The following is a 71,831-nucleotide window of genomic DNA, read 5'->3' as shown; positions in this document are numbered from 1 at the left end:
TTGACCAGTCTCTGGCCACTTGGAGTGCTTCTGGTGTTGCTGCAAGAAGGTCCTCCATGGTGCATGTGGCAGTGCTCAGGGTGCATTGCAGCAGGTTGTCAGTGGTTTGCTCTTATCCACACTCGCATGCCGTGGATTCCACTTTGTGGCCCCATTTCTTGAGGTTGGCTCTGCATCTCGTGGTGCCAGAGCGCAGTCTGTTCGGCGCCTTCCAAGTCGCCCCATCTTCTGTGTGCCCAGGGGGGAGTCTCTCATCTGGTATCAGCCATTGATTGAGGCTCTGGGTTTGAGCCTGCCACTTTTGGACTCTCGCTTGCTGAGGGGTTCCAGCGAGTGTCTCTGTAGATCTTAGAAAAATATTTCTTGATTTAAGGCCAACGCGTGCTGGCTGATATCCGAACAGGGGATGGGCCGGAGATGTCCCTGCCTTGGCTTTCAGGGCCAAGCCTTAGCACAGCAGATTAATCACCAAGCTGCAATAAATCATGCCAACTGGAAGATTGATAGTTCAAAACCTGGGCCAGGGTGAGCGCCTGACCTTTCAGCCCAGCTTCTGCCAACCTAGTAGTTTGGGAAAAAAAAGATAAATAGATAAATAGGAACCACATTAAAGCGGGGAGGTATTTTAGGTGGTGTATCAATCAGAAAAAGGAGGAAGTTTATGAACAAAGGAAAAGCTCTTTGGCAAGGAGATGGAGCAACAGCACCCCCCTGTGGCTGCAACCAAGCACAACCTCCAAAGATGCCAAAAGATGGGAAAGCCTATATATTAGGCCTGGGTAACAACGGAAAAATTTGTTTCTAAAATCGTTTTGTTTTTTGGGGTTTTTTGCGTTTCGATATTTAAAAGAATTCCGAAATTTTCCTTTAAAAAAGTTCGATATTTACGAAATTTCGTAAATGGTAAAAAATTACAAAACAATAACAAAACAATAACTAATCGATTCGTTAATGGCGGCCGCGATCGCGCAATACGCTGAAAAAACTTCTGAAGCTTTCCTCTCCCTCTGTTGTTGACTGTTGGTGTGATATTATAATTTTTTTTCACTAATTAAACAAAAAACAACTATAAAACTTGCCCCAGACATGCGGAAATAATAACGAAACGACCTCAAACCAATAACGAAACGAATACATAACGAAATACGAAGCATTTACGAAACGAATTGAAAAATTCGTTTCGTTTTTAAGTTGCTCCAGAATGGTTCGTTATCGCTTCGTTAACAAAAAAAATTACGAATTTTTAACGAATTACAAATTAACGAAACAAAACCGCCCAGCCCTACTATATATATACCCAGGGGGGAGTCTCTCATTTGGTATCAGCCATTGGTTGAGGTTCTGGGTTTGAGCCTGCCACTTTTGGACTCTCACTTGCTAAGGTATTCAAGTGATTGTCTGTGTAGATCTTAGAAAACTATGTCTTGATTTAAGTCGTTGACGTGCTGGCTGATACCCAAACAAGGGATGAGCTGGAGATGTTTCTGCCTTGGTCCTTTCACTATTGGCTGCTACTTCCCGGCGGATGTCAGGTGGTGCAATACCGGCTAAGCAGTGTAATTTCTCCAGTGGTGTGGGGTGCAGACACCCTGTGATCATGCGGCATGTCTCATTAAGAGCCACATCCACTGTTTTAGCATGGTGAGATGTTTTAGCGTGGCGATGGTGATTGCAGACATGCCTTTAAAATCAGTGACTGCTTACTCTGTGACATGATACACTTCATGTACATATTTGTACACACCAATCTGTTTTGAAGGTACAAAGCAGCTGACATCTGGCACGCACAGATACATCCAGACCTTTTAGTCTCCACCTAAGTGGATTTGCCTACAAAAAAGCAAAATGGTCTGCTAACAATGTCTTGTTCTGAACAATCCCTTTTGCAATGCAAACACATTGAGGGAGGCTTCATCTGGAAGGGGCAAGCAAGACACATTAGCGTTAGGAAGTCAGACCATGTATTTTGGGTGTACCTACAAGTATGTGCATTGCCACATGTGTATATAACACATACAGAGAGAGAGAGAGAGCTGCCTGCATTTTTCCGCTCTCCTTGGCAGCACAGCTATGGAGAAGATCAGCTGGAATGCAGTATGGATTGGTAACCTAGAGTTACAGATTTTAACTGCTCTGTATTCAGTAAACCATGTAGTCATGCTGTAAGATATTGTATGTGCCACTCCAGCCCACCTTCATAGCCCACCAGTGGATCGGATGAAGGAGGTTCCATTCTGGCACATGGAGGATGCCCTTTCCAACCCACACTCAGAAGGGAGCATGGCTAAGACAACTTATATCACAAGTTCTTGCCATAGCTTTCCTTGCTGGTGGGAAGGGACTGGAAATCTCATCCACTTGAACCCCTGTCAAAAGCTGAATGCGCCTTCTTCATCCAATCCTGCTCCTGGCTATTAAAGTGAGCCATGGGACAAGGAATGACAAGCTGAGATGTTACTTAGCAACTAAGCATCCATAGAATCATAGAATCGGAAGAGATCATAAGGGGCATCCAGTCCAACCCCTGGCACAATTGAAAACACTCCCGACAGATGGCCATCAAGCCCCTGCTTAAAAACCTCCAGAGAAGGAGACTCCATCAAGGCAGCATATTATGCCTCTGAATAGCTTTTACTATCAGTGGAATGTACTTACTTACTTAGTCAATCCCTCATTGTCTGAGTATGATGGTCTTCAAAGTGTAGGGTCTTGGTGGAACGGGAAAACGGAATGTTGGAGGACAGGAAAAGAGATTTAAAGATGGGCTTAAAGCCAACCTTAAAAACTCTGGCATAGACACTGAGAACTGGGAAGCCCTGGCCCTTGACCGCTCCAGCTGGAGGTCAGCTGTGTCCAGCAGTGCTGCAGAATTTGAGGAGGCACGAGTGGAGGGTGAAAAAGAGAAACGTGCCAAGAGGAAGGTGCGTCAAGCCAACCCCGGCAGAGACCGCCTTCCACCTGGAAACCAGTGCCCTCACTGTGGAAGAAGATGCAGAGCAAGAATAGGGCTCCACAGCCACCTACGGATCCACAATAATATTGGAAGACAATCATCCTCGGAAAGCGAGGGATCGCCTAAGTAAGTAACTTGGTGGTGGATACTTAGGTGACTGTGGAGCTCTATTCTTGATCCACATGTTTTTCCACAATGAGGACATTGATTTCCCGGTGAAAGGTCCTAACAAGGGTTGACTTGATGCACCTTCCTCTTGGCACATTTCTCTCTTTCGCCCTCCATTCGTGCCTCTTCAAATTCCACAGCACTGTTGGTCACAACTGACCTCAAGTTAGAGTGCTCAAGGGCCAGAGCTTCCCAGTTCTCGGTATCTATGCCATAATTTTTTAAGATTAGTTTTGAGCTCATCTTCAAATCTCTTTTCCTGTCCATCAACATTCTGTTTTCCATTCTTGAATTAGGAGTATAGAAACTGCTTTGGGAGGTGGTGATCAGGCATTCGGACAACATGGCCAGTCCAGAGGAGTTGATGGTGTAGGATCATCACTTCCATGTTGGTGGCTTTGCTTCCTCCAGCATATTAACATTCGTCTGTCTGTCTTCCCAAGAGATTTGCAGGATTTTTCAGAGGCAACGCTGATGGAATTGTTCCAGGAGTTGAGTGTGACATCTGTAGACAGTCCACGTTTCACAGGCATATAACAGGGTTGGGAGGACAATAGCTTTATAAACAAGCACCTTGGTATCCTTATGGTTGTCCTGATGGTATCCCTACGGATTTCCTGATTCTCAAACACTTTCAGCTTCATATGGAAAAATGCTGCACTTGCAGAGCTCAGGCGGTGTTGTATTTCAGTGTCAATGTTGACTTTTGTGGAGAGGTAGCTACCAAGGTAGCGGAAATGGTCAGCCTTTTCAAATGTATAATATTATACATTGCAGGCATATAACAGGGTTGGGAGGACAATAGCTTTATAAACACGCACTTTGGTATCCCTAGAGATGTCCTGATTCTCTAACACTCTCTGCTTCATTCGAGAAAATGCTGCACTTGCAGAGCTCGGGTGGTGTTGTATTTCAGTGTCGATGTTGTCTTTTGTGGAGAGGGGGCTGCCAAGGGAGCGGGAATGGTCCACATTTTCTAATGTATAATATTATATATACATTGTTGTTCATTCATTCAGTCGTCTCCGACTCTTCGTGACCTCATGGACCAGCCCACGCCAAAGCTCCCTGTCAGCCGTCACCACCCCCAGCTCCTTCAAGGTCAGTCCAGTCCCTTCAAGGATGCCATCCATCCATCTTGCCCTTGGTTGGCCCCTCTTCCTTTTGCCTTCCACTTTCCCCAGCATCATTCCCTTCTCTAGGCTTTGCTGTCTCCTCATGATGTGGCCAAAGGACTTCCACTTTCCCTCTAGTCTTCTTCCCTCCAGTGAGCTTTAGTCGGGCTTTATTTCCTGGAGGATGGACTGGTTGGATCTTCTCGCAGTCCAAGGCACTCTCAGACCTTTCCTCCAACACCACAGCTCAAAAGCATCTCTCTTCCTTCGCTCAGCCTTCCCGAAGGTCCAGCTCTCACATCCGTAGGTGACTACAGGGAAGACCATGGCTTGGACTAGGCAATGGATCTTCGTTGCCAGTCTGATGTCTCTACTCTTTACTGAGACTGGACCTTGCTCTCCTCCCAAGAAGGAAGTGTCTTCTGATTTCCTGGCCACAGTCTGCATCTGCAGTCATTTTTGCACCTAGAAATACAAAGTCTGTCACGGCCTCCACGTTTTCTCCCTCTATTTCCTGGTTGTCAATCATTCTTGTTGCCATAATCTTGGTTTTTTTGATGTTTAGCTGCAACCCAGCTTTTGCGCTTTCTTCTTTCACCTTGATTAGAAGGCTCCTCAGCTCCTCCTCGCTTTCGGCCATCAGAGTGGTGTCATCTGCATATCTGAGGTTGTTAACGTTTCTTCCAGCCATTTTCACCCCAGCTTTGCATTCCTCAAGCCCCGCACATCCTCGCATGATGTGTTCTGCATACACGTTAAAAAGGTTGGGTGAGAGGATGCAGCCTTGCCGGACGCCTTTCCCAATCTTGAACCAGTCTATATACATTATACATTATATACATTATATACATTATATACATTATATACATTATATACATTATATATACTTATTATACACACACATATATATACTTACAGTGGAATGTATAATATCACCAGCCATAAAAACATGCATTTAAAAAAATTTCCACTACATTTCTGTCTTTGAAATGTTTCCATCTGAATTTTCCATTGGATGTTGGAATACCAAATGACCCAAGCTTTCTAAAAAGTTGCCGTGATGAGTGAGTGATGTGTTATTTTTCCACTGTTTATTTGTGACCTGTCTTAAGGCTGCTGGAGGTTTCTGTTTGTGCCCTTTTCCCCTCACAAGTAACTGGTGTAGAGGAGTACTTACGCGCATTGATGAGAACACGACACACAAAAAATAAAAACAGCCTGATTGGTTTGACCATGAATAATGATCCAAACATTTCTGTGCGCAGTGGTTTGAGTAATGCACATATGCCCTCCTACATATCAGCGACTTGTAACTGGAGATGCGCGCTAAGGAAATACTGTGGCAAACTGTGCATGTGCCAATTCTGACATTAACGGGAGACATTTTTCAAATTAAACCAGAAGGTAAGTAGAGCAGAACGTGGGGAAGAATCAATCCTTGGAAGAGTAACAAAATGGAATGTGAGACTGTCTCATTCCTAAGTGAAATACCACCCTCCGTTCAAACTACAGTCATGTTAGATGTGGCTCATGACAAGCACTTGAGATGACAGGGTTGTTGTTTTCATGTTCCAGAAGCATTCTCTCCTGACGTTTTGCCCACATCTATGGCAGGCATCCTCTGAGGTTTGAGGTCTGTTGGAAACTAGGAAAATGGGGTTTATATATCTGTGGAATAGAGGAGCCTCCGGTAGCGCAGTGGGTTAAAGCGCTGAGCTGTTGAGCTTGTTGACCAAAAGGTCACAGGTTCAATTCCGGAGAGCGGTGTGAGCTTCCGCTGTCAGCCCCAGCTTCTGCCAACCTAGCAGTTCAAAAACATGCAAATGTGAGTAGATCAATAGGTACCGCTCCGGCGGGAAGGTAAGGGCACTCCATGAAGTCATGCCAGCCACGTGACCTTGGAGGTGTCTATGGACAAAGCCAGCTCTTCGGCTTAGAAATGGAGATGAACATCACACCCCAGAGTCAGACATGACTGGACTTAATGTCAGGGGACAACCTTTACTTACCTATCTGTGGAATGTCCAGGGTGGGAGAAAGAACTCTTGTCTGTTGGAGGTAGGTGTGAATGTTTCAATTGGCCAGCTTGATTAGGGTTTAATGACCTGGCAGTTTCAAGGTGTTGCTTCTTACTGCCTGGAGGAATCCTTTGTTGAGAGGTGATTAGCTGTCCCTGATTGTTTCTTGTCTGGAGTTCCCCTGTTTTTGAGTGTTGTCCTTTATTTACTGTCCTGATTTTAGAATTTTTTTAATAATAGTAGCCAGATTTTGTTCATTGTCATGGGTTTTTTTCCCTTTCTGTGAATGTTGCAATTGGCTAGTTTGATTAGTATTTAATGGCCTTGCAGCTTCAAAGCTTGGCTGCTTCCTTCCTGGGGGAATCCATTGTTGGGAGATATTAGCTGGCCCAGATTGATTCTTGTCTGGAATTCCCCTGTTTTTGAGTGTTGTCCTTTATTTACTGTCCTGATTTTAGAATTTTTTTAATATTAGTAGCCAGATTTTGTTCATTGTCATGGTTTTTTTTCCTTTCTGTGAATGTTGCAATTGGCTGGTTTGATTAGTATTTAATGGCCTTGCAGCTTCAAAGCTTGGCTGCTTCCTTCCTGGTGGAATCCATTGTTGGGAGGTATTAGCTGGCCCGTTCTGGAATTCCCCTGGTTTTTTTTGTTTGTTTTTTTTTTTAGTGTTGCTCTTTATTTACTCTCCTAAGTTTTTTTTTTAAATACTGGTAGCCAGATTTTGTTCATTTTCATGAGTTTTTTCCCCTTTCTATTGAAATTGTCCACATGCTTCTTGTGGATTTCAATGGCTTCTCTGTGTAGTCTGACATGGTGGTTGTTGGAGTGGTTCAGCATTTCTGTGTCCTCAAATAGTATTCTGTGTCCAGGTTGAGATGACAGCTTCGCCACGCACACGCCACAGCCCATACTGGGAAACAAAGCATGAAGGTGCCATACTAGCGCATGCATGTACGCCTAATTCTGCTCTAATTGGGAACTGTTACCAGAGCTTGGCAGGGAAGGGCTCTTTTGAACAGTGCCAGAGGTCTGTGGAGCTTTGCCAGTCGTCTCTTGCCATCTAGTGGCGCACAGAGATTTGGGCATCCACATTCGCACAGTCACCTTCAGCAGAACATTAGGTCAAACTCAAAAGCACTTCTCAAATCAAGCCAAAAAATATTCTGGAACCAGACGTATAATTCCACAAATGTAATGGTGTAAAAATAGGTCTTTAAGCTTCGAGCTGAAGGCTTTCAATTTCCTCCCATCTCAGGGAACATGAGAACTCAGGGTTACCCAAAGAAATTGACTGGTAATGAACGTGGGATTGGACGGGGTGAGAGGGGGAAATATTTCTTCACACAACTCCTAATTAACTCAAGGACTACGGTGCCAGAGGCTGTGACGGTGGCGACTGGCCTCTTAAAAGATTTAGCTACATTCATGCAGGATACGACTCTTAAGGGCTATTATTAACCTCGTTGGCTAAATAGCAGCCTTGAATTCAGTGACTTCATGCTCGAAAACACAGTACCAACCCTATGAAACGTGCACTATCTACAGACATCATATGCAACTCCTGGAACGATTCCATCATCGTTGCCTCCGAAAAATCCTGCAAATCTCCCGGGAAGACAGGCGGACAAATGTCAGGGTGCTAGAAGAAGCAAAGACCACCATCACTGAAGTGATGGTCCTCCGCCATGAACTCCGCTGGACCGGCCACATTGTCCGAATGCCTGACCACAGTTTCCCAAAGCAATTGCTCTACTCTGGCCACGTTGCATGGAAGAGGTTGGCTTCCCAGTAGAGTCATGCTTTGATGCCATGGCCCAAGGCTAGGCTAATCTGACTCATTCATGACTGGGCAACAGAGCCAAGCCATGCATTTAGTGCCTCTCTCCCTTGAATTAGGTGAATTATTCCCCACACCCAGAGTGGTGCCAGGAACACATAAACATTGAATCCTCATGTGGGAAAAGACCACAAAGGGCCATCCAGCCCAACCCTTGCCAAGCAGGAGAGGAGCACACCATCAAAGTTGCATAATGCTGACCATTTCGGCTACCTTGGCAGCCACCTCTCCACAAAAGTCAACATTGACACTGAAATACAACACTGCCCGAGCTCTGCGAGTGCAGCATTTTTCCCAATGAAGCAGAGAGTTTTTGAGGACCAGGACATTCATAGCGATACCAAGGGGCTTGTTTATAAAGCTATTGTTCTCCCAACCCTGCTATACACCTGCGAGACGTGGACTATCTACAGACGTCACATGCAACTCCTAGGATGATTCCATCAGTGTTGCCTCTGAAAAATCTTGCAAATCTCTTCGGAAAACAAGCGGGCAAATGTCAGTGTGCTGGAAGAAGGAAAGACCACTAGCATTGAAGTGATGGTCCCCCACCACCAACTCTGCTGAACCGGCCACATAGTTTGAATGCCCAACTACTGTCTCCCAAAGCAGTTGCTCTACTCTGGCCATGTTGCATGGAAGAGGTTGGCTTCCAAGTAGAGTCATGCTTTGATGCCATAGCCCAAGGCTAGGCTAATCCGACTCATTCATGACTGGACAACAGAGCCAAGCCATGCATTTAGTGCCTCTCTCCCTTGAATTAGGGGATTTATTCCCCACACCCAGAGTGGTGCCAGGAACACATAAACATTGAATCCTCATGTGGGAAAAGACCACAAAGGGCCATCCAGCCCAACCCTTGCCAAGCAGGAGAGGAGCACACCATCAAAGTTGCATAATGTTGACCATTTCAGCTCCCTTGGCAGCCACCTCTCCACAAAAGTCAACATTGACACTGAAATACAACACTGCCTGAGCTCTGCGATGAATGAAGCAGAGAGTTTTTGAGGACCGGGACATTTGTAGCAATACCAAGGTGCTTGTTTATAAAGCTACTGTCCTACCAACCCCGCTATATGCCTGCAAGACGTGGACTATCTACAGACGTCACATGCAACTCCTAGGATGATTCCATCAGTGTTGCCTCTGAAAAATCTTGCAAATCTCTTCGGAAAACAAGCGGGCAAATGTCAGTGTGCTGGAAGAAGGAAAGACCACTAGCATTGAAGTGATGGTCCCCCACCACCAACTCTGCTGAACCGGCCACGTTGTTCAAGTGCCCAACCACTGTCTCCCAAAGCAGTTGCTCTACTCTGGCCACGTTGCATGGAAGAGGTTGGCTTCCCAGTAGAGTCATGCTTTGATGCCATGGCCCAAGGCTAGGCTTATTTGCCATAGCCCAAGGCTACAGATCTTCTGGGAAGACAGACGGGGCATGTCAGCATGTTAGAAGAAGCAAAGCCCACCAGCATTAAAGTGATGGTCCTCCACCATCAACTCCGCTGAACCGGCCACGTTGTCTGAATGTCCAGTCACTGTCTCCCAAAGCAGTTGCTCTACTCCAAACTCAGGAACAGAAAATGGAAAGTTGGTGGGCAGGAAAAGAGATTGAAAGATGGGCTCAAAGCCAACCTTAAAAACTCTGGCATAGACACTGAGAACTGGGAAGCCCTGGCCCTTGAGCGCTCCACTTGGAGGTCAGCTGTGACCAGCAGTGGTGCAGAATTTGAAGAGGCACGAATGGAGGGCGAAAGAGAAATATGCCAAGAGGAAGGTGTCAGTGTAAGATGAATGTATAATGTGTGTGTAAATGTAATTTTATGTACAATGGCTGTGATTGTAACAGGATTGTATTGCCAGAGAGTATTCTGCAACAGAAATGGTTAAACAGTAGTCAATAAGCTGTGAAGATGTGACCCTGAGCATTGCCTTGAGCAAGTAGGGAGGGTACAGAGATAAGTCCTTATAGCTTCAGTGATTGTGTTCATTGTCCCTTCTTGTTCCTGTCTGTCTCCTGATGGTGTATGCTGTATATGTGAGCTGCTTAGTAAAGCTAAATATCTGTTTTATAGTGAAGTCTCAAGCGCCCATTCCTTCAGAGCTTCAAAAGCTTCCACAGCACTCTGACAGAAGGCACATCAAGCCAACCCTGACCGGGACCGCCTTCCACCTGGAAACGATGCCCTCACTGCGGGAGAACATGTAGGTCAAGGATAGGGATCCACACTCACCTACGGACCCATCGCCAGTACATCAAATTTGGAAGACAATCTTACTCGGTCAACGAGGGATTGCCTAAGTAAGTAAATAAGTAACCAGCACTACGATGGAGCAGAGACCAAGACTCACCTTAGCTACCTGACAGGGAACAATAATGACCTCTTGAAGGATAGGGTAGCGAATAACCTTCTCTGAATTTCCTCTACTTTCTGCAGCAAAGGACGTTGTTTCATTTTCTAGTGATGAATTATTTCTCAGGAGAAGGAAGATTCAATCACCCTTGGACATTCCACAGATATATAAATCCCATTTTCCTAGTTTCCAACAGACCTCACAACCTCTGAGGATGCCTGCCATAGATTTGGGTGAAATGTCAGAAGAGAATGCTTCTGGAACCTGGTCATACAGCCCAAAATAACTTTCAACCACTGTTTTGGCATTTTTGATTGATAATGTTCTGGTACGGCTGTACCAGGAGCTCCAACTTTATTTGCTTTGTATTAAATGTTTGCTTACAGTCCTAGGTTTCAGGGACTCTGCAGATAGGTGGCTTCCTTTGGTTGCAGTCATAGGGCAAGTCACCTGTCCATCATTGTTAAGTTTTGGTTCCGCCCCTTGCTCAGGGCAATTGGGAAGGGAAGGGAGCCATTTTTAGTTAGTCTCAGCAAGGAAAGCTAATGTACAGGACGTGTGCAAGCTTCCCCTGTACAAAAGCTTCAACCCTTAAGACTTTCCGAGGAAAACAGTCTTAAGAGCATCTAAGACCTTCCGGGGGAGAACAGTCTTAAGAGTCTCCAAAGAGTTCCAGGAAAACAGCCCTAAAGACCAAAGAACTCCAGCTGGAGAACATCTAAGCCTTTACTGGTAGGTCCACTCGGTGTTCGAGAAGCAGTTCAACCCGGTAGCGGAGCCCACATCAGTAAGGGTTAGATGACAGTCAGCCTGGGAGAAGTTAAAAGGGGGATTTTCCTTTAAAGTAAAGAAGAAGTTATTGAAGACAGTTGCCTGTCCTTCGTGGGCAAGTTTAGGAAGCTACCAGTTGCATAAAAGCCTGGAATCATTTGTTTAACTTTCTGAAGACAAGAGAAGTTTCTGTTTGATTGTTCATTAATAAAAGACTGTTGTACTTCACAAGCCATCTAAAGACTATTTGTGGTGGAAAACCTCTTAGAACTTCTCCTTGGGCCCCCTGGCTTCCCGCTGGGCAAAAGTTGCACGTCCTGTTCTAAAGGAAATTCTTTACAGGCCCAGCACGCGACAGAACAGATAACATAGGTATTTCTCCACCCAAATCCCCAGAAACTCAGTCCTTCTAGTTAGCAAATAACAATGGTACCATTATTCCAAATTCAAACACAGATGGGATCTGTGGTTTGTTATTTCACTAGAAAATGGGGCCGTGAATAGGAAGATTGCCCCATTCTGTTGGAAATGAGCAGCACGGACAGGTCACCAAACCAATCATTTGGAGCTTAGAGATCACTAAACTGGATAGAGAAGGACATCGCCATAAATTCCTATTTGCCTGGGAACGAAGGACACTGGCGGTCTGCCCTGCCTTGCTTAAGCTTCCCTGTTTTTACATGCCTATTAAAATTAGATTACATCTAGTTACTTTCCCAGGTATTTCACTCCCACATCCGCTGCAGTTTTAGTGTGGAGGGAAAGAATAGTTGGGAGGGTAAAGCCCAGTCAGATAAATGTAATGTCCGCTATTACTTTGATAGATGAAAGCGAGGAAGCTCACAGCAAGCTGGGAACATGTCGAGAGCTGGAAGTTTGCAAAAACATACAGTCAGTCTTGGCCGCAAAGACTCTGGCAGGACCCACAGCGTTGGGAGATGTTCAGAAGATTCCAAAAATGAGAGGAGGAGACACACAGTCGGGAAATAGACTTCACGTGTGGGAATACACTTCTGGAGAGACTCCTGGACCCAAATAGACTGAAACAAGAGGACCTCTCACATTACAGAATTATAACACTACTCGCTGTCCCCGTCACGCGTTGCTGTGGCCCAGTCTGTGTATATGCATTGTGTGTGTATATATATTTGTGAATATGTTCTACATTCCGCCTCGTAGTCTAAGATCCACCGGGGAGACCTACTCTCGGTCCCACCAGCTTCGCAAACGCGTCTGGCGTAGGCCTGGGTAACAACGGAAAAATTTGTTTCTAAAATCGATTCGTTTTTTGGGGGTTTTTGCGTTTCGATATTTAAAAGAATTCCGAAATTTTTCTTTTAAAAAGTTCGATATTTATGAAATTTCGTAAATGTTAAAAAAATTACGAAACATTAACGAAACAAATACGAAACAATAACGAATCGATTCGTTAATGGCGGATGAGACTGCGCAATACGCTAAAAAACCTCCAAATGGGACAGGGGGAACTTCTGAAGCTTCCCTCTCCCTCTGTTGTTGACTGTTGGTGTGATAATTATATATTTTTTTCACTAATTAAACAAAAAACAACTATAAAACTTGCCCCAGACATGCGGAAATAATAACGAAACGACCTCAAACCGATAACAAAACGAACACATAACGAATCCGAAGCATTTACGAAACGAATTTTAAAATTCGTTTCGTTTTTAAATTGCTCCAGAATGGTTCGTTATCGCTTCGTTATAAAAAAATAACGAATTTTTAACGAATTACGAATTAACGAAACGAAACCGCCCAGTCCTAGACTCTGGCGGGGATGAGGGACAGGGCCTTCTCGGTGGTGACCCCCCTATTGTGGAATTCACTCCCCAGCGGAATTAGATTGGCATCCTCCCTCCTTTCTTTCAGAAAAAAAATTGAAAACGTGGTTTTGGAACCAAGCTTTTGGCTAGAAGACACAACAGCACTTTGAACATTTAATTGTTATAATGGAAATGGCTTTACGATTGTATAATTGGTGTGTGTTTTCAATCTATTGCATTGTATGATTTTATCTTGCTGTTATAATGTATTATTTGCGGCATCAAATTGTTGCCATCGTTAGAGTCCCCCTGTGGAGGTTGAGAAGAGCGGGATAGAAATGTTGTAAATACATAAATAAATATGTGTATATATGTGTGTGTGTATATGGTTTTGTGTATGCATTGAAATTTGGGGGGGGGGGGTTGCTTTTGAAGTCTCTTTTGTTGTGTTTTCAGTGTTTTTATGTGTGTTAGTCACTTGTTGGCCTAATAGATGTATTGTGTCCAAATTTGGTGTCAATTCATCCAGTGGTTTTTGAGTTATGTTAATCCCACAAACAAACATTACATTTTTATTTATATAGATTATGTATGGTCCCCGTGACGCAATGGGTTAAAGCATTGAATTGCTGGACTTGCTGACAGAAAGGTCGCAGGTTCGAATTTGGGGAATGGGGTGAGCTTCCACTGTTAGCCCCAGCTTCTGCCAACCTAGCAGTTCAAAAACATGTAAATGTGAGTAGATCAATAGGAACCGCTCCGCCGAGAAGGTAACAGTGCTCCATGCAGTCATGCTGGCCACATAACCTTGGAGGTGTCTACAGACAATTTCACAACTTCTGAGGATGCTTGCCATAGATGGAGGTAAAACATCAGGAGAGAATGCTTCTAGAACATGGTCATATAGCTCGAAAAACCTACAACAACCCAAAACTCCTTGACTTCATAGAGCACTGCTTCTTAAATTGTGAGTCCCCAAATGGGGTCTCCTTAGTTTAGTGTTGTGATCCCCCAAAATTTGGCAGCAGTAAAAGGTTTCTGGGAGCCCCCGTGGCGCAGTGGGTTAAACTGCTGAGCTGTTAAACTTGTTGACCGAAAGGTTGCAGGTTCGAATACAGGGAGCGACTTAAGCTTCCACTGTCAGCCCTAGCTTCTGCCAACCTAGCAGCTTGAAAACATGCAAACATGAGTAGATCAATAGCTACTGCTCCGCTGGGAAAGTAACGGCGCTCCATGCAGTCATGCCAGCCACATGACCTTGGAGGTGTCTACGGACAACGCTGGCTCTTCAGCTTAGAAATGGAGATGAGTACCAACCCCCAGAGTCGGACACGACTGGACTTAATGTCAGGAGAAAACCTTTACCTTTACCTTACTAATACTATTATCCCACTTTAACAGCTGTGGTTCTGTCCAATGGAAGCTTGGAATCGGCAATTTAGGGAGCCAAGGTGCACCGGGATGCAGTCCTTGTAACATCGCCCGTGTATCATCCCAGACTTTCTAAGGAGGCAGGCTAATCTGGAAAGGCATTCCCTGATGCTTGGAGGTTTGAAGATCACTGCTTTAGTCAGTTGTGCCACCTGCCTGTAGCGAGTGGCGTTTCCTCTCTTTTTTGGACAGCATTCATAGAATCATAGAATCAAAGAGTTGGAAGAGACCTCCTGGGCCATCCAGTCCAACCCCATTCTGCCAAGAAGCAGGAATATTGCATTCAAATCACCCCTGACAGATGGCCATCCAGCCTCTGCTTAAAAGCTTCCAAAGAAGGAGCCTCCACCACACTCCCTCCGGGGCAGAGAGTTCCACTGCTGAACGGCTCTCACAGTCAGGAAGTTCTTCCACATGTTCAGATGGAATCTCCTCTCTTGTAGTTTGAAGGCATTGTTCCGCGTCCTAGTCTGCAAGGAAGCAGAAAACAAGCTTGCTCCCTCCTCCTCCCTCTGGCTTCCTCTCACATATTTATACATAGCTATCATATCCCCTCTAAGCCTTCTCTTCTTCAGGCTAAACATGCCCAGTTCTCTAAGCCGCTCCTCATAGGGCTTGTTCTCCAGACCCTTGATCATTTTAGTCGCTCTCCTCTGGACACATTCCAGCTTGTCAATATCTCTCTTGAATTGTGGTGCCCGGAATTGGACACAATATTCCAGGTGTGGTCTAAGCAAAGCAGAATAGAGCATGGGGAGCATCACTTCCTTAGATCTAGACACTAGGCTCCTATTGATGCAGGCCAAAATCCCATTGGCTTTTTTTGCCGCCACATTGTTGCATTTCGTCTTTTCCAGATCATGGATGCCAATTCACAGGAGAGAGAAGGCAGGCTTATGAGAGGAGGAAGCTGGCCTGAACTCTACGAAACAAACAGCAACGTTATCTCCATCCAGAATTCCTCAAAGTTCCAATAGTGAAGATTTTCCAGTATAAATCTCAATCTCACGGTATGTATGTAGTGCCTGCTTTAGCACAGCAGGTTAAACACCAGTTGTAGTCAATCTTGTCAGTCAAAAGGCTGCCAGTTTCGAAGCTGGATCAGCGTTGTGGCATAATGAAAAATCATGCATAGTTTGCATTTTATCAGTCCACACTCTGTCTTGCCAGAGAAAGAAAATATGCCACGCAGATGATCAGTAAAGAACAAGTAGTTTACTCTTTGTAATGCAGAGAAACATACATGTGTACAGTTGCATTGACTCACACAATGTCTTTTGAGAGAGATTAAAATGGTCTTTCGGTGTCCATGTGGAAGATCTCCTTCCAGCAGCTCATGAAGCAAGAACTGTCTCTCTCTGCAAGCTCCTGCATAACAGCCTAAATATGTAACTGTTGCCAAAACTCCCAGGCTCAGCTAGCTCCCTGAGTGTGGCCCAACCAATCTTGATGCTTTGCATTTTCAGTTAACACACTCACCAAATGATTTTTTTACATGCTCTAACAAGGGTGAGCTCCTGGCCTTTAGCCCAGCTTCTGCCTACCTAGCGGTTTGAAAGCAAAAAAAATGAAGTTAGACAAATAGGTACCGCTCATTAAAAAGCCGGGGAGGTATTCTGAGACACCCAGAAGGAATGCTGGCAATTCAATCCAAAGGAGGAAGAAAGCTATGAATTAGCTCTTTGGCAGGGAGATGGAGTGACAGCAACCCCCTGTGGCCAGAACCAAGCACAACACCTTCCAAGATACCAAAAGATGGGGAAAGCCCACACACACACACACACACACACACACACACACACACACCTCTTGCAGGGGAGGGGGGAGATTCCACATAAACCAGCGGTTACCAACCTGTGGTCCGTGGACCACCAGTGGTCTGCAAGAACTAAAATATGGTCCACAGCCTCACCTAGAATCATAGAATCATAGAATCAAAGAGTTGGAAGAGACCTCCTGGGCCATCCAGTCCAACCCCATTCTGCCAAGAAGCAGGAATATTGCATTCAAATCACCCCTGACAAATGGCCATCCAGCCTCTGTTTCAAAGCTTCCAAAGAAGGAGCCTCCACCACACTCCGAGGCAGAGAGTTCCACTGCTGAACGTTTCTCACAGTCAGGAAGTTCTTCCTTATGTTCAGATGGAATCTCCTCTCTTGTAGTTTGAAGCCATTGCTCCATTGCGTCCTAGTCTCCAGAGAAGCAGAAAGGAAGCTTGCTCCCTCCTCCTCCCTGTGGCTTCCTCTCACGTATTTATTTATACATGACTATCATATCTCCTCTCAGCCTTCTCTTCTTCAGGCTAAACATGCCCAGCTCCTTAAGCCGCTCCTCATAGGGCTTGTTCTCCAGACCCTTGATCATTTTAGTCGCCCTCCTCTGGACACATTCCAGCTTGTCAATATCTCTCTTGAATTGTGGTGCCCAGAATTGGACACAATATTCCAGGTGTGGTCTAACCAAAGCGGAATAGAGGGGTAGCATTACTTCCTTAGATCTAGACACTAGGCTCCTATTGATGCAGGCCAACATCCCATTGGCTTTTTTTACCTTTACTACACCGTTGCAACAAGAGTGATTGATCTCGTGAAATCCTCTAATAGTGATAAGACTTACTAAGCATGGTTTTCTTTGGACGAGCAGATGACGACTACTGGATGGCATTTGTTCTGCATCATAAGCTGAGCTGATGTGGTCTATCCAATACAATTTTCTGAATCTGCATCCAAATAACCAAATCTAAAGTTAACCAAAAACTGATTCGTAACCTTTTCGGTATTAATGTTGGAGAGGGGGTCCCTGGTCAAAGTGGTCCCTGGTCAAGTGGTCCCTAGTAAAAAAAAAAAGTTGGGAAACACCGACCTAAACATTGGGAAGAACTTCCTGAAGTTAAGAGCTGTCCAGCAGTGGAATATGCTGCCTTAGGGCCCTTCCACACTGTCCCTATATCCCAGGATCAGATCCCAGATTATCTGTTTATCCCAGGTTCTCTGGCAGTGGGGACCATATATCCCAGTTTAAGCGGATAATCCTGGGATCAGATCCTGGGCAAAAGGGCGTTGTGGAAAAGCCCTTAAGAGTATGGTGGAATCTCCATCTCTGGAAGTTTTGAGCACATCTGTCAGGGGTGCTTTGATTGTGTCTTCCCGTATGGCAGGGTATGGGACCAGATGGCCCTAGTTGTTTCTTCCAGTTCTGCAATTCTATGAGAGTTTAATGGAAAGTAATGCCCCAGCCTTCGTATCTCCTCAACAGATGGCAGTACTGGTATGTGGCAGGTACTGGCTTGTTCAGTAGACTCTCCTCTACAGTTCCATTTTGGTGGGAATCCTTAGAATTGAATGGTTGTGTTGTTAGAGTGTGAAGTATGGAACCCTGCACAGAAGATCGGTCAATGAGACTTAAGCAATGTGCAGTCATTAAATTGTTGACAGCAGAAGGTGTCACCCCAAAGGAGATTCATCAGAGAATGCAAGCTGTTTATGGTGATTGTGTTGATGTGAGTACTGTTTGTTGTTGGGCGAGTAAGTTTAAAGATGTTGAGGTGGGAACATCTGACTTGCGTAACAAACAAAGCGTTGGATGTCCTGTGACAGCAACCACCGAGTTTCACAAGCAAAAGCTTGACAGACTGATTCAGGACGATCGTCGTATCACTCAGAGAGAAATTTCAAGCATAATCGGCATTTCACAAGAACGTGTGGGTCACATTATTGCTTTGCCTGGTTATCGGAAGATCTGTGCATGATGGGTACCCAGGATGCTGACGCCTGAAATGAAAGCGCACAGACTTGAAACTTCAGAGACTGGATCTCACCACCGTACGGCATCCTCCATACAGTCCAGATTTAGCACTATCTGACTTCCATCTGTTCCCAATAATGAAAGAAGATCTGCGGGGACATGATTATGATTCTGATGAAGACATTGAGAGAACTGGGAGACACTGGTTGCGGAAACAGAGTGTTGACTTCTTCCATGGCGGCTTCAGAAAGCTTGTTCACTGTTGGCTGAAATGTCTCCAATTGTCTGGGGATTATATGGAAAAGTGAATAGTGGTAGTTAAAGAGCACGTTGTAAGGATTATTTCTGTGTTTGGTTTATTAAAACATTCCCATCCAAAACCAAGTAACGAAGGTGGAGGCATTACTTTTCATTCAACCCTAGTATGATTCTAACTTACTTAGGCAATCCCTCATTTTCCGAGGAGGATTGTCTTCCAATATTCTTGTGGGTCCGTATGTGGCTGTGGAGCCCTATTCTTGCTCTGCATCTTCTTCCGCAGTGAGGGCATTGGTTTCCAGGTGGAAGGCGGTCCCGGTCGTGGTTGGCTTGACACGCCTTTCTCTTGGCACGCTTCTCCCTTTCGCCCTCCATTCGTGCCTCTTCAAATTCTGCAGTACTGCTGGTCACAGCTGACCTCCAGCTGGAGCGGTCAACAGCCAGGGCGTCCCAGTTCTCAGTGTCTATGCCAGAGTTTTTAAGGTTGGCTTTGAGCCCATCATTCAATCTCTTTTCCTGCCCACCAACATTCCGTTTTCCGTTCTTAAGTTCAGAGCAGAGCAACTGTTTTGGGAGACGGTGGTCGGGCATCTGGACTACGTGGCCGGTCCAGCGGAGTTGATGTTGGAGGACCATCGCTTCAATGCTGGTGGTCTTTGCTTCTTCCAGCACGCTGACGTTTGTCCGCTTGTCTTCCCAAGAGATTTGCAGGATTTTCCGGAGGCAGCACTGATGGAATCGTTCCAGGAGTTGCATGTGACGTCTGTAGACAGTCCACGTCTCACAGACATATAGCAGGGTTGGGAGGACAATAGCTTTATAGACAAGCACCTTGGTATCCCTACGGATTCTAATCAGCTCAACATTCACATTAGGACCCAACTAAAACCACTGAGGAAGGAAGAGGAATAAACTTTGCAGTTTCCCATTCACTCACTGACTCTTGCAGTTCCTTCCTTCTGCGGTCACCCCAACCTGCCTGCCACCGGAGCTTTAGTAATATCAGACCTTGAAAAACTAATTTGCAGCTCTTTGGCTTGAGCACCATTCCTACCTCTTATTTATTTTTTCCTTCACAGCCTGCAATCGCTTTCTCCTGCCCAGGTCTCGGCAATGAGCCAACTCCCTGCTGAGCCTCCCGGGTTTTTCCAGACCAGAGGACGGTGAGAGAGCCTGTGCTTGTGTGTTGTTGAAATCTATTCTATTTATTGCAAGCCTGCAGCTTCTGAACAGCAACCCTTGCCGCAGCAGCCTGACTTTTCATTTTGCTAGAAGGATGAGGGGATGCTCTTTAGGCAGCTCACGGGCTGATTAAGAAAAATATTATGTCTTCTTTCTCGTCTTCAATCGTCTGAGGCCTCTAGCATGGCCAGCTCTTAAGGTGGTTGGCATCGTGTCTCCAACCAAGCTTCCCTTCGTTCTTGTGGGTTTTTTCGGGCTATATTTATTTATTTATTTATTTATTTGGGGTTCTTGTACCCCGCCCTTCTCACCCCGAAGGGGACCCAGGGCGGCTTACAGCTGCAAGGCGCACTTAGACGCCTGCTACACAAACAATCATCACAAAAAATATAACAGTACAAATTCCCACAATTCAACATTATCCAATAAAATCAGTAAAATGATAAAATCAGTAAAAACAATACAAACCTGGATCTTCCTCCTACCCATCAGTGTACAATTAACTCAAAGATCTGTTTTGGTTCCATTTCGACAATCCTGCCGATCTTACACATCTGGTTGTCTTATTTGGTTGTCATTGTCTAATTGCCTGGTTGCCCAAAGGCCTGGTTCCACAGCCATGTCTTCACCCTCCTCCTGAAGGAGAGGAGGGTTGGTGCTGTTCTGATTTCCCCTGGGAGTGAATTCCACAGGTGGGGGGCCACCACTGAGAAGGCTCTGCTTCTCGTCCCCACCAGCCTCACTTGTGAGAGTGGTGGGGTCGAGAGCAGGGCCTCCCCAGATGATCTCAAACTCCGAGGTGGGACGTAGAGGGAGATACGTTCGGACAGATACACTGGACCAGAACCGTATAGGGTTTTGTAGGTTAAGACCAGCACTTTGAATTGTGCTCGGAATTGGACCGGCAGCCAGTGGAGCTGGCACAACAGGGGGGTGGTATGCTCCCTGTATGTCGCTCCGGTGAGCAATCTGGCTGCCGCACGCTGGACTAGTTGGAGTTTCCGAACAGTCTTCAAGGGCAACCCCACGTAGAGCGCGTTGCAGTAGTCTATCCGGGATGTAACAAGAGCGTGGACCACCGTGGCCAGATCAGACTTCCCAAGGCCATGTTCTAGAGGCATTTTTCCTGACGTTTCGCCTGCATCTATGGCAAGCATCCTCAGAGGGTGCTTGCCATAGATGCAGGCGAAACGTCAGGAGAAATGCCTCTAGAACATGGCCATATAGCCCGAAAAAACCCACAAGAACTGAGTGATTCCAGCCATGAAAGCCTTCGACAATACATCAAGCTTCCCTTGTTTGAATCCATACTTGAAAGTCAGGAAAGTCCCAAATTACCACCAAGAAAGCAAGTAGGTATTCCAGACTGGTGAAAAGCAAGTCACAGAGAGTCAGCAGCAGAACATGGCATTTATGATCTGGCTACTGAAGAAACCCCGAGACCAGGATTTCGGAAAGCTACCTTTTGTTTACAACACTGATAATCCCTCCCTTGGCTTTCTTGGCCAAGGCATCCTAGGAACTGCACTCCAAACGCAGGACTTTTCCATGCTGTATCCAATATTTTTGATGAAAAGCCTAATGATGAGAAGATCAAGAGATGATGTGGTAGCCACCTTTAAAAATCTGATGTCCTTTTTTTGGGTGTGTCAGGACCGATTGAGAAACTGCAAGTCGCTTCTGGTGTGAGAGAATCAGCCATCTGCAAGGACGTTGCTCAGGAATACCCAGAAGTTTTACCATCCTCTGGGAGGGTTCTCTCAAATCAAATCAAATCATTTATTTCGGTCATAGACCAGCACAGGAAATAAAAGTCACAATTTCATAGAAACTTGGTACGTTCTCTCATGTCGCCGCATGAGAAGCTAAAGCTGACAGACGGGAGCTCACCCCACTCCCTGGATTCAGACACAACTATATTTAATGTCAAGGGGAAAACTTTACCTTTACTACTACTACTGCTACTGCTACTGCTACTACTACTACTACTACTAATAATAATAATCCACCCTCTGAGGATGCTTGCCATAGATGCAGGCGAAACGTCAGGAGAAATGCCTCTAGAACATGGCCATATAGCCCGAAAAAAACCCACAAGAACTGAGTGATTCCGGCCATGAAAGCCTTCGACAATACAATAATAATAATCTTTTATTTGTATTCCGCCCTATCTTCCCGAGGGGACTCAGGACAGACACAAAGACAAACATTCAATGCCTATAAACATTGAAACACAGATAAAAGTAAATTTTATTTATTTACTAGCGGTCCCCTGCCACGCGTTGCTGAGGCCCAGTCTGGTGATCTGGAAAATAAAGTAATGAGTAAGTGTTGGTTTCTAATATACGTCATGTCTTGATGCTTGTGGGTAAACAGTATTTCTTGCTGTTTCTTTGTCAGTGTTGACAAGTGGAGTGCCGCAGGGTTCCGTCCTGGGCCCGGTCCTGTTCAACATCTTTATTAATGACTTAGATGAAGGGCTAGAAGGCATGATCATCAAGTTTGCAGACAACACCAAATTGGGAGGGATAGCCAAGACTCCAGAGGACAGGAGCAGGATTCAAAACGATCTTGACAGATTAGAGAGATGAAGGGCCAAAACTAACAAAATGAAGTTCAACAGTGACAAATGCAAGATACTCCACTTTGGCAGAAAAAATGAAATGCAAAGATACAGAATGGGGGACAATGCCTGGCTCGAGAGCAGTACGTGTGAAAAAGATCTTGGAGTCCTCCTGGACAACAAGTTAAACATGAGCCAGGAATGTGATGTGGCGGCAAAAAAAGCCAATGGGATTTTGGCCTGCATCAAGAGGAGCATAGTGTCTAGATCTAAGGAAGTCATGCTCCCCATGCTCTATTCTGCTTTGGTTAGACCACATCTGGAATATTGTGTCCAATTCTGGGCACCACAATTGAAGAGAGATATTGACAAGCTGGGATGTGTCCAGAGGAGGGCGACTAAAATGATCAAGGGTCTGGAGAACAAGCCCTATGAGGAGCGGCTTGGGGAGCTGGGCATGTTTAGCCTGAAGAAGAGAAGGCTGAGAGGAGATAGGATAGCCATGTATAAATATGTGAGAGGAAGCCACAGGGAGGAGGAGGGAGCAAGCTTGTTTTCTGCTTCCTTGGAGACTAGGACGCAGAACAATGGCTTCAAACTACAAGAGAGGAGATTCCATCTGAACATTAGGAAGAACTTCCTGACTGTGAGAGCCGTTCAGCAGTGGAACTCTCTGCCCTGGAGTGTGGTGGAGGCTCCTTCTTTGGAGGCTTTTAAGCAGAGGCTGGATGGCCATCTGTCAGGGGTGCTTTGAATGCAATATTCCTGCTTCTTGGCAGAATGGGGTTGGACTGGATAGCCCATGAGGTCTCTTCCAACTCTTTGATTCTATGATTCTATGATGTGGAAATTGTCTGATTTTCCTACTTTGGAACATGCAAAACATAATTGCCCTTCTTTAGGGGTCCCTTTAAAATCTATGATACTATATCTGTGTGTGTGTGGATCATATATCTATATCTATAGCTGGATGGCTCTTTGTCAGGAGGGCTTTGATTACGTTTTCTTGCCCTGGTGAAAGAAGTAGGACTGGATAGCCTTAAGTATTTTCTGTTGGTCATTAAGGTTCTGTGTGGGAAGTTTGCCCCAATTGTGTCGTTCATGGGGTTCATAGTGCTTTTTCATTATAGGTTGAACTATAAATCCTGGTAACTCCCAAATGTCAAGGTCTATTTCCCCCAAACTCCATCTGTGTTCCTAGTTCGGCGTATGGAATATTTGCCAAGTTTGGTCCAAATCCATCATTGTTTGAGTCCAAAGTGCTCTTTGGATGTAGGTGGACTACCACTCCCAAACTCAAGGTCAATGCCAACCAAACCCTTCTGGTGTTTTCTGTTGGTCGTGGGAGTCCTTTGTGCTAAGTTTGGCCCAATTTCATCATTGGTGGAGTTCAGAATGCTCTTTGATTGTAGGTGAACTATAAATCCCAGCAACTACAACTCACAAATGACAAAATCAATTTTTGGAGTGATGGTCACTCCTTGGGTTAGTAGGTGTCTTGTGTCCAAATTTCATGTCAATTCGTCCAGTAGTTTTTGAGTTATGTTAATCCCACAAACGAACATTACATTTTTATTTATATAGACTAGCTATACCCGTCACGCTTTGCTGTAGCCAACCTTCTCTCTTTCTCTTCTTTCCCTCCTTCCTTCACTCCCTCTTTCCTTCCTTCCCATCTTTCCTTCTCTTCTTCCTTCCTTCTCTATCTCTTCCTTCCTTCCCCTTTTCTCTTCTGCTGTCTCTTTTCTTCCTTCTCTTTCCTTCTCTTTCTCTACATCTTCCCCCCTTCCTTCGCTCCCTTTCCTTCCTTCTCTCCTTTCTTCTTTCTCTAACTTTCCTTCCTTCACTTTTTCTTTCCCTCCCTCTTTCTCTCCTTTCTTCCTTTTCTATTTCTTTCCTTCTTTCCTTCCCCTCCTTCTTTCCTTCCTTCTCTTTGCTTCCATGCTTCCTTCTCCCTCTTTCTTTCTTTCTTTCTTTCTTTCTTTCTTTCTCTTTCTTTCTTTCTTTCTTTCTTTCTCTTTCTTTCTTTCCCTCCCTCTTCCTTTCTTCCTTCCTTCCTTTTTTTCTCCCCTTCCCTCCCTCTTTCTTCCCTTTTTCTGTATTGCCATGTAGCTTTTCGTCATTTAGCTTTTTGAGGCTTTTTAAGTCCCTTTTGCTGTGTTTTTCAGTGTTTTTATGAGTGAAGGACATGCATTGGGTTGTTAGGTGTCTTGTGTCCAAATTTGGTGTCAATTCCCCCCGTGGTTTTTGAGTTCTGTTAATCCCACAAACAAACATTATATTTTTATTTATATAGATGATGATGATGATGATTATTATTATTATTATTATTATTAGTGCTGAATTTGGTCCAGTGAATGAAAATCCATCCTGCATATCAGATATTTACATTACGCTTCATAACAGTTGTCAGATAACGTTATCTCACTACTGTCAAGGTTACATTTCTCTCTGCTTCTCACAGTATTTCTAATACACATCTTGTCTTTACTAATAATATAATATAGTATATTGTATATACATATAATATTTATAATATTATCATAGAATCATAGAATCGAAGAGTTGGAAGAGACCTCATGGGCCATCATCCAGTCCAACCCCATTCTGCCAAGATACAGGAATATTGCATTCAAATCACCTCTGACAGATGGCCATCCAGCCTCTGCTTAAAAGCTTCCAAAGGAGGAGCCTCCACCACACTCCGGGGCAGAGAATTCCACTGCTGAACGGCTCTCACAGTCAGGAAGTTCTTCCTCATGTTCAGATGGAATCTCCTCTCTTGTAGTTTGAAGCCATTGTTCCATTACGTCCTAGTCTCCATGGAAGCAGAAAGGAATCTTGCTCCCTCCTCCCTGTGGCTTCCTCTCACATATTTATACATGGCCCTCATCATGTCTCCTCTCAGCCTTCTCTTCTTCAGGCTAAACATGCCCAGCTCCCCAAGCCGCTCCTCATAGGGCTTGTTCTCCAGACCCTTGATCCTTTGAGTCGCCCTCCTCTGGACACATTCCAGCTTGTCAATATCTCTCTTGAATTGTGGTGCCCAGAATTGGACACAATATTCCAGATGTGGTCTAACCAAAGCAGAACAGAGCATGGGGAGCATGACTTCCTTAGATCTAGACACTAGGCTAATGTAATACAATATAATACTAGTAATAATAATTCAATATTATAATTACAATTATATATTTACATTACATATAATATTACTAATAATATTACAATATAACAGTATAGTGCAATATAGTAATATATACTGATATTGTACTATGCTAATAATATAATATATTGTATGAAAATATATATTGTAAGCCGCTCTGAGTCCCCTTCGGGGTGAGAAGGGCGGCATATAAACGCCGCAAATAAATAAATAAATAAATAGAATCCATCTTGAAACACATCTTAATCCATCTTGAATTACAAAGAAACACATTGAAAAACACACATGCATACCACAATAATCCTGACAACAGAAGCAACAAAAATAATTTTATGTTTGGGGGGTCACCACAACATGAGGAACTCTCTTAAGGGGTCGTGGCATTAGGAACATTGAGAACCACTGATATAAAGACCACCCTTCGATGAAGTCGAGACTCAGGTGGCTGAGGAGGTAGGATTGCAAAGTTTCCCGCATTACACCAAACCCTTTCTTCTCTACTGTTGTGTGTGTGTTGAGATGATCCTGGCAGAAGACAAGATCATTAGGCCTGGGTAACAACGCAAAAATTTGTTTCTAAAATCGATTTGTATTTGGGGGGTTTTTTTGTTTCGATATTTAAAATAATTACAAAATTTTCCCTTAAAAAAGTTCGATATTTACGAAATTTCGTAAATGGTAAAAAAATTAACGAATCGATTTCCGAAACAATAACGAATCGATTCGTTAATGGCGGACACGACCGCGAAATACGCTAAAAAACCTCCAAAACCTTCTGAAGCTTCCCTCTCCCTCTGTTGTTGACTGTTGGTGTGATATTATAATTTTTTTTCACTAATTAAACCATAAAACTGGCCCAGACATGCGGAAATAATAACGAAACGACCTCAGAACAATAACGAAACGAATACAATAACAAAATACGAAGCATTTACAAAACGTGTTTAAAAATTCGTTTTTTTTAATGATTGCTCCAGAATGGTTCGTTATCGTTTTGTAATTGGAAAAATTAACGAATTATTAACGAATTACGAATTAACGAAACGAAACCGCCCAGGCCTAAAGATCATGTGTGCAGCTTAAGCAAAAGACAAATTTGTCATTTTTTAGACTCTTTTATTTAGCAGATATGCTTCCAGTCATGGTTTTGCCACAAATGCATAAAAATGCCACACTCGGCAATCTCTTTTGCGATACAAAACTGTGTCCTGTGTTCTTCTCACTGGGGCACAGCCCACATAATCATAGGTCCACTAAGAAGCGAGTAACCTGGGAGTGGTATTCAGGCTTCAAGTAATCTGCCAGCTCCCCTTTGCTGACCCAAACATAGTCCGTTTTCTCCTTCTCCAAGGGCAGGTGGCCGTCCTGCAGGAAGGCTTTGAAGAAGAACACCTTGGCTCCGACGTTGCCCTCTATCCGCATCGCCTTGGGAAACTTGTATTTGTAAACGCCGCACGGGGCATTCCCGAGAAACTTGGCTCCGGTGGGGATTCCTTGGAAGTTTGAAATCAAAGAGAAGGAGAGGGGAAAGGAAACATCCAGATCAGAGCAGGCAATACAGTGATTGTGTTTAAGTGCAGGCCAAGGTCTTGAGGCACTGCACCCAGTGTGCCGATCACCACTGGGACCACCTTTACTGGTTTGTGCCAGAGTCTTAGCAATTCGATCTTTAAATCCTCATATCGTGTCAGCTTTTCCAGTTGTTTCTCTTCAATTATTATTATTATTATTATTATTATTATTGTTTTAACATTTTAAATATTTTAATGTATTGTTTTATTATGACACCGTATGGTGTTTGTGAGGCCGCCCCGAGTCTCCCCTCGGGGGTGAGAAGGGCAGAGTATAGATATAGGAAATAATAGTAATAATAATAATAATAATAATAATGATTAAAAAAGTCTGGATTATTATTTTTTAAAATTTTATTAAATTTTATAGAATAACAGCGAAAGTGGGGGAATAATATGAGGAGATAGAAAAGTAGGAAAATTGCGAAGATCATACACCCATAAAAAAAAATAACATGTTGAGACCCAAAAAAAAAGACAAGCAACAAAGGAAACAAAAAACACACCAAGTGTCCAAAAAAAAAGGTAAAAAAAAAAAGGTGAGGACTTCCTTCTGAATCCGGTTGCGTCAAAAACTTTCATTTTATCTGTTATATAAAAGAAAAAAAAATCTATTTCGTATCCTCCTGATAACCTCGGACCCCGTTATAGTTCTTTGTATCTTGTGTCTATATAATCATCAATTATTGACCAATTTGTCTCTTTAATCATGTTACCTGTATTCTTTTTTAATAAAAACGTTAATTTGTCCATGTCCAAAAAGTCTGGATTATTGATGTCCCCATTCCAGGTGACAGCCACATTGAGGAAAAACAACAGGAAAAACTCAGCCGCTATCAAGACCTCAAAATCGAACTGCAAGGCTCTGGCATCAACCAGTACAGGTGGTCCCTGTGGTCATGGGCGTACTGGGCGCCGTGCCACAAGATCTCAGCCAACATTTGGAAACAATAAACATCAACAAAATCACAATCTGTCAACTGCAAAAGGCCACCTGACTTGGATCCGGCCCTGTTTACTCCGGCCCTCTCCGAACGTATTCTCCCCTATGAAGCATCAAGATTATTAAGATCGTCTGGAGAGGCCCTGCTCTCGGTCCCACCAGCCTCGCAAGCGCGTCTGGTGGGGACGAGGGACAGGGCCTTCTCGGTGGTGGCCCCTCGACTCTGGAACTCTCTCCCACTGGAGATCAGAACCGCCCCTTCTATCCTGACATTTAGGAAACAGGTGAAGACGTGGTTATGGAGACAGGCATCCGACGAGTGAGCCAACACCCTGAGATATGGATGGAGGATGATGAGTAATGATTTTAGTGTGACGACTGACCGTTGTAGTTATTGATTGTAATTGCTGTTTTAATGTTTTACTGTAATATGTATTATGATGTTTTATTGATTGTATGTGATATTATGGTTGGAAACCGGTCTGAGTCCCTCAAGAGAGGTGAGAAGGTCGGCATACAAAACTTTTAAATAAATAAATAAATCTGTGCGCATCATTTGAAAATACATCACACAGTCCTAGATGCTTGGGAAGTGTTCGACTTGTGATTTTGTTATATGAAATCCAACATGTAGATCTCATTTGCTGTGACATACTGTGTTTTTGTGTCAATAATAATGATGATAAAGTGGACACACGTTTTGCTTGACTTACTATTACATAAAAATGCGGACATTATTTGTGATCATCGTAGATCCTCCCCCACCTCTGTTCATTGAAGCCTGTGCTGGACGGGGTTCCACTCCCCCTGAAGACACAGGTTCGCAGCCTGGGAGTGATCCTGGAGTCATCGCTGAGCCTGGAACTACAGGTTTCAGCGGTGGCCGGGAGAGCTTTTGCACAATTAAAACTTGTGCACCAGCTGCGCCCGTACCTTGGGAAGTCTGATCTGGCCACATTGGTCCACACTCTTGTCACATCCCGGATAGATTACTGCAACGCACTCTACGTGGGGTTGTCCTTGAAGACGGTTCGGAAACTTCAACTGGTCCAGTGAGCGGCAGCCAGGCTGCTCACTGGAGCGACATACAGAGAGCATACCACCCCCCTGCTGTGTCAGCTCCACTGGCTGCCGGTTCAGTTCCGAGCCCAATTCAAGGTAAAACCCTGTACGGTTCTGGTCCAGCATACCTGTCCAAACGTATCTCCCTCTACGTCCCACCACGGAATTTAAGATCATCTGAGGGGGCCTTGCTCTCGACCCCACCGCTATCACAAGTGAGGCTGGTGGGGACGAGGAGCAGGGCCTTCTCAGTGGTGGCCCCTCACCTGTGGAACTCACTCCCGGCGGATATCAGGACATCGACATCACTCCTGTCCTTCAGGAGGAAGATAAAGACGTGGTTGTGGGACCAGGCCTTCGGGCAATCTGCCAACTAAGTAAGGACAACCAGACAAATAGGACCGGCAGGACTGATAACTGTGGAATGAACTCTGAACTTTGAGATAGCGAATATTGACCGGCAATAAGGAGTAATTGGTTTGCATCGGTTTGTATGAAATATTTTATGGGTTTCATTGGTTTTATCGGGTATGGATATGATGTACTGTTGTTGTTTGCTATTTCGCGCTATTGTGTTTTTATCATTGTTGTATGTTACGGGCATCGAATTGTGCCTTGGATATGTAAGCCGCCCTGAGTTCCCTTCGGGGTGAGAAGGGCTGGGTAAAAGTAAACCAAATAAATAAATAAATAAAGTTCTGAAGATTACAATGTACATTTAGAACTTCCCTTGAATTGAAACCAGACTGCCTTAAAGCCAGGAGAAACCCAAAGGAAGAGTATTTCGTACCCACCAAACAAACCCCAGATGTGTATGTAACTGACCTGAGAGGGCAAGCAAGGCCCGTTCTGCTGTGGCTCGCAGTGTCTCCCCATCTTTCCACCCTGTTTGGGGCAAGAGCCAGATCTCCTGGTCTCCAAGCTTTTGCTTGACCAGCAGGAGCAGACTCTGGTCCAGCTTCCTGCTCAACGACGTCCGATCATTGTTTTTGTCAGCATCTGACCAAGACAGAATGCCAGAGTCACAGATGTCAAGCCAGTCAGGGAAGAGCAAATCCAGATGTGGTTCCACAACATCCTTACTGAAGAGCCAGATGGAGCCATCTCAAGAAGCAAACCCGGGCATGTGTTGCCTAGACAACAACTTAGCGAGGTGTCGCTTTACTGCCTGAACGAATACATCATCCTTTGCACCTTTCGGAGATTGGCAAAATGATGTATTCTCTCTTCTAAAAGGTCATTTGAATTGTTCAGTGTCTAATTTCAACATCACTACTTATTAAAATTGCCTTTCAGATTGCAGGCTTCTGACAGGGAGGGGGAAAAAACTCCCAGGCGCTGCGAAATTCTAAATTGCATGACCTTTTGGCAACATATGCCTCTAAAAATAAACTTTTTCTCTTTGAGAAGTCTCCAGGTCGATTTATGAATCATTCAGGCAAAATACCTGGATTTAGTCTGATGTAGGACTAGTTACGGCAACCCGAGAATTGAAATTAAGTTTTGAGATGCTCTGGGAAACGGCAGTCAGGCATTCAATTAGGAACCTAAGTGGCTATCCATCTGGTCTCCTCTAGTGAACTGAAAATACGTCCAGGGAAACAAGTGGTGAAATTATAACATAGTTGATTCTTTCTGCCCAGAAAAGGCTGTCCTGTTTGCATGGACAGATGGGATGTTAATATCAGTATTATCATAGTTATCAATATGTGACTTATTTGTAATAGTGAGCCAGATAAAAGGGAGACAATTGTTGTTCTGGGACCTGAAACAATTCAGCACCATTTGCAGTGTCTGGCTTGCATCCAATTGCTAGTTCTAACTGCAGTAGATCTATTAGATCTATTGCATCAGTAAGATTGACTCATCAGTATGTGTTGACTTGACATTCATTTTATATTACATGCAATATTACTAATAATATCACAGTATAGTGGTCTAGTACAATATAGTAAGAAATAATACTAATAGTGTGCTGTGCTAAAAATATATTGTATACACATATAATATTGATTATAATATTATAATGTAATACAATTTAATAGTAATAACGATACAATATAATTATATATTGCATATTACATGTGATATTACTAATAATATTACAGTATGGTGGTGTAGTACAATATGGGAATGTATGGTACTAATATTGTGCAATGATATTATTATTAACCTTTATTTATACCCCGCTAACATCTCCCGAAGGACTCGGTGCGGCTTACAGAGGCCGAGGCCAAATACAACAGCTCAACAACAGCATAACAAATACAACAATAAATAAACTCATAAAACAAAGCAATAAACATTAACTGATAACAATAGACATTAAACAATAACACCAATATAATATATTGTATGTATGTATGTGTATGTGTTCTGAGTCCCCTTCGGGGTGAGAAGGGCGGCATATAAATGTTATAAATAAATAAATTCATGAACTGATTAAATAGGACTATTATAGTGTGATTAGCCAATAGGAGTCACAGAAGCATAGAACTGGAAGGCACTGCAAAAGGCTTTCTATCCAATTCCCTGCTAAGTAGAAAAATATAAATACAGTATGCATTCAAGTATATTATTTGTTTATTTATTTATTTACGACATGTATATACTGCCCTTCTCACCCCAAAGGAGACTCAGAGTGGCTTACAAGCTATACATAAATACAATGTATTATATTGTAAACATAGCACAATATTAGTAACATACATTCCCATATTGTAGTACACCACTATACTGTACTATTATTAGTAATATCACATACAATATGCAATATATAATTATTATTTTGTTGTTCAGTCGTCTCAGACTCTTTGTGACCTCATGGACCAGCCCAGGCCAGAGCTCCCTGTCGGCCGTCACCACCCCCAGCTCCTTCAAGGTCAGTCCAGTCACTTCAAGGATGCCATCCATCCATCTTGCCCTTGGTCGGCCCCTCTTCCTTTTCCCTTCCTCTTTCCCCAGCATCATTCCCTTCTCTAGGCTTTCCTGTCTCCTCATGATGTGGCCAAAGGACTTCCTCTTGGCCTCAACTATCCTTCCCTCCAGTGAGCAGCTGGGCTTTCTTTCCTGGAGGATGGACTGGTTGGATCTTCTCGCAGCATATTGGATTATTATTAGTATTAAATTGTATTACATTATAATATTATAATCAATATTATATGTGTATACAATATATTACATTATTAGCACAGCACAATATTAGTATTATATATTGCTGTATTGTACTAGACAACTATACTGTAATATTATTAGTAATATTACATGTAATATAAAATATATTATTCTTATATTGTATTATTGTATTACTATTAGTATTACATTGTATTACATAATATTATTATCAATATTATATGTATATACAATATATTATATTTTAGCACAGCACAACATCAGTAATATATCAATATTATAATATATTATATTAATATATAAGCCTTAAAGTGCCAGTTTGAATTATGTGCATGCACACATGCTCAACAGCACTTTTTTTGTGAACGGATGTTGCTTTCTCCAATTCTCACATGCAAAACTCAGCTTCTGACTCAATAAAAGTAGCTTTCTTCCTAGTGTCTTATTCTACTTCCACCAAATCAGAAAATAATAATAATAATAATAATAATAATAATAATCATCATCATCATCATCACCCGCCTCTCTTTTTGACCTGAGATGCAACACAACACAGTTAAATATACATCTATGAAATGACATATTTTTTTAAATGTTAAAACACAATACAAGCAGTTCCGAGTTACAAACAGCCAACTTACATATGATTCCTAGTTTAGAAAGGGGGTGAGACAACAGGAAGTGAGAGAAATCTACCTCTTTGGAAGCGAAATCCACTCTTGGAAGAGTTATTATCATGGGGAAAAGGTGTCTTAACTGAAGCTTTCTCATGAATCCTTGTTTACACAAAAGCCAATTCTTTCAATATCCAATGATCACAGGGACAGAAAGTGAAGTGAAATCTTCTGAACAGGGGCAAAAACAGCAAAGGAAGTGCCACGGGGATGTTAACCCTTCCCTATCCTAGCCAAAGCCTGCCTATATTACACACACACACACACACACACACACAAACACACACACACATATACAAAAAGTAATGCTTCCATAACTCTTAACTTTTCTTTCTTTCATAGCTACTGGACTATCTATGCAATGATATGATCGAAGTAACCTTACTCTACTGATATAATCTTTTCTTTTTCTGATTGACTGATTACAACCATGTATCTGAAGCTAAAAGAAAGAGTCGTCATTGAATTTCTCGCAAAAGAAGGTTGTGCACCTAAGGAAATCTATCATCGCTTGAAGAATATTTATGAGTTGGCCCCTTCTGACTTTTACCTGGTTGGAACTCTGAAAGACAACCTACGTGGTTTCTGATTCAGTCATGGGTCACAAAGCAAAACTCTGAATTTTTCCAAAATGGTTTTGATGTGTGGGTTAAACGATGGCGTAAATGTGTACAAATCGACAGTGACTCTGTTGAACGGTAGTTTTGCGTAGAGCAGTGTTTCTCAACCTGGGGGTTGGGAGGGGGTTGTCAGAGGTGTCGCCGAAGATGATCACAAAACACAATTATTTTCTGTTGGTCATGGGGGTTCTGTGTGGGAAGTTTGGTCCAATTCTGTCATGGGTGGGGTTCGGAATGCTTTTTGATTGTAGGTGGACTATACATCCCAGCGACTACAACTCCCAAATGTCAAGGACTATTTCCCCAAACTCCACTAGTGTCCACATTTGGGCATATTGAGTATTCGTGTCAAGTTTGATCCAAATCCATCATTGTTTGAGTCCACACTGCTCTCTGGATGTAGGTGAACTACAACTCCAAAACTCAAGGCCAATGCCCACCAAACTCTTCCAATATTTTATGTTGGTCATGGGAGTTCTGTGTGCCAAATTTGGTTCAATTCCATTGTCGGTGAAGTTCAGAATGCTCTTTGATTGTAAGTGAACTATAAATCCCAGCAACTACAACTCCCAAATGACAAAATCAATCCTCCCCAACCCCACCAGTTTTCAAATGTGGGTATATCGAATATTTGTGCCATATTTGGTCCAGTGAATGAAAATACATCCTGCATATCGAATATTTACAATTCATAACAGTAACAAAAGTACAGTTATGAAGTAGCAACGAAAATGTTATGGTTGGGGGTCACCACAAAATGAGGAACTGTATTAAGGGGTCACGGTATTGGGAAGGTTGAGAAAAACTGGTGTAGAGGATAGTTCAGACTATGATCTGCAGCAACTTCTGCTGTTATATGTTCATTCATAACATTTTTATGACACAGGAGACAAAGTATTGTCGAAGGTTTTCGTGGCCGGAATCACTGGGTTGTTGTAAGTTTTTTTGGTCCCAACTTACATACAAATTCAACTTAAGAACAAACCTACAGAACCTCTCTTGTTTGTAACTTGGGGACTGCTTGTAAACAGAAAAAACATATCCCAGCAAAGGGAGTTGCAGAACCACAAAGTGGTACCTGTTGTGCGAGAGGCAGGTTTAAAGCTTCGGAGTTTCTGTTCCCAGGCGTCTTCCAGGTCTTGTGCCAGAACAATCTCCTTCCCAGGTTCGTCCTCCTCGTCCTCGTTTTGGTCTTTCCTTCTCCGCAGGCGCTCTTCCTCTGCCAAGCAACGTATCTCGTGGTCTGAATAGAGGCTTTTCTCTACTTCAATCTAGACAAAGAAACCAAGATGTCAGACCTCGAATTCTACCGGCAGGCTTCTGGAAAGAATCCTCTCTCGTTCTCTGAAAATCTGAAAGACTTTTAAGGAGACAAAAATCAAGAAATGACAGATTCCCCGGTACAAACATTACTTTGATTTTTGCTTTATAACTGTCTCAGCTGTTCCAGGGTCTTTTCCATTGCCCGTCTGCTGCATTCGCTGCCTCTGGTGTCACCGTGCTTAGCCCTTCTGGATGCATAACTGGCCAGGCTACTCCTGAGGGCCCTCTCCACCTGGGTTTAGAGTTCTTTTGACTATTGTCCACTCAAGATTTAAGTGGGTTTAATCATTGTGGCCTGGTTGGTGAATTCCACTCTAAACTAGACAGTGAGTGTTGATATCAAATACTTAACTTCATGATCTAAATCTCAGCACTACTGCTCTTTAAGATCTTGTGTTTTAAAATTGTGGCACACTAGCACTTTATACTTTATACACACTAAAACAGGGGATGTGGCTCTTAATGAGACATGCTGCATTATCACGGGGTGTCTGCGCCCTACACCACTGGAGAAACTACATTGTCTAGCTGGTATTGTACCATCTGACATCCGCCGGGAAGTAGCAGCCAATAGTGAAAGGACCAAGGCAGTGACATTTCCAGCTCATCCCCTGTTTGGGTATCAGCCAGCACGTCAATGACTTAAATCAAGAAATAGTTTTCTAAGATCTACAGAGACACTTGCTGGAACACCTCAGCAAGCGAGAGTCCAAAAGTGGCAGGCTCAAAACCAGAAGCTCAACCAATGGCTGATACCAAATGAGAGACTCCCCCCTGGGCACAGAAGACTGGGCGACTTGCAAGGCACTGAACAGAAAGTGGAGTCCACGACATGTGAGTGTGGAGAAGAGCACACCACTGACCACCTGCTGCAATGCAACCTGAGCCCTGCCACATGCACCATGGAGGACCTCCTTGCGGCAACACCAGAGGCACTCCAAGAGGCCAGATACTGGTCAAAGGACATTTAACCAACTACCAAACTCGCAAATTTTGTATTTTGTCTATTTGTTTGTTTTGTTCTGTTAGAAATGTAATACAATTGATACGACAAATAAATAAGCACTTTATACTGCCTTACTCCATGGTAATAATGTACAAGACCTCTTATACTAGCAGGCTTATGTTTGGTCTCTGGGGGAGTGTGATTGGGAAACTTGGTTTTTATCTGTTTTATTGCATTTATATATTTTAACTGTTTTATAATTTCATAGAATCAGAGTTGGAAGAGACCTCGTGGGCCATCCAGTCCAACCCCATTCTGCCAAGAAGCAGGAAAATTGAATTCAAAGTACCCCCGTCATCCAGGCTCTGTTTAAAAGCCTCCAAAGAAGGAGCCTCCACCACACTCCGGGGCAGAGAGTTCCACTGCTGAACAGCTTTCACAGTTAGGAAGATCTTCCTCGTGTTCAGGTGGAATCTCCTTTCCTGTATTTTGAAGCCACTGTTCTGCATCCTAGTCTCCAGGACAGCAGAAAACAACCTTGCTCCCTCCTCCCTATGACTTCCCCTCACATCTTGATACATGTCTCCTTTCAGCTTTCTCTTCTTCAGGCAAAACATGTTCAGCTCTTTAAGCCACTCCTCATAGGGCTTGTTCTCCAGACCCTTGATCATTTTAGTCACCTTCCTCTGGATACATTCCAGTTTGTCAACATATAACTTAAATTGTGATGCCCAGAACTGGGCACAGTGTGATTCCAGGTGTGGTCTGACCAAGACAGAATAGAATATTTATTTATTTATTTACAACATTTATATGCTGCCCTTCTCACCCCGAAGGGGACTCAGAGCAACTTACAAGATATATATATACATACATACATACAATATATTATATTATTTGCATAGTACAATATCATTCTTATATATGACTATATTGTACTATACCATTAGAATATTGTATTGTTGTTATTATTACTATTATATTGCATTATATTATATTTATTTATTTACGACATTTATATGCTGCCCTTCTCACCCTGAAGGGGAATCAGAGCAGCTTTCAAGATATATATACATACAATACATTATATTATTAGCATTGTACAATATCAGTATTATATATTACTATATCGTACTACACCATTATATTGTAATATTATTAGTAATATTATATGTAATATAAAATATATAATTATAATATCATATTATTATTATAAGTATTATATTTATTTAATTACTTAGTACATTTCTATACTGCCCCTCTCAGCCTTCTGGTGACTTGAATTTAATGCCACTACGGACACGATTACAAAATACAATATAAAAACATTAGCAACGATAAAATCAACCATTATAATACTTCAATCGATATTCCTTAAAACAATGTCCAGTTCTGCCATGTATTCTGTTACTGTATCAGTTACTCTGTATTTTCAAATGCCCGCTCAAAAAACCATTTCTTAAGGTGCTTTCTAGGGCTGGGCGGTTTTGCTCGTTAATTTCGTAATTCGTTATTGATTCGTATTTAAATTAGTTTACGATCCAATATTGAACCATTCAGGAGCAACTAAAAATCGAAACGAATTTTTCAATTCATTTCGTAATTGTTTCGTAATTGTTTCGTTATTATTTCCGTATGTCTGGGGCAAGTTTTATAGTTGTTTTTTGTTTAATTAGTGAAAAAAAATTATAATATCACACCAACAGTCAACAACAGAGGGAGAGGGAAGCTTCAGAAGTTCCCCCTGTCCCATTTGGAGGGTTTTTTAGCGTATTGCGCAATTGCATCCGCCATTAATGAATTGATTCGTAATTGTTTCGTAATTTCTGAAATTTCATATATTTTGAACTTTTTTAAAGAAAAATTTCAGAATTCTTTTTAAAAACGAAACGCGAAAACCCCCTAAAAACGAATCGAGTTTAGAAACAAATTTTTCCGTGGTTGCCCAGCCCTAGTGCTTTCGGAATGATAGGAGTGAATGATAGGAGCGAAGAAGGGCGTTCCATAGCCGAGGGGGCCACCACTGAGAAGGCCCTGTCTCTCGTTCCCTCCAACCGTGTTTGTGATTATATTTTATTACATTATAATATTATAAATATTATATGTATATACAATATATTATATTAAATTATATTATTACCATAGCACAGGAGACAAGTTTCCTTCCTTTAAAACAGAATCGGGGGGGGGGGGGAGCATGACTTCCCTAGGCTCCTATGTATGCAGGCCAAAATCCCACTGGTTTCCCAGGCCTTGGTGGTGTGGAAGCTGCTAAAGCGCTTCCAATCCGCGTTAATCCCTCCGTGCGGAGGCCTCCCCTCACCTGCTGGACCAGGGCGGCCATCTCCTCCTCCTGGGGCCCCATGGCCTGGCTCAGCAAGGGAGGCCTCTGCAAGCAAAGCGCCCCGAAGAGCCGCCACCTCGGCCCGGAAGCCCCGGAGAGGCCACGGCAGGAAGGACGGCCCCGGGCGGCGCCACAGAAGAGCAGCACTGCCGCCCTGCAGAAGGGCGCCGCCATCTTGCCTCAGACAAAACCTCGGGCGCCACAAACCGGAACAGGAAGGGCTTCGGCCTGCACTTCCGGTCTTTGCCTGTCTCTTGCCAGGAGCAATTTCCGTACGACTTTTTCAAAACGTGGGCGCCGCCATCTTTGGACGTGGTTTGTTGTGAGGGTAAGGTTCTCCGTTGGGCGCCGCCATTGCACTCCCCTCTCATTCTCTCGCGCACGTATCGCGAGAAGAGCCTTTGACTTCAGAGGCGGAAAGGCTGCCTGGTCCAACTTTGAGGAGCCCGGCGACGGTGGCGGAGGAGGGCCATGATCCCTGCGTTGGCGACCGCCCGGCGTGGACTGCTGGGGTAAGAAGGGCCTTGAGTTGACCACACAAAGCTGAGAGAAAGGGGCAAAGCAGGGCATACGAGGCAGGGCTTGGAATTAAAAAGGGACATAGTTAAACTTTAGGAAGAACTTCCTAATTGTGAGAGCTGTTGATTCACAATCCTTCCTGAAAGCCCTTCTCTGCGGGTTTTTAAGAAGAAGCTGGCTGGCCATCTGTCGGGAGTGGTTAGATTGTGTGCTCCTGTGTTACAAAATGGGGTTTGGGTCGAATGGCCCTTGTGGGAACTTCCAACTCGGATTTCAAACCTTGATGTTGCCTTTTTCCAAAAGTAAGAGTTCAATAAGGAAGACTGTGATGCCACGCTCCAGAAGCATTCTGTCCTGACATTTCGCCTACATCTATGGCAGGGATCCAGAGATTGTGAGGTCTGTTGGAAGCTTGGCAAGTGAGGTTTATATATCTGTGGAAGGTCCCTCTTATCTGTTTGAGGCAATTGTGAATGTTGCAATTGGCCACCTTGATTAGTATTGCATTGCCTTGCAGCTTCAAAACCTGGCTGCTTCCTGTCTGGGGGAATCCTTTGGAATTAAAACAAAAAAACAAAAAACTGAAATCAAGACAGTAAGTAAACAGCAACAGTCAAAAGACATGGGAATTCCGGATATGAAACGATCACGGTCAGCAAACACCTCCCAACAAAGGATTCCCCCAGGCAGGAAGCAGCCAGGCTTTGAAGCTGCAAGTCCATTAAATGCTAATCAAGCTGGCGAATTGCAACATTATAACAATAAGAAGAAGAAGAAGAACTGACCACGGAACAACAGACTGGTTCAAGATTGGGAAAGGCTGCATACTCTCACCCAACCTTTTTAACACATCATGCGATGTGCGGGGCTTGAGGAATGCAAAGCTGGGGTGAAAATGGCTGGAAGAAACATGAACAACCTCAGTTATGCAGATGACACCACTGTGATGGCCGAAAGCAAGGAGGAGCTGAGGAGCCTTCTAATCAAGGTGAAAGAGGAAAGCGCAAAAGCCGGGTTGCAGCTAAACGTCAAAAAACCAAGATGATGGCAACAAGAATGATTGACAACTGGGAAATAGAGGGAGAAAACGTGGAGGCCGTGACAGGGTTTGTATTTCTAGGCGCAAAGATGAGTGCAGACGCAGACTGTGGCCAGGAAATCAGAAGACGCTTCCTTACTTCTTGGGAGGAGAGCAATGTCCAGTCTCGATAAAATAGTCAAGAGTAGAGACATCAGACTGGCAACCAAGATCCATTGCCTAGTCCAAGCCATGGTCTTCCCTGTAGTAGTCACCTACGGATGTGAGAGCTGGACCTGAGGGAAGGCTGAGCGAAGGAAGAGAGAGGCTTTTGAGCTGTGGTGTTGGAGGAAAGTGCTGAGAGTGCCTTGGACTGCGAGAAGATCCAACCAGTCCATCCTCCAGGAAAGAAAGCCCGACTGCTCACTGGAGGGAAAGATACTAGAGACAAAGTTGAAGTCCTTTGGCCACATCATGAGGAGACAGCAAAGCCTGGAGAAGGGAATGATGCTGGGGAAAGGGGAAGGCAAAAGGAAGAGGGGCCGACCAAGGGCAAGATGGATGGATGGCATCCTTGAAGGGACTGGACTGACCTTGAAGGAGCTGGGGGTGGTGATGGCCGACAGGGAGCTCGGAGACGACTGATCGAATGAACAACAACAAACAACAATAATAATAATAAACCTTTATTTATACCCCTCTACCATCTCTCGGAGGACTCAGTGCGGCTTCCAAGAGGCCAAGCCCAAATATATCGATAAAAACAACACAGCAATACCAACAATTGTTGTTGTTCATTCGTTCAGTCGTCTCCGACTCTTCGTGACCTCATGGGCCAGCCCACGCCAGAGCTCCCTGTCGGCCGTCACCACCCCCAGCTCCTTCAAGGTCAGTCCAGTCACTTCAAGGATGCCATCCATCCATCTTGCCCTTGGTCGGCCCAACAATAAATAACTCATAAACAAAGCAATTAACAATAACAGTAACACCACGACGCATTAAAAACCTATGGCAGGGCCAAATGTAATAATTAAAATTTTAAAATACTGGGCATGACAAGGTGACATATAACTAGGATGCGTATTTAGAGAGAAATGGAGCGAGCAGACAATCCTAGATCATTAATAAAGTGGGATTAGGGACATGTTGCTTAGGGTTCATTATTCTGGGAAGGCACACTGGAACAACCACATTTTCAGGCTCCTCTTAAAGACTGCCAGAGTTGGGGCATGCCTAATGTCCTTGGGGAGCGAGTTCCAGAGTCGAGGGGCCACCACCAAGAAGGCCCTGTCCCTCGTCCCCACCAATTGCGCTTGAGATGGAAGTGGGAGTGTGAGCAGGGCCTCTCCAGATGAACAAAGAGATCATGTGGGTATGTACACAGAGATGCGGTCACACAGGTAGGTGGGTCCCGAACCGTTTAGGGCTTTGTAGGTGAGCACCTGCACCTTGAATTGGGACCGGAAAATGAACGGCAGCCAGTGGAGCTCCTTAAACAGGAGGGTTGACCTCTCCCTGTAAGGAGCACCAGTTTACAACCTGGCCGCTGCCCGTTAGACTAGTTGAAATTTCCGGGCCGTTTTCAAGGGTAGCCCCACGTAGAGTGCATTACAGTAATCCAATCTGGAGGTGACTAAGGCATGGAACACTTGCCTCCAGCAGACAAGAGTTCTTTCTCCCACCCTGGATATTATTCCACAGATATATAAACTCACTTGCCTAGTTTCCAACAGACCTCATGAACTCTGAGGATGCCTACCATAGATGTAGGCAAAACGTCAGGAGAGAATGGCTCTGGAACATAACCACACAGCCTGGAAAACTCACAGCAACCCAGAGATGAGACCATTTGGTTGAAAGCCCTATGGGAGACTTTAACACCATCCAGTACATCAGGGTTTCTCAACCTTCCAAATGCCGTGACCCCTTAATTCAGTTCCTCAAGCTGTGGTGACCCTCAACCATAAAATTATTTTTGTTACTATTTCATAACTAATTTCGCTACTGTTATGAATCGTAATCTAAATATCTGATATGCAGGATGTATTTTCATTCACTGCACCAAATTTGGCACAAATACCAAATGCACCCAAATTTGAGGTTGGGGGGGGGGGGGTGATTTTGTCATTTGGAAGTTGTAGTTGCTGGGATTTATAGTTACTGGAAGGGTTTGGTAGGCATTGACCTTGAGTTTTGGAGTTGTATTTCACCTACATCCAGAGAGCACTGTGCACTCAAACAATGATGGATCTGGACCAAACTTGGCACAAATACTCAATGTGCCCAAATTTGGACACTGGTGGAGCTTGGGGGAAATAGACCTTGACATTTGGGAGTTGTAGTTGCTGGGATTTATAGTTCACCTACAATAAAAAAAGCATTCTGATCCCCTCCAATGATAGAATTGGGCCAAACTTCCCACACAGAACTCTCATGACCAACAGAAAGTACTGTGTTTTCTGATGGTCTTTGGCGACCCCCTTAGGGGTCCCGACCCCCAGGTTGAGAAACACTGTAGTACATGATCTAGTCCTGCCAACTAATGAAAACCCTATCTCCTTCTGATAGCAGCTGCAGTGTTGCCCTTTCTCGGAGTATCCAGACAGGTGTCCGGAGACTGCAGGAATTAGCAGAGGATTCGGTTGAGGAGGCAGAGGCCACAAACAAGAGTGACTTCAGGTAAAGTGCCTTTGCTATTTCAAATGGTTTACTGGGATGAAGCCTGCCCATTGTCCTTTTGGGAATTAACGTACCTGTCACTGCAATAGTGGATTTGTATATAATTAAATGCAGGCAGTCTACGAGTTACAAGCATATGACTTACAAATGATTCCTAGTTAGGAAAGGGCCTGAGACAACAAGAATAATAGAATCATAGAATCAAAGAGTTGGAAGAGACCTCATGAGCCATCCAGTCCAACCCCATTCTGCCAAGAAGCAGGAATATTGCATTCAAATCACCCCTGACAAATGGCCATCCAGCCTCTGCTTAAAAGCTTCCAATGAAGGAGCCTCCACCACACTCCGGGGCAGAGAGTTCCACTGCTGAACGGCTCTCACAGTCAGGAAGTTCTTCCTCATGTTCTGATAGAATCTCCTCTCTTGTAGTTTGAAGCCATTGTTCCGCATCCTAGTCTCCAAGGAAGCAGAAAACAAGCTTGCTCCCTCCTCCCTGTGGCTTCCTCTCACATATTTGTACATGGCTATCATATCTCCTCTCAGCCTTCTCTTCTTCAGGGTAAACATGCCCAGCTCCTTAAGCCACTCCTCATAGGGCTTGTTCTCCAGACCCTTGATCATTTTAGTCGCCCTCCTCTGGACACATTCCAGCTTGTCAATATCTCTCTTGAATTGTGGTGCCCAGAATTGGACACAATATTCCAGGTGTGGTCTAACCAAAGCGGAATAGAGGGGTAGCATTACTTCCTTAGATCTAGACACTAGGCTCCTAGAAGTGAGAGAAATCTACCCCCAGGAAGGGAAATTCACTCTTGGAAGAGTTGTTGTCATGGGGGAAAGGGATCCTCCTCTGAAGCTTTATCTCCAGTCCCAGAGCCATAGGCTGGCCTGCATTTTGGAACTGCTTTCGTATGTGAATAATTTCCAAATGCAGCCCCATGTTGGATGTGTAACAGTCGTCCAAATTGGATGCCGTCATGGTATGTGCCTGACTTCCCAAGTGGAACTTGAATTACAATTCTTAACCCTCCCACAATTGGGAGAAGCCACCTTATGAATTGGGTTTGATATTTCTCGTCATTCTATTTTTCCAGCTTTTTCCCTCCAACACCAGGAAAAGAGAACTCTTTGAGGTGGGCTGGAAAGAAGTTTGAAGAGATCCCCGTAGCGCATATTAAAGCAACATATAACAAGTAAGAGACATTTCGTTATGTGAGTATAATAAGTAAGGGTCATTCTGTGCCCGAGGTGGATCTGTCCCATCTGTTGAGGAGACTCAGGCTCTTCCACGCAGCCAGAATATCAAGGCAGAAAATCCCACAGTATCTGCTTTGAACTGGATTATTTGCAATATATTCTAGTTCAAAGCAGATAATTTGGGATTTTATTCAGCTGTGTGGAAGGGGCCTGAGGTCCCTTCTGCATTGCCACATAAAACTGAGATTATTTACTTTAAAGTGGATTATATGGCAGTGTAGACTCAGATAATCCAGTTCATAGCAGATAATGTGGATCATCTGTTTTGATAATCTGGATTTTATCAAATCAAATACTAGGATATGAGTGGGTCATAACAAAGGAAATAGCAGTATTAGGGAAAACAGAGGAAACGGGAAATAAAAGAAGCAGTAATAGAATGTGCACAAGCAGTATTAGTATTAGGGTGGAAAGATAAATCAAAATGGACAGTAATTAAATGGTACCAATATATGGCGGAGCAAATGGAATTTGAAATTATGAATGTGATATTGAATTATTAAAAAAATCAATGAAAATAGAATGAGAAAAATGGAAGAAAGATGGATAAGGGTAAAGAATGATATTATGAATCATTCCGGAGATCAAGCCATAAGAAATAAGATATAAATGTTATATACTATACAGGATGAAAATGTATAAAGATAAAGAGATCATGATTGTCTCAAAAAGAAATGAAAATATGTGAAAGAAAATAATCCTCGTGTTGGTGGTGGGAATTGTAAATGTTTTGTGTGTGCACGGTATGTATTTTTTGTATAGTAAAAATAAAAATTCGTTTAAAAAAGATAATCTGGATTTTATGACATTGTAGAAAGGGATTCTTCAAGGGAGGAACAAAAGGAGACTGAGGATTTGTTTTGGAGTTCTGGAGAAACCTTTTGGGGTGAGCAGTCAATCATGGCTTTATAGGCCAGGAGAGAGACAGGACTAGGGCCCGGTCCTGTTCAGGATCTTTATTAATGACTTAGATGAAGGGCCAGAAGGCAGGATCATCAAGTTTGCAGACGGGACCAAATTGTGAGGGATAGCCAATAGTCCAGAGGACAGGAGCAGGATTCAAAACGATCTTGACAGATTAGAGAGATGAATGGCCAAAACTAACAAAATGAAGTTCAACAGTGACAAATGCAAGATACTCCACTTTGGCAGAAAAAAATGAAATGCAAAGATACAGAATGGGGGACGATGCCTGGCTTGAGAGCAGTACGTGTGAAAAAGATCTTGGAGTCCTCGTGGGGAGGAAGGTGAACATGAGCCAACAATGTGATGTGGCGGCAAAAAAAGCCAATGGGATTTTGGCCTGCATCAAGAGGAGCATAGTGTCTAGATCTAGGGAAGTCATGCTCCCCATGCTCTATTCTGCCTTGGTTAGACCACATCTGGAATATTGTGTCCAATTCTGGGCACCACAATTCAAGAGAGATATTGACAAGCTGGAATGTGTCCAGAGGAGGGCGACTAAAATGATCAAGGGTCTGGAGAACAAGCCCTATGAGGAGCGGCTTAGGGAACTGGGCATGTTTAGCCTGAAGAAGAAAAGGCTAAGAGGAGACATGATAGCCATGTATAAATATGTGAGAGGAAGCCACAGGGAGGAGGAGGGAGCAAGCTTCCTTTCTGCTTCCCTGGAGACTAGGACACAATGGAACAATGGCTTCAAATTACAAGAGAGGAGATTCCACCTGAACATGAGGAAGAACTTCCTGACTGTGAGAGCCATTCAGCAGTGGAACTCTCTGCCCCGGAGTGTGGTGGAGGCTCCTTTTTGGAAGCTTTTAAGCAGAGGCTGGATGGCCATCTGTCAGGGGTGATTTGAATGCAATATTCCTGCTTCTTGGCAGAATGGGGTTGGTACTGGATGGCCCATGAGGTCTCTTCCAACTCTTTGATTCTATGATTCTATGATTCTAGGATAATGGGATTGCTGTGAGTTTTCTGGCCTGTATGCCCATGTTCCAGAAGCAATCTCTCCTGATGTTTCGCCCACATCTATGGTAGGTATCCTCAGAGGTTGTGAGGTCTGTTTGGAAACTAGGCAAGTGGGGTTTATATAGCTGTGGAATGTCCTGGGTGGGAGAAAGAACTCTTGTCCGCTTGAGACAAGTGTAGATGTTGCAATTGGCCAGCTTGATTAGCGTTTAATGGCCTTGCAGCTTCAAAGCCTGCCTGGTTGCTGCTTGGCTTCTTTTTCCCACCCTGGATATACTACAGATATATAACCTACCCACCCACCCCACTTGCCTAGTTTCCCACAGACCTCACACCTCTGAGGATGCCTGCTATAGATGTGGGTGAAATGTCAGGAGAGAATGCTTCTTGAACATGGCCATACAGCCAAGAAAACTCACAGCAACCCAGTGACTCCAGCTATGAAAGCCTTCGACAACACAGGGTAATGGGACTTTATTTGCATCATTCTGTTCTGCTGATAAAATGAAAACAACAAAATATGATTACTTTAATGTCCCGGAATTTGTAATGAACTAGTCAGAACATTTATTTATTTATTTATTTATTTATTTACAGTTCTTATATTCCGCCCTTCTCACCCCGCAGGGGACTCAGGGCGGATTACAGTCAACACATATATGGCAAACATTCAATGCCAGTTTGACAAACAACGTTTAACACACAAATACACCGAGGCTATTTAACTTTTTTTCTGGCCGCCAGGGGAGCTGCTGCTTTTCATCGTCCATCAACGACACCGATGAAGTTCTTCCGCATTCCACATTCCCCGGAGTCTTTTTTCTTTATGGCCTCATAAATTAGTTAAATTTAGCCTCCCACACAAGGTGGTACCTTATTTTCCTACTTGACAGATGCAACTGTCTTTCGGGTTGCAAAGGTCGACAACGGGCTACACAATGGCTGGACACCCACTCCAGCCCGGGCTGGCTTCGAACTCATGACCTTTTGGTCAGAGTGATCTTAATGCAGCTGACACTCAGCCAGCTGCGCCACAATTCTGGTGCTCATTGTTTATCTCATTGTTTATAATTAATTTTGTGAAATAGCGTAACAGAGATTGTTTAAAAAGTAACTAAAAGTAATTGTTTTCGTTACTGCTGAGAAAAAGGAAAGTAATGCCACTTGAAAACCGGAATGGTAACAGTAACCGGCTACTTTGGAGCTTTGATACTCAGAACTGTAAAGGTAAATATTGTGCAACCCTAAATGTTTTACAGTCTAAAGCAGCGATGAGCAAACTTTTGAGCTTGGTGTGTCAAAATTTGCCAAAAACCTGAGCATAACTTGGGTGGGGTGTCAACTTCGAGAAAAAATAAACGTAATTTTGCAATATTTATAGTTTAAATACGAAAAATGTATATTCCATGCTGAGTTATGGAGTGAACAATGCTCAAACGTGAAGATATTAAATTTGTAGAGCCTTTTACAAATTTAAGGATGGAATTAGATTGGCTCTTATAAGGTGTATTTCTCTGTATGCGGCCGCATGTGGCCGTATGTCATCAAAAATAGCCATGTGTGTCAGTGCTGACACGCGTGTCATAGGTTCACTATCATGGGTCTAAAGAGTAACATAAAAACTAACTGCAAAAGGAAAGGAAACAAACAACAGCAGGAGCACCTTTAGTCACACTGAGTCCAATTCCATCCATTGTTTTTACTATTATTATTATTATTATTATTATTGATCATCTTTTTGCTCTCCTGCCAGCTGCAAAGGTAGAGTTTTATTAAAACATCACAGAAATGGTTCCCCAGAGAGCTGAGTGTCACCAGAAGGTGTTATATGACATTTCTAACAGGATGTCACTTTTATTCTATTGTGTGTGTGTGTGTCTGTTTTTGGTGGCGTCTGCAGCACTCACATCCAGGTTCTCTCGCCTGAGAATATCCCTCTGGCTCTGTCTACCTGCGGCACCGAAGGCTTCAAGAATGCCAAGAAGGCCACAGCCATCGCAGCTCAGACTACTGGAATCGCAGCAGCAACTGTAAGTGATGCCTGCAAAGAAAGCCAGCATTTGCTGCAAATAGAAGTCACGAAACACATTTCTCACAATCAAAGATTCTAAGGCTTTAGCTTGATATATATTTCAGCCCCAATTGGCTCTGCGACTATTACGTGAGGAACACAAAAATACCAATTTTGCCAACCCAAAAATGGAGTCGTGACTATAATGTGAGTAAATACTAGAGAATTTATATTAGATATATTAGATAATTTATTTATTTACCTTATTTATACCCCACCTTTCTCTAACCAAACTTGGCATGAAGGGCTAGAAGGCAGGATCATCACGTTTGCAGACGACACCAAATTGGGAGGGAGAGCCAAGACTCCAGAGGACAGGAGCAGAAGTCAAAACGATCTTGACAGATTAGAGAGATGAGGGGCCAAAACTCACAAAATGAAGTTCAACGGGGACAAATGCAAGAGACTTTAGAACAGTTGTTCTCAACCTGGGCGTCGGGACCCCAGGGGAGGTCGCGAGGGGGTGTCAGAGGGGTCGCCAAAGACCATCAGAAAGCACAGTATTTTCTGTTGGTCATGGGGGTTCTGTGTGGGAAGTCTGGCCCAGTTCTATCATTGGTGAAGTTCAGAATATTCTTTGATTGTAGGTGAACTATACATCCCAGCAACTACAACTCCAAAATGTCAAGGTCTATTTCCCCCAAACTCTACCAGTGTTCACATTTGGGCATATTGAGTATTTGTGCCAAGTTTGGTCCAGATCCATCATTGTTTGAATCCACAGTGCTCTCAGGATGTAGGTGAACTACGACTCCAAAACTCAAGGTCAGCGCCCACCAAACCCTTCCAGTATTTTCTCTTGGTCATGGGAGTCCTGTGTGCCAAGATTGGTTCAATTCCATCATTGGTGGAGTTCAGAATGCTATTTGATTGCAGGTGAACTATAAATCCCAGCAAGTACCACTCCCAAATGACAAAATCAATTTTTTGAGTTATGGTCACTCCTTGGGTTAGTAGGTGTCCTGAGGCCAAATTTGGCGGCAATTTGTCCAGCGGGTTTTGAGTTCTGTTAATCCCACAAACGAACATTACATTTTTATTTAGATAGATAATTGTGGTTAGCACGTGAATGAGTGTTTGTTGTGAAGCTGCCCTGAGTGTATGTGTGTGTGTGGGAAGGGGGGGGTGAGAAGGATGGGGTACAAATGCACTAAATAAATAAATTCTGGCCACAGTGGTCAACCAGATCTCTTTGGGAAGCCCACAAGCAGAACACGGACACAGATATACTGACCACTCCTGTTCCCTAGCAACTGGTTTTGAGAGGCACGCTGCCTCTGGCATTAATGCAAGCCATTGTGACTAATAGTGTACTAGTTCAGATTGAATCTCCCTTATCCTAAATGCTTGAGACCAGAATTTGGTTGTTTTTTTAATGAAATCAAATATCTATATTTTTATATCTATAGTGAATGCATTATTTATCTATTTACAATATTTATCTTCAGCCCTTCTCACCCCAAAGTGGATTCAGGGTGGATCACAGAGCATACATACAGCAAACGTGGAATGTCGGTTATATAATGACAACACAGACCACAGATATATATGGGCTTTCCCATCTTTCGGCATCTTTGTTTGCTGTGCTCAGGTCTGGCCACAGTGGGGTGCTGTCGCTCCATCTCCTTGCTGAAGAGTTTTTCTTTATTCATAAACTTCCTCCTTTTTCTGATTTAAACACCTTGCATAAAATACCTCCCTGCTTTAATGCAGTTCCTATTTATTTACTCACATTTATTTTCAAACTTGGCAGAAGCTGGGCTGAAAGGTCAGGCACTCACCCTGATCCTGGCTTTGAACTATCAACCATCCAGCTGGCAAGATTTATAATAATAATAATAATAATAATAATAATAATAATAATCTTTATTTGTACCCCGCTACCATCTCCCCAAGGGACTCGGTGCGGCTTACATTCTGGAAAAGATTGTTAAGGAAGCGGTCTGCAAACACTTAGAAACAAATGCAGTCATCGCTAATAGTCAACATGGATTTATCAAAAACAAGTCATGCCAGACTCATCTGATCTCTTTCTTCGATAGAGCTACAAGCTGGGTAGATGCGGGGAATGCCGTGGATGTAGCGTACCTGGATTTCAGGAAGGCCTTCTTTGACAAGGTCCCCCATGACCTTCTGGCAAGGAAACTAGTCCAATGTGGGCGAGGCAAAACTACGGTGAGGTGGATCTGTAATTGGTTAAGTGGACGAACACAGAGAGTGCTCACTAATGCTTCCTCTTCATCTTGGAAAGAAGTGACAAGTGGAGTGCCGCAGGGTTCCGTCCTGGGCCCGGTCTTGTTCAATATCTTTATTAATGACTTAGATGAAGGGCTAGAAGGCATGATCATCAAGTTTGCAGACGACACCAAATTGGGAGGGATAGCCAATAGTCCAGAGGACAGGAGCAGGATTCAAAGGGATCTTGACAGATTAGAGAGATGAAGGGCCAAAACTAACAAAATGAAGTTCAACAGTGACAAATGCAAGATACTCCACTTTGGCAGAAAAAATGAAATGCAAAGATACAGAATGGGGGACGATGCCTGGCTCGAGAGCAGTACGTGTGGAAAAGATCTTGGAGTCCTCGTGGACAGGAAGTTAGACATGAGCCAACAATGTGATGTGGCGGCAAAAAAAGCCAATGGGATTTTGGCCTGCATCAATAGGAGCATAGTGTCTAGATCTAAGGAAGTAATGCTACCCCTCTATTCCGCTTTGCTTAGACCACTTTACCTGGAATATTGTGTCCAATTCTGGGCACCACAATTCAAGAGAGATATTGACAAGCTGGAATGTGTCCAGAGGAGAGCGACTAAAATGATAAAAGGTCTGGAGAACAAGCCCTATGAGGAGCGGCTTAAGGAGCTGGGCATGTTTAGCCTGAAGAAGAGAAGGCTGAGAGGAGATATGATGAGGGCCATGTATAAATATGTGAGAGGAAGCCACAGGGAGGAGGAGGGAGCAAGCTTGTTTTCTGCTTCCTTGGAGACTAGGACGCAGTGGAACAATGGCTTCCAACTACAAGAGAGGAGATTCCATCTGAACATTAGGAAGAACTTCCTGACTGTGAGAGCCGTTCAGCAGTGGAACTCTCTGCCCCGGAGGGAGTGTGGTGGAGGCTCCTTCTTTGGATGCTTTTAAGCAGAGGCTGGATGGCCATTTGTCAGGGGTGATTTGAATGCAATATTCCTGCTTCTTGGCAGAATGGGGTTGGACTGGATGGCCCAGGAGGTCTCTTCCAACTCTTTGATTCTATGATTCTATGATACATGAGGCCGAGCCCAGAATACAACAATAAACAATAACAACAGTAATACAAAACAATAAATAAACTCATAAGCAAAAATAAGCAATAAACATTAACAATAACATGACGCGTTTAAAAACCTATGGCTGGGCCAAATCTAATAATTAAAATTTTTAAAAAATAATGCTGGGCATGACAAGGTGACATGTAACTGGGATAGAAGTTTTGGAGAGGGAAGAAATGTGCAGACAATCTTGGATCATTAATAAAGTGCATTTAGGGATATATTGCTTGGTGATTAACCTGCTGTGCTAAAGCCCGGATGAAGGGAAAGATGGGTAGTCACACACCCAGTGTTTATTTTAAAATTTTAATCTATTACATCTGGCCCAGCCATAAAGTTTTTAATTTTTTTTGTGTTATTGCTTATATGTGAATTATATTAATTGTACTGTTTTATTTGCTTGCTGCTTTGTTATTTACTGATGTGTTGTTGGGCTTGGCTTCATGTAAGCCGCCCCAAGTCCCCTTGGGGAGATGGTGGTGGGGTATAAATAAAATATTATTATTATTATTGTTATTATTATTATTTGAAACACAACAAGATGAGTTCATAGCAGACACTCTGCTGGCTGTTGAATTGGATCAAACGTCGGACACTTCCCAAGTGTCTAGGACTGTGTGATGTATTATTATTATTATTATTATTATTATTATTATTATTATTATTTGTCAAGCTTTCAAGAGGAGGAAGTACAAGTGGACTCTGCTTACAAAAAGCAGGTGCCCCAGACACTTCCTAAATACACAAATGCATCTATGGCAAGCATCCTCAGAGGTAGTGAGGTCTGTTGGAACTAGGAAAAAGGGTTTATATGTCTGTGGAATGACCAAGGTGGGACAAAGGACTCTTGTCTGCTGCAGCTAGGTGGGAATGTTTCTACTGACCACCTTGATTAGCATTTGATAGCCTGGCAGTGCCTGGAGCAATCTTTTGTTGACAAGTGATTAGATGTCCTTGTTTGTTTCCTCTCTGTTGTTTTGCTGTTATAATGTTAGAGTTTTTTTTTAATACTGGTAGCCAGATTTTGTTCATTTTCATGGTTTCCTCCTTTCTGTTGAAATTGTCCACCTGCTTCTTGTGGGTTTCAATGGCTTCTCTGTGTAGCCTGACATTGTGGTTGTGAGAGTGGTCCAGCATTTCTGTGTTCTCCAATAATCTGCTGTGTCCAGGCTGGTTCATCCGGTGCTCTGCTATGGCTGACTTCTCTGGTTGAAGTAGTCTGCAGTGCCTTTCATGTTCCTTGATGCGTGTCTGGGCAATGCTGCTGCTGCGTGTGGTGGTCCCTCTGGAGACTTCTTGTCCACAGCTGCATGGTACACGGTAGACTCCTGCAGAGGTGAGAGGATCCCTCTTGTCCTTTGCTGAACAGAGCATTTGTTGGATTTTCTTGGTGGGTCTATAGGTGGTTTGTATGTTGTGTTTCCTCATCAGCTTCCCTCTGCGGTCAGTGGTTCCCTTGATGTATGGCAAGAACCCTTTCCCTCTGGGTGGGTCTCTGTCTTGACTCTCGTGGCTTCTTCTCGGTGGTCTTGCAGCTCTTCTGATGTCTGTGGTGGAGTCTCCATTGGCCTGTAGAGCCCCGTTTAGGTGGTTCAGTTCCCCTTGGAGGAGGTGGGGTTCGTAGATATTTTTTTTGCATGGTCTGCTAGGGCTTTAATTGTGCTTCTTTTTTGACTTGGAGTTTTTATGTAGGTATCTATCTGTGTATAGGTTTTTGTAAACTGTTGTTGATCTAGTTTGCAGATGACTATTGTTGTTCATTCGTTCAGTCGTTTCTGAGTCTTTGTGAGCTCATGGACCAGTTCACGCCAGAGCTCCCTGTCAGCCGTCACTATCCCCAGCTCCTTCAAGGTCAAGCCAGTCACTTCAAGGATCCCATCCATGTCAGTAGTTCCCTTGATGTTTGGCAAGAACCCTTTCCCTCTGGGTGGGTCTCCGTCTTGACTCTGGTGGCTTCTTCTCGGTTGTCTTGCAGCTCTTCTGATGTCTGAGGTGGAGTCTTCATTGGCCTGTGGAGCCCAGTTGAGGTGGTTCCGTTCATCTTGGAGGATGTGGGGGCTATAAAAGAAGGGAACATCTCTTCCCTGTAATGGTGTGAAATGTTTCCATTCTCTCTGAGCTGGACGCAGGCGATGGGTCACTCCAACACTCACCCTCAAAGCCTGTCTCCATGCGACTGTCCCACTGGAGTGTGTTGGGTGTGTGACCAGCCCCTTTCTCCTAAAGTAGACTATTTCAGATTTCCAGTTCGGCAGAGAGTCATCCTCCACAAGTTGTGTATTCGAACTGGAGCCCTAAGCTGCAATTGAGAAAATTAGTTCTGTAGTGTTTGCAAGCACATATACTCAAAGCCTCATTGAGTCCTAGATTGCTGTCTCTTTATTTCACCTTCCTTTATTTGCCTTAAATGTTTTTTTTTCCTTTGTGTGGGCAACAGGCAGCAGAGATGAAAAGAGTGTTTTAGCTAGGAATTCCTTCCTTGGTTGACTAGGCTAATTTGCTTGCACTGTGATACTGCCATTGCTTGTGTGCTGAAGGCCTTGTATCTTGTGTTCAGAGGAGGTATCTCACTACTACCACCTTCTAGGGCAGTATTTCTCAACCTTCCTAAGACTGTGACCCCTTCATACAGTTCCTCATGTTCTGGTGACCCCCAACCATAACATTGGGTTGTTGTAGGTTTTTTCGGGCTATATGGCCATGTTCTAGAGGCATTCTCTCCTGACGTTTCGCCTGCATCTATAGCAAGCATCCTCAGAGGTAGTGAGGTCTGTTGGAACTAGGAAAAAAGGATTTATATATCTGTGGAATGACCAGGGTGGGACAAAGGACTCTTGTCTGCTGGAGCTAGGTGGGCATTGACCTTGAGTTTTGGAGTTGTAGTTCACCTAGCTCCAGCAGAGCGGTACCTATTGATCTACTCACATTTGCATGTTTTCAAACTGCTAGGTTGGCAGAAGCTGGGCCTAACAGCGAGAGCTCACCCCACTTTCCAGATTCGAACCGCTGACTTCTGTCAGCAAGTTCAGCAGCTCAGCACTTTAATCCACTGCGCCACCGGGGGGGTGCGTGTATGTGTGTGTGTGTGTGTGTGTGTGTGTGTGTGTATATCACATTATTAAAGTTTGTTCTTTTTTCATATGTCTGGATACTTTTGGGGTCAGGTCTGGTAACCTGACGTCAAAAAAAAAAACCCTGTAGAATTAGAAAAGGACAAATCAATTAAGAGATAAGAACCCCTTTCCTGGAGAAAAAAAATAACTAAAAAGAGGGAACATGATAAAGACGGATCTCATAAATGGTAGGGAGACGGAAGTTTTTTCATAGGTAAGTACATACTCAGCCCAATTATAGAGTCCAATCCACGGATTTGCTACTCGGCGTGGAGATGGGCTCCAATTTGTACAGTTCCGCAGGGCCATTGGGCAAATTCGTGGAATCTCAGGATAATAGTGGCTATTAGTTATGATGGATGTATATATTATCAAAAAGCAGTACTTACTCGAAGCAGCCTGCCTCTGAATTCCAGTTGCTGGGAAACAAGAATGGGAGGCTGCGGTCGCATTGGCTCGCACATCCCTCCCGGCTCCTGTGTTTCAGCACGCATTAGCAATATGCGCATTCGGAATGAAGCAAGCGGGTCAGGTCGACCTCTCAGAAGTAAAGAAAACATTGCACAGGTCACTCAAAAGCTTCCAAAATCCATTAAAGGACCAACCTCCACTTTTGCTTTATTTTATTGCTAGATTGAGTTATTAAAAGAACTCATTTATTTATTTTACAAAATGCATAAGGTTGTGGGTGTACTACAGCTCACATCATGCCAGATTAACCCCTGATACACTATCGATACTTAAAGTTTGCAATGTTGGGCGTCATCGATGGGGTTCAGTATGATCTCCAGAATGAACTACAGCTCCCACCATGAGGGTCAGTCCCATCAAATCCATCCAGTACGTTCAGTTTGCCACGGGGCTTCTGTGTGCCAAGTTAGGTCCAAGTCCATCACCTGTAGGGTTCGGAGTGCTCTTTGATTGCAGGTGAACCATAAATCCCAGTACCTACAACTGACAAATGTCAAGGCCAATTCCACCCCAAATCCACCAGTTTTCAAATTTGGGCATATTGGGTATTCGTGCCAAATTTGGTGCAGATCCATTGTTGTTTGCATTCACAGTGCTCTCTAGATGTAGGCGAACTATAATTCCTATAAATTAAGGTGAGTTTTCCCCAAAGCCCTCCTGCATTTTTTGTTGGTCATGGGGGTTCAGTGTGCCAAGTTAGGTTCAGGATCATCATTGATGGAGTCCGGAGTGCTCTTTGATTGCAGGTGAACTATAAATCCCAGTACCTACAACAGCTTTAAATCGAGGTGAATTTCCCCCAGACTTGGTCATGGGGGTTCTGTGTGCCAAGTGACATCCAGGGCCATTGTTAGTGGGGTCCAGAGTGCTCTTTGATTGCAGGTGAACTATAAATCTCAGTACCTGCAATAGTTTTAAATTTCCCCCAAACTTGGTCATAGAATTTTCCCCAAACATGATCATGGGGGTTCTGTGTGCCAAGTTAGGTCCAGGGCCATCGTTGGTGGGGTCTGGAGTACTCTTTGATTACTGGTGAACTATAAATCCCAGTACCTACAACAGCTTTAAATCGAGGTGAATTTCCCCCAAACTTGGTCATGCTGGTTCTGTGTGCCAAATTAGGTCCAGGGCCATCGTTGGTGGGGTCCAGAGTGCTCTTTGATTGCAGGTGAACTATAAATCCCAGTACCTACAACAGCTTTAAATCAAGGTGAATTTCCCCCAAACTTGGTCATGGGGGTTCTGTGTGCCAAGTTAGGTCCAGGGCCTTCGTTGGTGGGGTCTGGAGTGCTCTTTGATCACTGGTGAACTATAAATCTCAGTACCTACAACAGCTTTAAATCGAGGTGAATTTCCCCCAGACTTGGTCATGGGGGTTCTGTGTGCCAAGTGACATCCAGGGCCATTGTTAGTGGGGTCCAGAGTGCTCTTTGAACTATAAATCTCAGTACCTGCAATAGCTTTAAATTTTCCCCAAACATGGTCATGGGGGTTCTGTGTGCCAAGTTAGGTCCAGGGCCATCGTTAGTGGAGTCTGGAGTGCTCTTTGATTACTGGTGAACTATAAATCCCAGTACCCACAACAGCTTTAAATCAAGGTGAATTTCCCCCAGACTTGGTCATGGGGGTTCTGTGTGCCAAGTTAGGTCAAAGGTCATCGTTGGTGGAGTCTGGAGTGCTCTTTGATTGCTGGTAAACTATAAATCCCAGTACCTACAATAGCTTTAAATCAAGGTGAATTTCCCCAAACTTGGTCATGGGGGTTCTGTGTGCCAAGTTAGGTCCAGGGCCATTGTTAGTGGGCTCCGGAGTGCTCTTTGACTGCAGGTGAACTATAAATCCCAGTACCCACAACAGCTTTAAATCGAGGTGAATTTTCCCCAAACTTGGTCATGGGGGTTCTGTGTGCCAAGTTAGGTCCAGGGCCATCGTTGGTGGGGTCTGGAGTGTTCTTTGATTGCTGGTGAACTATAAATCCCAGTACCCACAACAGCTTTAAATCGAGGTGAATTTTCTCCAAACTTGGTCATGGGGGTTCTGTGTGCCAAGTTAGGTCCAGGGTCATCGTTGGTGGGGTCTGGAGTGCTCTTTGATTGCTGGTGAACTATAAATCCCAGTACCCACAACAGCTTTAAATCGAGGTGAATTTTCCCCAAACTTGGTCATGGGGGTTCTGTGTGCCAAGTTAGGTCCAGGGCCATCGTTGGTGGGGTCTGGAGTGTTCTTTGATTGCTGGTGAACTATAAATCCCAGTACCCACAACAGCTTTAAATCGAGGTGAATTTTCTCCAAACTTGGTCATGGGGGTTCTGTGTGCCAAGTTAGGTCCAGGGTCATCGTTGGTGGGGTCTGGAGTGCTCTTTGATTGCTGGTGAACTATAAATCCCAGTACCCACAACAGCTTTAAATCGAGGTGAATTTTCCCCAAACTTGGTCATGGGGGTTCTGTGTGCCAAGTTAGGTCCAGGGCCATCGTTGGTGGGGTCTGGAGTGCTCTTTGATTGCTGGTGAACTATAAATCCCACTACCTACAACAGCACTTTAAATCAAGGTGAATTTCCCCCAAAATTGGTCATGGGGGTTCTGTGTGCCAAGTTAGGTCTAGGGCCATTGTTGGTGGGATCCAGAGTGCTCTTTGATTGCAGGTGAACTATAAATCCCAGTACCCACAACAGCTTTAAATCGAGGTGAATTTTCCCCAAACTTGGTCATGGGGGCTCTGTGTGCCAAGTTAGGTCCAGGGCCATCGTTAGTGGGGTCCGGAGTGCTCTTTGACTGCAGGTAAACTATAAATCCCAGTATCTGCAACAGTTTTAAATCAAGGTGAATTTTCCCCAAACTTGGTCATGGGGGTTCTGTGTGCCAAATTAGGTCCAGGGCCATCGTTGGTGGGGTCCAAAGTGCTCTTTGATTGCAGGTGAACTATAAATCCCAGTACCCATAACAGCTTTAAATCAAGGTGAATTTCCCCCAAACTTGGTCATGGGGGTTCTGTGTGCCAAGTTAGGTCCAGGGCCATCATTGGTGGGGTCCGGAGTGCTCTTTGATTGCAGGTGAACTATAAATCCCAGTACCTACAACAGCTTTAAATCAAGGTGAATTTCCCCCAAACTTGGTCATGGGGGTTCTGTGTGCCAAGTTAGGTCCAGGGCCATCGTTGGTGGGGTCCGGAGTGCTCTTTGATTGCAGGTGAACTATAAATCCCAGTACCCACAACAGCTTTAAATCGAGGTGAATTTTCCCCAAACTTGGTCATGGGGGTTCTGTGTGCCAAATGTGGTCCAGGTCCATTGTTAGTGGCGCGATTGGTGGGGACGAGGGAGAGGGCCTTCTCGGTGGTGGCCCCTCGACTCTGGAACTCATTCCCTAAGGACATCAGGCAGGCCCCAACTCTGGCAGTCTTTAGGAGGAGCTTGAAGACGTGGCTGTTCCAGTGTGCCTTCCCAGAATAATGATCCCATAGCACTTTGTCCTTGATATTGTTTTAGGTCTGCTGGTATGTTTCCACAAACCGCCCCATCACTTTTTTTGCCCATGTCCAGCATTAATTTTAATTTTACATTTGGCCTTCCCATAGTTTTTAATCGTGTGGTGTTATTGCTAATGTTGCATTATTGTATTGTCCATGTTTTATTTCTAATTGCTTGTATTGTTGTTTATTACTGTTTGTATTGTTGTATTTGGGCTCGGCCTCATGTAAGCTGCACCGAGTCCCTTGGGGAGATGGTAGCGGGGTACAAATAAAGTGTTGTTGTTATTGTTATTATTGGGTTGTTGTAGGTTTTTCCGGGCTATATGGCCATGTTCTGGAGGCAATATTTCTCCTGACGTTTTGCCTGCATCTATGGCAAGCATAGGTAGTGAGGTCTGTTTGGAAGTAGGAAAATTGGGTTTATATATCTGTGGAATGACCAGGGTGGGACAAAGGACTCTTGTCTGCTGGGGCTAGATGTGAATGTTTCAGCTGATCACCTTGATTAGCATTCAATGGCTTGGAAGTGCCCGGGGGGGGGGGGGATCCCTTGTTGAGAGTGATTTTATGTGCCTGTATGTTTCCCCTCTGTTGTTTTGCTGTTGTGATTTTTGAGTCCTTTAATACTAGTAGCCCGGAAAAACCTACAACAACCCAGGGATTCCGGCCATGAAAGCCTTCGACAATACATTATTGGATTGTTTTAGGTTTTTCCGGGCTATATGGCCATGTTCTGGAGGCAATTTTTTCTCCTGACGTTTCGCCTGCATCTATGGCAAGCATTCTCAGAGGTAATGAGGTCTGTTGGAAATAGGAAAATGGGTTTATATTGTTGAAGGCTTTCATGGCTGGAATCAATAGGTTCTTGTAGGTTTTTTCGGGCTATAGGGCCATGTTCTAGAGGCATTTCTCCTGACGTTTCGCCTGCATCTATGGCAAGCATCTTCAGAGGTAGTGAGATCTGTTGGAAGTAGGAAAATGGGTTTATATATCTGTGGAATAACTGGGGTGGGGCAAAGAGCTCTCTGCTGAAGCTAGGTGTGAATGTTTCAGCTGGCCACCTTCATTAGCATTTGAAGGCCTGGCTGAGCCTGGGAAATGTTCTGTTGAGAGGTGTTAAGATGTGCCTGGTTGTTTCTTCTCTTTTGTTGTGCTGTTGTAATTTTAGAGTTTTTTTTAATACTGGTAGCCAGATTTTGTTCATTTTCATGGTCTCTTCCTTTCTGTTGAAATTGTCCACATGCTTGTGGATTTCAATGGCTTCTCTGTGTAGTCTGACATGGTGGTTGTGAGAGTGGTCCAGCATTTCTGTGTTCTCAAATAATATGCTGTGTCCAGGTTGGTTCATCAGGTGCTCTGCTATGGCTGACTTCTCTGGTTGAAGTAGTCTGCAGTGCCTTTCAGGTTCCTTGATGCGTGTCTGGGCAACGCTGCGTTTGGTGGTCCCTATGTAGACTTGTCCACAGCTGCATGGTATACGGTAGACTCCTGCAGAGGTGAGAGGATCCCTCTTGTGCTTTGCTGAATGGAGCATTTGTTGGATTTTCTTGGTGGGTTTGTAGATTGTTTGTATGTTGTGTTTCCTCATCAGCTTCCCTCTGCAGTCAGTGGTTCCCTTGACGTATGGCAGGAACACTTTTCCTCTGGGTGGATCTTCATCTTGACTCTCGTGGCTTCTTCTCGGTTGTCTTGCAGCTCTTCTGATGTCTGAGGAGGAGTCTCCATTTGCCTGGAGAGCCCAGTTGAGGTGGTTCAGTCCATCTTGGAGGAGGTGGGGTTCGCAGGTTCCTTTTGCACGGTCTGCCAAGGCTTTAATGGTGCTTCTTTTTTGACTTGGGTGATGGTTGGAGTTTTGATGTAGATATCTATCTGTGTGTGTGGGTTTTCTGTCAACGGTGTGACCCAATTGTTGATCTGGTTTGCGGATGACTAGGACATCTAGGAAAGGCAGTCTTCCTTCATTTTCTTTTTCCATGGTGAGCTGGATGTTTGGGTGGATGCTGTTCAGATGGTCCAGGAACCTGTTGAGTTCTTCTTCTCCATGGCTCCAAATGGTGAAGGTGTCATCCACATCTCTGAACCATATGTTTGGGTTGATGCTGTTGAGATGGTCCAGGAACCTGTTGAGTTCTTCTCCTCCATGGCTCCAAATGGTGAAGGTGTCATCCACATATCTGAACCATATGTTTGGGTGGATAATGTTCAGATGGTCCAGGAACCTGTTGAGTTCTTCTTCTCCATGGCTCCAAATGGTGAAGGTGTCATCCACATCTCTGAACCATATGTTTGGGTTGATGCTGTTGAGATGGTCCAGGAACCTGTTGAGTTCTTCTTCTCCATGGCTCCAAATGGTGAAGGTGTCATCCACATCTCTGAACCATATGTTTGGGTTGATGCTGTTGAGATGGTCCAAGAACCTGTTGAGTTCTTCTTCTCCATGGCTCCAAATGGTGAAGGTGTCATCCACATCTCTGAACCATATGTCTGGGTTGATGCTGTTCAGATGGTCCAAGAACCTGTTGAGTTCTTCTTCTCCATGGCTCCAAATGGTGAAGGTGTCATCCACATCTCTGAACCATATGTTTGGGTGGATGCTGTTGAGATGGTCCAGGAACCTGTTGAGTTCTTCTCCTCCATGGCTCCAAATGGTGAAGGTGTCATCCACATCTCTGAACCATATGTTTGGGTGGATGCTGTTGAGATGGTCCAGGAACCTGTTGAGTTCTTCTCCTCCATGGCTCCAAATGGTGAAGGTGTCATCCACATCTCTGAACCATATCGTGGGCTTTTTGGTTGCTGTCTCCAGGGCTTGTTTTTCATTAATAATACATTATTATTATTATTATTATTATTATTATTATTATTTCCGTTTTTGGTGGCCAAACATACAGATCTGTGCTGTACGAGTCCATAAAATGGCTCTATCAAAAGGAGCTTCTTTGACAAAGACTTTTAAAATTGAAATATGAACATATATTAAAGAGGGAAAAAGGAACCAGTGGAAAGGAAACGTGGTTTGCTCTCATAACTTGAAGAAATATTGGTATACATAAAAAGGTTGACGTAGCCACTAGATGGCAAACTTAGCCTAGGAGAGTCATAGAAACTGTCACTCTCTCAACATCCAAGAAGACATTTAATAGAAGACTAAGAGTAGCAGAAACCCTGCAACTGGATGTTTTAATTTATTTCTTAATGTAGCAAGCCTTTTAGGATGCATTATTGTAGTTGTTAATTGTGATGCTGTGTGAATGTGCGATGACCATCCATGTTCTCTGGCCTCACCTTCTGTCCTTTCTCCACAAAACTTCTCATAGCAACATGAATGGCTTTGCATGTAAGTAAACAAAATGGTTTCTCTTCTCTCTTCCTTCCCAGAAAGCCTGTGCCAAGGGCGTATTGCACGTTCGGGTTGTGGTGAAAGGCCTGGGACCGGGACGAATGGTACAAATTTCCTTTTCTAATCATCACCTGAGTGCCATTAATGCAAGCAGCACTTTGCAATTTCAAACTCAACAGCTCAGAGGGGAAAATCACTCCTGCTCCAAATAACATGCCATCTTAAATGGTGATGAAGTATTAAGAAAAAGGGACAAGTAGCATTAAATGGAGGAATTAGGGGTGAAATAAGTAACTGCATTTTCAGGTGGACATGAAAGCAGTACTTTCTCATATGCAGACAGTCGCTAAGTTACGAACAAGATAGATTTTGTATTGTCGAAGGCTTTCCTGGCTGGAATCATTGGGTTGCTTGCATTGCAAGCGCGACTGGTGGGGACGAGGGATAGGGCCTTCTCGGTGGTGGCCCCTCGACTCTGGAACTCTCTCCCTAAAGACATCAGGCTAGGCCCCGTCACTAGCAATCTTTAGGAGGAGCTTGAAAACGTGGTTGTTCCAGTGTGCCTTCCCAGAATAAGGAAACTCCGAGCATTATGTCCCAACGCACTTTATCAGAGATCCAGGATATCCGCATGCCCACCCCCCTCCAAACACCCCACCTTGTCATGCCCAGCATTTTTAATTTTTAATTTTAATTATTACATTTGGCCCGTCCATTATTTTTAATTGCATCATTGGGTGTTGTTAATGTATTGCTATTCTTTGCTATTGCTTTGTTGTTGTTGTTTTTTTTTTTTTTTTGAATTATTGTGTTGTTGTTGTTTTATTGTTGTATTTGGGCTCGGCCTCTTGTAAGCCTCACCGAGTCCTTTGAGTAGCGGGGTACAAATAAAGGTTTATTATTATTGATGTGAGTTTTCCAGGCTGTATAGCCATGTTCCAGAAGCATTCTCTCCTGACGTTTTGCCCACAGCACCAGTGACATACTGATCAGCTTCGATGTGGTGCCTCTATTTACCAAGATCCCGGTAGCCGCACCGAGTCCTTTGGGAGATGGTAGCAGGGTACAAATAAAGGTTCATTATTATTATTGCTGTGAGTTTTCCAGGCTGTATAGTCGTGTTCCAGAAGCATTCTCTCCTGACGTTTTGCCCACAGCACCAGTGACATACTGATCAGCTTCGATGTGGTGTCTCTATTTACCAAAATCCTGGTAGCAGACACTATCCCAATAATCAGCCAGAATTTCCCAGAAGACATCACAGCCCTGTATGACCATTGCCTCACCACAAGCTACTTCCAGTGGAACAATGAATTCTATGAACAGAAAGATGGAGTAGCCACGGGGAGCCCTCTCAGCTCAGTCATAGCAAATTTCTACATGGAACGCTTTGAAAAACAAGCCCTGGAAACAGCAAGAAAAAAAGCCCACTATATGGTTCAAATATGTGGATGACACCTTCACCATTTGGAGCCACAGAGAAGAAGAACTAAACAAGGTCCTGGACCACCTGAACAGCATCAACCCAAGGATCCAATTCACCATGGAAAAAGAAATTGAAGGAAAACTGCCATTTTTAGATGTCCTAGTCATGTGCAATCTATGGATGTGAGAGCTGGACCTTAGGGAAGGCTGAGCAAAGGAAGAGAGAGGCTTTTGAGCTGTGGTGTTGGAGGAAAGTGCTGAGAGTGCCTTGGACTGCGAGAAGATCCAACCAGTCCATCCTCCAGGAAAGAAAGCCCGGCTGCTCACTGGAGGGAAGGAGAGTAGAGGGAAAGTGGAAGTCCTTTGGCCACATCATGAGGAGACAGCCAAGCCTAGAGAAGGGAATGATGCTAGGGAAAGTGGAAGGCAAAAGGAAGAGGGGCCGACCAAGGGCAAGATGGATGGATGGCATCCTTGAAGTGACTGGACTGACCTTGAAGGAGCTGGGGGTGGTGACGGCCGACAGGGAGCTCTGGCGTGGGCTGGTCCATGAGGTCACGAAGAGTCAGAAACGACTGAACGAATGAACAATGTCATCTGCAAACTAGATCAACAATTGGGTCACACAGTTTACAGAAAACCTATACGCAGATAGATACCTACATAAAAACTCCAAGAAGAGAAGACTGAGAGGAGATATGATAACCATGTATAAGTATGTGAAAGGAAGCCACGGGGAGGAGGGAGCAAGCTTGTTTACTGCTTCCATGGAGATTAGGACACGGAACAATGGCTTCAAACTACAAGAAAGGAGATTCCATCTGAACATGAGAGCCGTTCAGCAGTGGAACTCTCTGCTCTGGAGTGTAGTGGAGGCTCCTTCTTTAGAAGCTTTTAAACAGAGGCTGGATGGCCATTTGTCAGGGGTGCTTTGAATGCAATATTGCTGCTTCTTGGCAGGATGGGGTTGGACTGGATGATTGCCCAGGAGGTCTCTTCCAACTCTTTGATTCTATGGTTGTATGAAAGTTCTGAGAGTGTCTTGGACTGTGAGAAGATCCAACCAGTCCATACTTCAGGAAATAATGCCCGAGTGCTCATCGGAGGGAAGGAGAGTAGAGGCAAAGATGAAATACTTTGACCACATCATGAAAGGAAAGCTTAGAGAAGACAATGATGCTGTGGAAAATGGAAAGAAAAAGGAAGAGGGGCCGACCAAGGGCAAGATGGATGGATGGGATCCTTGAAGTGACTGGATTGGGGGTGGTGACGGCCAACAGGGAGCTCTGGCGTGGGCTGGTCCATGAGGTCACGAAGAGTTAGAAACGACTGAACGAATGAACGTCATCTGCAAACCAGATCAACAATTGGGTCACACAGTTTACAGAAAACCTATACACAGATAGATATCTACATAAAAACTCCAAGTCACAAAAAAAAAGCAGAATTAAAGCCCTAGCAGACCATGCAAAACGAATCTGCGAAGCCCACCTCCTCCAAGGGAAACTGAACCACTTAAACTGGGCTCTACAGGCCAATGGAGACTCCACCACAGACATCAGAAGAGTTGCAAGGCCAAGAACAAGCCACGAGAGTCAAGATGAAGATCCACCCAAAGGAATAGTGTCCTTACCATACATCACTGACTGCATTGGGAAGCTGATGAGGAAACACAACCTACAAACTATCTACAGACCCACTAACAAAATCCAACAAATGCTACGTTCAGCAAAGGACAAGAGGGATCTTCTCACATCTCCAGGACGGTACTGTATACCAAGCAGCTGTGGACAAGTCTCCATAGGGACCACCAAACACAGTATTGCCCAGATATGAATCAAGGAACATGGAAGGCACTGAAAACTACTCCAACCAGAGAAGTCAGCCATAGCAGAGCACCTGAGGAACCAGCCTGGACACAGCAGATTATTTGAGAACACACAAATGCTGGACCACACCAACAACCACCATGTCAGGCGACACAGAGAAGCCATTGAAATCCACAAGAAGCAGGTGGACAATTTCAACAGAAAGGAAGAGACCATGAAAATGAACACAATCTGGCTCCCAGTATTTAAAAAACTGGAAAATCAGGACAGTAAATAAAGTACAACACTCAAAAACAGGGAAATTCAAGACAGGAAACAATCAGGGCCAGCAAACTCCTCCCTACAAAGGATCCTACCAGACAGGCTTTGAAGCTGCAAGACCATTAAATGCTAATCAAGATGGCCAATTGCAACATTCACACTTGCCTCAAACAGAAGAGTTATTTTTTTCTCCCATCCTGGACATCATTCCACAAATATATAAACCCTGCTAGCCTAATTTCCAACAGACCTCACAACCTCTGAGGGTGCCTGCCATAGATGTGGGTGAAACATCAGGAGAGGATGCTTCTGGAACTCAGAAAACTCCCAGCAACCCAAAAAAAGGCTTGTTGTGGGGGAAAAGGATAAAACTTCAGTGGAGTCACCTTTTCCCCATGATAACAACTCTTTGAGGAGCAGATTTCTCTCCCGAGGGGAAGATTTCTCTCACTTCCTATTTATTTTATTTACGACATTTATATGCTGCCCTTCTCACCTCGAAGGGGACTCAGAGCGGCTTATTACAATATAATATATTATTAGCATAGTACAGTATCAGTATTAAATATTACTATATTGTACTATACCATTATATTGTAATACTATTAGTGATATTACATTACTAATAGTATCATACAATAATATGATATTAATTATAATATCATATTATTAGTAGTATTATATTGCATTATATGATAATATTATAAATATATGTTGTCTCAGACCCGTTCTTAACTAGGAGTCATTTTTCAAAGTTGGATGCTTGTAACTCGGGGACTGCCTGTATCTCCATAAAGGTTTATTCGTCTCTAAATAAACCAGTCCAATTTTTGCCTTCCACATCCTTAGTTAGTACATGACATGTCTAAGAATCATTGCATTTGCAAGTGGTTCGCTTTGGGAAGTTAAGAGGAAGCGGATCTGGCATTCAGGCTGCATACCTTTCCAAAGAAAGAAACCTGCTTGTCAACTTTAGTGAGATATTGGAGGCCCAGAAGCACGCGTGGCCTCGGGGGTCCTGGCAATTGAGGTTGTTCTGTGTGCTGGAGACAGAATCTTAGTTTTGGAAGGCACCTCAGGGGTCTCGGCAGTACATCCGCTGCTCCACGGGAGGTGGTCAGATTAGGTCTGCTTAGCTCTCCTACTTTTTCAGGGGGAGGTTTTCTCATTGCTACAGCATTGTCATACTAGCTGTATTTGTTCTGAGAGAAACTTACATTGTCTGGGAGATATGACTGATGTCAGAGTCCTCCAGCCTTCAGAGATGAGGTGAAGCAACAGGATTGAGAAATGCCTGTTTGCAGCATCACATATACACCATGGTGTAAGAAAAAGGACGACCCAAACAACTACCGTCCGGTCAGTCTCACGTCGATACCGGGCAAGATTCTGGAAAAGATTGTTAAGGAAGCGGTCTGCAAACACTTAGAAACAAATGCAGTCATCGCTAATAGTCAACATGGATTTATCAAAAACAAGTCATGCCAGACTCATCTGATCTCTTTCTTCGATAGAGCTACAAGCTGGGTAGATGCGGGGAATGCCGTGGATGGAGCGTACCTGGATTTCAGTAAAGCCTTCGACAAGGTCCCCCATGACCTTCTGGCAAGGAAACTAGTCCAATGTGGGCTAGGCAAAACTACGGTGAGGTGGATCTGGAATTGGTTAAGTGGACGAACACAGAGAGTGCTCACTAATGCTTCCTCTTCATCTTGGAAAGAAGTGACGAGCGGAGTGCCGCAGGGTTCCGTCCTGGGCCCGGTCCTGATCAGGATCTTTATTAACGACTGAGATGAAGGGCTAGAAGGCAGGATCATCAAGTTTGCAGACGACACCAATTTGGAGGGAGAGCCAAGACTCCAGAGGACAGGAGCAGGATTCAAAACGATCTTGACAGATTAGAGATGGGCCAAAACTAACAAAATGAAGTTCAACAGTGACAAATGCAAGATACTCCACTTTGGCAGAAAAAATGAAATGCAAAGATACAGAATGGGGGACGCCTGGCTCGAGAGCAGTACGTGTGAAAAAGATCTTGGAGTCCTCGTGGACAACAAGTTAAACATGAGCCAACAATGTGATGTGGCAGCAAAAAAAGCCAATGGGATTTTGGCCTGCATCAATAGGAGCATAGTGTCTAGATCTAAGGAAGTAATGCTACCCCTCTATTCTGCTTTGGTTAGACCACATCTGGAATATTGTGTCCAATTCTGGGCACCACAATTCAAGAGAGATATTGACAAGCTGGAATGTATCCAGAGGAGGGCGACTAAAATGATCAAGGCTCTGGAGAACAAGCCCTATGAGGAGCGGCTTAGGGAACTGGGCATGTTTAGCCTGAAGAAGAGAAGGCTGAGAGGAGATATGATAGCCATGTATAAATATGTGAGAGGAAGCCACAGGGAGGAGGAGAGAGCAAGCTTGTTTTCTGCTTCCTTGGAGACTAGGACGCAATGGAACCATGGCTTCAAACTACAAGAGAGGAGATTCCATCTGAACATTAGGAAGAACTTCCTGACTGTGAGAGCCGTTCAGCAGTGGAACTCTCTGCCCCGGAGTGTGGTGGAGGCTCCTTCTTTGGAAGCTTTTAAGCAGAGGCTGGATGGCCATTTGTCAGGGGTGATTTGAATGCAATATTCCTGCTTCTTGGCAGAATGGGGTTGGGCTGGATGGCCCATGAGGTCTCTTCCAACTCTTTGATTCTATGATTCTAAATAGTGAGGATTAATACTTGGGTTACCTTTGAAGGGTTATATTTGTGAGGCAAGCTGGAGACTGTATGGCTCTACAGCAGGCATGGGCAAACTTTGGCCCTTCAGGTGTTTTGGACTTATTTATTTATTTATTTACTGCGCTTATATACCGCAATTCTCAGCCCAAGGGCGACTCATTGCGGTGTACAACATGAAAAAACAGGTGCAATTTACAAAACATAGTGCAAAATAATCCACAATTCATCATTATCAGAAAAACATCTTATCAAAACAACATTACTACAAAATTTCTGCTACATTCCGAATCGTCTCATCGTCAAAGCCACAATCCGATATCATTTCCGTTGTTCCATTCCTATGGTCAAATTACCAGTCATTGCACTTCTTGATCAAATGCCTTCTTAAACAGCCAGGTCTTTAACTTCCTGCGGAATATCAACAGGGAGGGGGCTAGCCTGATGTCCACAACTCCCACAATTCCTAACAGCCAGTAGAATCTATTGTTCTACTTACATTTGCATGTTTTCAAACTGCTAGGTTGGCAGAAGCTGGGTCTAACAGCGGGAGCTCACCCCGCACCCTGGTTTTGAACCGCCGACCTTTCAATCAGCAAGTTCAACAGCTCAGCGGTTTAACCCTCTATGCCACCAGGGAGCCCAAATTCTAAGTTCCTCACTAAACTAGAAATCTCAGAATTTGATAGGATTGAGCCATGGCAGTTGCAATTACCATGCTATCATTGTGTAATATATTTAATATGGAGCACGTTCCAATCAATCTAGTCAATCCTGAGCTTTGTGGACTGAGAGCAGAGTGAAAGTATAACTACTATGGCAATATCGTATGGAATGCTGGGATTTACAATTTAGGTCCCTTCCACACAGTTGCATATTAAAATCCACATTGAACTGGATTATATGGTAGTGTGGGCACAGATAACCCAGTTCCAAGCAGATATTGTGAATCAACTGCCTTGATATTCTGGGTTATTTGGCTGTGTGGAAAGGTCATTTAGGAGGAGGTCTATTTAAAAGTCCCCAGATTCCATATGATGTTGACATGCCAGTTAAAGTGGAATCAAAGTGCTGCAAGTGTGTAGTGTGGAAGGGTCCTTGAGAATGTGCTTTCATATAAGGCATCTCTGGCGAGGGAGAGAGACTGTTTCCTCTTTTTAAAAAACACTTTGCTGCCTTATATTAGTTCAGTTTCTTCTTTTATATTGGCAGGGACTTTCTGTATGCTGTCAAACCTTTGTACTTTATATCACAGGCAATGAAACACTCTTGTGTATAACAAAGTAACACAGTTTATTTATGACTTCTGGCTCCAACGCTTGTGGTTACATTTGTGTTTTGTTGCAATCTTGAGGCTTACAGTCAGTATCATTTACTTGGTTAACGTTTCTGAATAAACCATCAATGTTTCACATTCACAAACATGTTACTTGTTTACACACTCTTGGCTGAATTATATTCTGAACTAAGGCAACACTAGCCTTCTTTATGTTCGTTAAAACTCGAGATCTATTTAACTAACTGCTTCTCTATATCAGAAGTCTTTAGCACATCTTCATAACTGCCCAACTGTCATTTTGGCCTAGCAGCCTTTTCAAATCCTGGGCCTACACTAATCTGCATATGACCAATCGGCTTCACATATGCAAATGAATCCTATCTCTGCTGTATTGTTGAAGGCTTTCATGGCCGGAATCACTTGGTTGTTGTAGGTTTTTCCGGGCTATATGGCCATGTTCTGGAGGCAATTTTTCTCCTGACATTTCGCCTGCATCTATGGCAAACATCCTCAGAGGTAGTGAGGTCGGTTGGAAGTAGGAAAAATGGGTTTATATATCTCACTCTGGTCATTCCACAGATATATAAACCCATTTTTCCTACTTCCAACAGACCTCACCACCTCTGAGGATGCTTGCCATAGATGCAGGCGAAACGTCAGGAGAAAAATTGCCTCCAGAACATGGCCATATAGCCCGGAAAAACCTACAACAACCTATCTCTGCTGTTGCTACCCTGTCTGTGCCTATTCTCCCCTATCTTCCATATGTAAACATAGAGCTATACACCAAAACTTTAACATATAGTAGCAATTTCACTACAGCATCTTTATGTTTCAGTATGCTTTATTATCTCAGGGGGGAAACCCAAAGGATTTGTTTTCTCTTCTAGGCTGCTATCAAAGGGCTCACCATGGGCGGTTTGGAGGTGATCTCCATCACAGACGACACCCCGATTCCACACAATGGCTGCAGGCCTCGAAAGGCGCGAAGACTGTGAGGTCGAAACTTGCACTGGGTTGGCAAGACTATTCCTCTGCTCTGGTTGCAGCTGTCAAAATGGGCTCAAACCTTGGGTTTTGCCCAGAGAAATACAAGCAATGAACATATATATGTATGTATAATGTTTTATTATAAAGTCTGTGTGCTAAACCACCGTCTCTGTGTCTCTTTCTCAAGCTGGCACACTGATTAGCTTCTTTTCCTTTTTTCTCCACTGCTGGTTTTTGTAATAACAGCGTTCAGACTATTGCTTGTCTTGTTTAAGCCACACATGGTATCAAACTTCGAACAAAATAGGCTTCTGGCACAATCAAGGGATGTAAAAAGTCAGTAATCACACAAACAGCCAGGCACAGGCACTGCCAAACACATTTTCTCCCCATTTGCAGCTGCCGGACTGAAAGGGGGCTCCTTTGCCGATTGCATTATTTTCACTGCTGCCGAGCAGAATTACATTTCTATGAGCTGACGGTTGAAATCCTTGCTTTGTGCTCTTTCCATCCTGGGTTGTAATCTGAAATCAGTCATACGTTGGGTCTTTGGCAACCCTTTGCACAAAAGATGATGATAACAACAACAACAACAATAGTAAACAGCAAACAAGATCACTATAATGGCTGTTGTATTGGATCACATGTCGGACATTTCCCAAGGGTGGCTTTTTGCAGTTGTTAGTTGGTAATTTTGTCAGTGCCAATTGTGTTTTAAGTGCAGGCCAAGTTTTTTAGGAACTGCACGCAGTATGCCGATCATCACAGGGACCACCTTGACTGGCTTGTGCCAGAGTTGTTGTTGTTGTTGTTGTTAGCCATACTCTGCCAGGCGTTGCTGTGGCCCAGTCTGTTGATCTGGAAAATAAAGTCATGAGAAAGTGTTGGTTTCTAATATATGTAATTTTTTTCTGCTTGTGGGTAAAGAGTATTTCTTGCTGTTTCTTTGTCAGTGTTGATGTGGAGAGTGGTTTGCCTACTCTGGAACATGCAGCACATCAATGTCCTACTTTCAAATCTATGATGCTATATCTCTCTGTGTGTGAATCCTATCTATCTATCTATCTATCTATCTATCTATCTATCTATCTATCTATCTATCTATATCTGTGGCTGGCTGGCTCTTTGTCAGGAGGGCTTTGATTATGTTTTCTTGCCCTGATGAAGGGAGTTGGATTGGATGGCCTTAAGTATTTTCGCTTCGTCATGGGAGTTCTGTGTGGAAAGTTTGCCTCAATTCTGTCGTTCGTGGGGTTCAGAATGCTCTTTGATTGTAGGTGAACTATAAATCCCAGCAGCTACAACTCCCAAATGACAAAATCGAGAAGCAGGAAAATTGCATTCAAAGCACCCCCGACAGATGGCCATCCAGCCTCTGCTTTAAACCTTCCAAAGAAGGTGCCTCTTCCACACTCCGGGGCAGAGAGTTCCACTGTTGAACGGCTCTCACAGGAAGTTCTTCCTCATATTCAGGTGGAATCTCCTCTCTTGTAGTTTGAAGGCATTGTTTCACATCCTAGTCTCCAGGGAAGCAGAAAACAAGTTTGCTCCCTCCTCCCTTTGACTTCCTCTCACGTATTTATACATGGCTATCATGTCTCCTCTCAGCCTTCTCTTCTTCAGGCTAAATATACCCAATCAATTAAAATTGGAAGAAAAGTGATGCTGCCTAAACATGAGGAAGAACTTCCTGACAGCAAGAGGTGTTCCATGGTGGAATAAACTGCTTCAGAAAGTGTTCTGTCGCCGCTGGGCCTATAGTTAGTTGACTTTAAGAATAGGATGTGTAACCTTTGCCCAGCGGGAAGCCAGGGGGCCCAAGGAGAAGTTCTCAGGGGCTTCCTCTACAAAAGAATCTTCAGATGACTTGAGAAATACAACAAAGTCTTTTATTAATGAAATCAAACAGGAACTGCAAGGCTTTCTTGATAAAGTATTGGTTCTCTCAATCTTGTCCACAGGGGACAGGCATTATCTTCAATAACTTTTCTTTAAGGGGAAATTCCCCCTTTTTAACTTCTCCCAGGCTGACTAAAATCCAACCCTCGCTGATGCGTGCTCCGCTACCGGGCCGAACTGCTTCTCGGACGCCGAGTGGACCTACCAGCAAGGCAATGGATGTTCTCCAGCTGGAGTTCTTTAGTCTTTAAGGCTGTTTTCCTGGAGTTCTTAAAGA

At 43.9% G+C, this 71,831-nt stretch overlaps 2 protein-coding genes across 4 annotated transcripts; one reads left to right on the top strand and one right to left on the bottom strand.

Annotated features, from left to right (window-relative positions):
- Window positions 1–26,440: 26,440 nt before the first annotated feature.
- Window positions 26,441–38,166, bottom strand: MRPL46 (mitochondrial ribosomal protein L46). The gene is made up of 4 exons (XM_060755169.2): window positions 37,940–38,166; window positions 34,426–34,618; window positions 29,747–29,920; window positions 26,441–26,838 (listed from the first exon to the last, which is right to left on the bottom strand). The coding sequence occupies exons 1-4, from the start codon at window positions 38,132–38,134 to the stop codon at window positions 26,588–26,590; spliced, it is 813 nt and encodes a 270-aa protein (XP_060611152.2). The 5' UTR covers window positions 38,135–38,166; the 3' UTR covers window positions 26,441–26,587.
- Window positions 38,167–38,279: 113 nt separating this feature from the next.
- Window positions 38,280–69,815, top strand: MRPS11 (mitochondrial ribosomal protein S11). 3 transcript variants are annotated; one of them, XM_060755171.2, is made up of 6 exons: window positions 38,283–38,472; window positions 42,069–42,176; window positions 43,271–43,369; window positions 47,266–47,395; window positions 61,182–61,247; window positions 69,556–69,815. In XM_060755171.2, exons 1-6 carry the CDS (start codon window positions 38,432–38,434, stop codon window positions 69,661–69,663), a joined length of 552 nt encoding a protein of 183 aa, XP_060611154.2. In that variant the 5' UTR covers window positions 38,283–38,431; the 3' UTR covers window positions 69,664–69,815. The 3 variants fall into 3 exon arrangements, with proteins under 3 accessions (XP_060611155.2, XP_060611154.2, XP_060611153.2); XM_060755170.2 differs by having other exon boundaries at window positions 38,286–38,472; window positions 42,066–42,176; XM_060755172.2 differs by lacking the exon at window positions 61,182–61,247 and having other exon boundaries at window positions 38,280–38,472; window positions 42,066–42,176.
- The last annotated feature ends 2,016 nt before the right edge of the window (window positions 69,816–71,831 follow it).

Source organism: Anolis sagrei, chromosome 9, assembly GCF_037176765.1.
Source record: "Anolis sagrei isolate rAnoSag1 chromosome 9, rAnoSag1.mat, whole genome shotgun sequence".
Classification (NCBI taxonomy): domain Eukaryota; kingdom Metazoa; phylum Chordata; class Lepidosauria; order Squamata; family Dactyloidae; genus Anolis; species Anolis sagrei.
The sequence above is the reverse complement of the archived record's forward strand: the minus strand, read 5'-3'. Positions and strand labels throughout refer to the sequence as shown.

What these genes read in the sequence shown, in the direction of transcription:
- MRPL46 (XM_060755169.2), bottom strand. Translation starts at nt 38,134, where the DNA reads ATGGCGGCGCCCTTCTGCAGGGCGGCAGTGCTGCTCTTCTGTGGCGCC. An exon ending in TGGCCGCCCTGGTCCAGCAG is followed by an intron (nt 34,619 to 37,939) that starts GTGAGGGGAGGC and finishes TTCTTTGTCTAG; the next exon opens with ATTGAAGTAGAGAAAAGCCT. An exon ending in GGCCTTGCTTGCCCTCTCAG is followed by an intron (nt 26,839 to 29,746) that starts GTCAGTTACATA and finishes CAAACTTCCAAG; the next exon opens with GAATCCCCACCGGAGCCAAG.
- MRPS11 (XM_060755170.2), top strand. Translation starts at nt 38,432, where the DNA reads ATGATCCCTGCGTTGGCGACCGCCCGGCGTGGACTGCTGGG. An exon ending in GCCCGGCGTGGACTGCTGGG is followed by an intron (nt 38,473 to 42,065) that starts GTAAGAAGGGCC and finishes TCCTTCTGATAG; the next exon opens with CAGCTGCAGTGTTGCCCTTT. An exon ending in ACAAACAAGAGTGACTTCAG is followed by an intron (nt 42,177 to 43,270) that starts GTAAAGTGCCTT and finishes CTATTTTTCCAG; the next exon opens with CTTTTTCCCTCCAACACCAG.